The sequence below is a fragment of the Pieris napi genome, chromosome 16 (assembly GCF_905475465.1).
Source record: "Pieris napi chromosome 16, ilPieNapi1.2, whole genome shotgun sequence".
Classification (NCBI taxonomy): Eukaryota; Metazoa; Arthropoda; class Insecta; order Lepidoptera; family Pieridae; genus Pieris; species Pieris napi.
This window is the reverse complement of record NC_062249.1, coordinates 9,745,265-9,816,985: the sequence shown is the minus strand read 5'-3', so window position 1 is coordinate 9,816,985 and position 71,721 is coordinate 9,745,265. Positions and strand designations below refer to the sequence as shown.

The 71,721-nt window shown below is 34.1% G+C and overlaps 1 protein-coding gene and 1 non-coding gene across 2 annotated transcripts in view; both read left to right on the top strand.

Moving 5' to 3' along the window:
* Positions 1-34,943: 34,943 nt before the first annotated feature.
* Positions 34,944-35,058, top strand: LOC125057605. Its single transcript, XR_007118228.1, has one exon. It is a non-coding gene; the product is annotated as a U5 spliceosomal RNA (small nuclear RNA).
* Positions 35,059-71,439: 36,381 nt separating this feature from the next.
* The window catches only part of LOC125057497, a 3,304-nt gene continuing 3,022 nt past the window's right edge, over positions 71,440-71,721 (top strand). Inside the window, exon 1 of the mRNA XM_047661219.1 lies at positions 71,440-71,721. This exon is cut by the window's right edge and continues 2,188 nt beyond it. Coding sequence (XP_047517175.1) covers positions 71,440-71,721 — 282 coding nt within the window.

The window sequence follows — 71,721 nt, the reverse complement described above, 5'->3', positions numbered from 1 at the left end:
TTATTCTCTTTCCTTGTGCTATTTTATATAGTAATATCATACGAACTTCTTAATCATTTAAATAAAATTCTAGTTTCTACAATTCTGAACATAACAAACCGATTTTGTCAACAAAAGATTAAATAACGGTTCAGATATTATAAATGCATTTTCTAAGTAATTTTCATTTTTCCGAACACAAAAGCAAGACGAAATCAACAATGGTCCAATATTTTGCCCGCGACTTCAATGAGAACGGTTTAACGAGGAAATACTTAGAAAAATAGGTTTTTTACGATACTAATTCAGGTACATATTGTTTATGGTAATCGTTTATTTGAAAGTGGTACATTCAGATTGATTAATAATAATAATAATCTGCCCGTATAAAAATGGCGTGAATGTCATACTAATTATCATACAGTCATAATAATAAGAGTAGCTCAGTTATTGTTGTTAAAACTTATGGTCTAAATGCTCTCCCACGCTATTATTGAAAGCATTACACGGCAGTGATCTATAACTTCTAAGAAGATGACAATTTTTTAAATACAACATGGTGCAACATGCCGGCCCCCTCAGCCGGGTTAGATCCCTCGGTAGATACAGGCAAGTTTCTTTAAATGTTTTGAATAATTATAGATACTTTTTACCGTCATTTTTAGTATATTTAGCATACACGAATAAAATATAAATAGTATAAAAAGGTAAAAATCGGATACCAAATTTAATGCCTACTAAAATTCTTAGCTAATACTGAATTAACAATTCTAGAACGAATGTCAGCTTAGTAACAAGAGTTGAACTCACGCTCACTCTATCCTCGCCTATTCCATTACAAGTAAATATTACATTATATGAGGGTGAATTAAAAAACTTTACGATGTTAAATAAAGATTTTTGGAGAGATATAAACGCGAGTCGATTTAAAAACTCAATGTTTCGAGCCAGCAACCGTGGTCACAGACTCTGCTACCTCAAGTTGACAGATTTGACAACAGCCTTGCGATTCTGTAACTCACTTTTCGAATGCCATAATATCGTAAAATGACTGTTTTGCGACTGATTTGAGCGCGACCGCCGCTCTGAAAACCGCTGTGTGAGTTCGAATAGTGAGTTACAGAATCGCAGGGCAGATGACAAGAGACGTTTATCGTCATCTATTACGTAATATTTACTTTAAATATAACAAACACATTCGTACTCAATGGCTTGGTTAGACAATCCTTTCATTTACCAACTGTTATTTAATGAAGTTCAAACTTAGAAGAGGCAATTAATCTAAGGGTGTTTCAATTTTAGAGGCAACATGGCCAAGTGAATATTTAATCTAAGGTATTTAATACCCGTTTAGTCCGGGCTATGTATCATTCGAGCTTAGCGTCTTGGCGGCCTTCCTTAATATTCAATTTAATTGTGAACAATGAGCTTACGCGCGCTATTTCGAAGATTGCCGAGACTTTACCGGAAGTTATTCGAATGTAATGGTTTCATTAAGGCTTTTGAGGCTTTTATCTTGTTGCTTAATTACTAATTAAAGCTTTAAAATAATTAACTCTAGATATATGTACATTTAAATCAAGTCTATTTGATTGTGTTTCACCTAATGTACCGAGTTTTGATTATTTTGATTATTATTAAAGCTTTATTAATCCATACAACAATTGGTTAGTTTGCATTCCTTAATATTAGTATTAGTTGTGTTAGTATAAATTTATGTTAGATTTATTTTTCAGTGGTCTAGTTCTTGTTTGGCCCCTTTTAGGGTAAAAGCCTCCTCCATATTTTTCCATTTCTCTTTGTCTTGAGCAACATTCATCCAGTTTTTCCCCGCTAATTCTATAATGTTATCTGTCCATCTCTTCTTTTGTCGTCCTATACATCTTTTTAGGTTTGATTATACGGTAACACAAATTTATGTACACATAGAAGGAGGCTGACCTTAGCGATTATTAATAAGTCTGCCTTATTGTTAAAAAACCTTAGTTTACTATAAAAACTCGGAGAGATGTCCAAAAACTGTTGGATATTTTATTTGGACGATGATTTTAAATTTTAACTGGTAAGCGCTAGAATCGTTTAAATATATGTTTTGGAACCTTTACGAGGTAAGGGAAAACTTGAGTTTGAGTTGATAAAGTTTATTGAAAAGGCTTTGTTAAATATTTGAACGCTTAAATAAACCTGTTTCTAACGCCAACGTCAGCAATGTAAACTTACATATATATAATATAGACGAGAAAACGCTCAGAATGGGTATTTTAGTAATTAGTTTTTCATTGAAGCTCTAGAAAATATGTAAAAAATAAAGGTTCACGCCATTTTCTAAACTTCATCATTTTACAGAAGCAGTAATTAGACTTATTATTGGATATTTATTCAAAAATTAATTATCCAATAATTTACCTTAACAAACAATATATCATAATAACTTAGTGGACATAAAAAATCTAGCAGAATGTAATAAATTAATTATTCGTTCTCTGGGTCTCGGTGACTGAGGAGTCAAATAACAAATTTTCAGCTGATCTGCAAAAATCCAATTCAGTGGAGCATATTAAGAATATAATACCGGCTTAATAATATCTCTAATTAGTAATCCGATCCGATGAAAAATAAATATTTTATATCCGATTAAAATTCTTATTATAAAATATATTTAAACATAATATTGAATGCTCAAGCAATAAACAGATTATATTTTAAGGACTTTCAAAATTATGGAAAGTCAAGTAAAAAGACTGACCTAATTGCCTATTAAATTATTATGCTTGCCGGGTCAATCAGTTAAATTTAAAAATCGTTGATATCAAAAAAATATTGATTGTTAATTTTCTTTAAGTACCTGACACATTTATTGAGGGATTATTGGATCTAAAATATGCTGGTATGAATTGCGCAAATAAAACAAAAACTTACGTTTTTACACAGCCGGGATTTGAATGTACGACCTCAGGTTTGAAAATCGGAATAGGTTAACACTACGGTACTAGTGATTAAATCAAGTATCAAAAGACACTATAAATACCCACGACCACGGATGAGTACTTTTTGTGATCTGTCAGTAATAGATACCATAGCTAAATGCTAAAGTTTCACTTCCTTATTCATTTACCGTCTATAAATTGGCGTGTGGTAAAAAACTAATTTTGACAATTTTCATGTTAACTTGGCAAAAAATAATTATATTTGGTAACACACTGACGCCGCCACTAGAACTCCAAGATATACTTGACCTGTACTGTATACGTGCGAAATCTTTTTGCAGATAAATGAACGCTTAGAAACTTGCTACATTTTAAAAAGACCTTTTCTAGGATAATATTAGAGATATTCTTGAAGTAAATTATGTAGATCTTCTGATATAAGAGATGATTAAAAACGCATTATCCATGCATAGCGTGAGGGCGGCGCTGCATTAGTGCTATCACAGGGTCTCACGCTACGTTGTGTACTTCGTATTAGTTACTTTATCGGGTGACAATGAACTGACACTTAAGATCATTATTAACCTAATATGTGGTTAGATTTAAATAAGTTTACCTTAGAAGCAATCTTGAAAAGTCTTTCAATAAATTTTCGTAATAAAGTTGCAACATCCAGATATAAGTATAAATATTATTAAATAATTTATAGGCTATTTTTTTTAAATTTTTAACAAGGTGGAAAGAGCCATGAGGGAGAAGAAAGAGGAGGTTGCCCTTTTACACGGTGGATTGACGAGCTTAAAGAAGTTAGTGGAAAAGATTGGCAGAAAAATGCTCAAGATAGAGAGACATAGAACCAGTTGGAGATACTGTTGTGTGTAATGTTTTAAGGAATAAATTAGTTATTAATATTTATTTATTGATTAATAAATACACACATTCAAAAGGCTAACTGTCTAGCTAATATTATCAATCGCTTCGAATCTGCGATATATATATACCAAATGTAGCTAATATATACCTGGGTATTGTAGAAATAACATGCTTTGAAATATAAAAAAAAAGACATGAGTGTTTCTAAACTAATCAATTACTTTAAAACATATAAAAGTCCGTTTACGGCGTCTCTATGTAAATAATTTTTAAATATACGCTTTTGTATTTCCATTCAAATAAAGTGGCGTGAGCAATAGCTATTATGTAAAACCCAAAAAACCTCAGCAAATTCTAATTGTATCTAGTTGTCTCTTCATATATATTTTTTTAAACTGTTCAGAGATTTAAATTAATAGAGTTTGTTTTTTGTTTAAACTTCTCTCAATGCTGAATTTGTTTATTAGGGAAAATAAACCAAATTTTACTGTTTAGGGTTTATTCGTTAAGAGGTTAATGATTTGCATTCATATTTTATTTGGCAAAAAGACGAAAAAACTCCACTGTTTGTGGTTTAGGAGCCACAAAATAATATAATATAATATTAAATACATAAATATACTCCCACCAGCAAATTATCGTCAATTATTTTAAATTCTATATTTAACTAATTAAGTTTTTTCTGTCCAATAGTTCGGAACACTCTGGTCAAGTAAATCAACAGGAAACATCAAAAATGTCCTAGTAACAAATTTCAATACATTGCACAAAACTTTTTTTTAAATACTTAGACGCATTTCCGGCAGCAAAAAATACTTGAAGGTGTTACAATGAAGGTCTCCAAAGACTCCTGCATAATCAATATCATCAAATTCGTGCGACGACATTTAAAACCGAACCCTTCGAATTCTATCCAAAAGTGTGTGTATAAAAGGGTCCAATATATACCACGGCAAAACATTATCAAATAATGAGCATCACATAATTAAAACAATTATTGTTCTAATCGCACAAAATCGTAATGCAAACATCTGCCAGCATTTGTCAGTCAAATGCTGTAAGCTCTTTATATGTTTGAATTCTAAATGTTATAATGCACGAACATTATGCTAAATGAGCGCGCTGAAATCTAAATAGATGCTGACATGAATAGAACATTTAACGTGATTATGTTTCAAAGCGTTCAATCTGAAATTATCGCCGAAATTACAACATTATGTATAAACAGACCAGTTCTCTATTTACCTAGTTAAAGGACTTTGTAATGCCCAATTGCGATTGCGGTACTGTACTGCGCGATTCTAAACGACATCACAGCTACGGATGTTAAAAGTACTTCTCTTGACGAATGAATTGCATACAAAAACGTCGAGATTGTTACTGGGTGTAGTTATAAAAGTTGACGTTTTCCCTAATAAATATACTTAAGTATATAATATATATATATATATTATATATTTATAATATACTAATGCAATAGAGGAAGGAGGTGCTGGCAGCACAAAATTGTTTTAAAATAACTATAGTATTTATTAACTCTTCGTTGCAGTAATACAGATACCTACTGTTATAGTTTTTGGTAGATCTGTAGTAGTGTATCTCATTATAAAAATAATCAGTGGCGCTACAACCTTTTTAGGTCTGGGCCTCAGATTTCTGTTTCTGTTTCATGATCATTTGTTAATCTAATAGGCAAGGTGATCGGTCTCCTGTGCCTGATGCACGCCGTCGACTTTTTGTGTCTAAGGCAAGGCGGTTTCCGCATGATGTTTTCCTTCACCGTTCAAGCGAATTTTAAATGCGCACATAGAAAGAAAGTCCATTGGTGCACAGCCGGGCATCGAACCTGAGACCTCAGTATCTCATAATCGACATAATATATTGCCATGGACCTTCTAGATTTTTTCAAAAGATGGTCACCGTCCCCGCCGGATATCTTTGTCACACGAACAATCTCATTAGCCGCGAATTTCGTGAAATCCATTGTAAGATCCGATTTTCCTTAATGTTTCTAGTAGCGGGCGCAAAAAACCAGCGAATCAGCAAAGGAGGCACGTAATTTAATAGGAAGTTTTAGTAAGAAATTAGTAGAAAGTTTTATATTGTGATCAGTGTTAGCCTAGTGGTCTGTGCCTCATTTTTTTTATAGAACAGGGAGCAAACAGGTAGAAGGCTCACCTGATGTAAAGCAATACCGCCGCCCATGGACACTCTCAATGCCAGAGGGCTCGCGAGTGCGTTGCCGGCCTTTTAAGTATTGGTACGCTCTTTTCTTGTCCCCTAATTCAATTTGGTTCGGAAATAATTCAGTGGGCAGCTGGTTCCACATAGTGGTGGTGCGCGGCAAAAACTGCCTTGAAAAACGCTCAGTTGTAGAACGGCGGACGTCGAAGTGAGACGGGTGGAATTTCGTATTCTGCCTCGACGTCCGATGATGAAACTCAGCTTCAGGTATTAATCCGATCATCCGGGAATTTGAGGCACATCTATGCATTAATAGTATTTTCTTTTTATATGTGAATTAAAATCACGTTGTTTCCTAAAGCATAATAAAAAAGATACCATAGCGCCAAAAATCGACGGCATGTGTGTATGGCAACTAAGAAGGCTGATCAGTGATCACCGATTTATCTATTAACAATAAAATAATCTTAATCAAATCAAAATACATTTATTCAGTTTAGATGCGTCTTAGGGCATACTTATGAATGTCAAAAACGTTTACAAAATACGCGAAAGAGCAAGACTTCGCCATCCGTTCGCAAAACTACCAGGAGGCCTTGTTCTGAGAAGAACGGACAAGAGACTCAGCAAGTTTTACCCTCTACATTACAATTATTCAAAGGAAAATGTCATAAACCACAACGTCATTAAAGGTACATAAGTAAATAAAATAATCTGTTCTGTGATTTACCACATTCACCATTACACACATATTCACAACACTTCAAAGATAACAAAACAAAATATAACAATATAATTAGAACTATTGCCAAGCGATTTTGTCTTCTAGGTATTAATAAATTATCACAACATAGATACAGAAATCTGTAGCCAATATTTAGAGGTTGTAACACCACTGTTTTTTACACGCTTTATATTGGCTTCACCTGTATGTATGTATGTATGTAACCGACTCCTTCAGACTCGATTTTGACCCACTTTTAACGGACAGATTTAATTCAAACTTTGCGCACCTGTCAAAGATCGATGACAATGCAATAATCCGAAAAAAAAATTAAAAATTAAAAAAATTTAACTAAAAAGTAAATAATAGTTTAAAAAACTAAAAAACACGCTTTTAAAGCACATCAAACTAAAAAGTGAAAATTAATTCGTAATTTAGGCTGAAAATGGTAGCTCGATAGACGAAAAATATGGCACCGAGCGCCCCACGCTTTTTCACAATAATACCAGTATTTTTTTGTTAAGTTTATTTTGTTAATTACCATTTTCAGCCTAAATTAGGAATTATTTTTCACTTTTTAGTTTGATGTGCTTTAAAATGTGCTGTGTTTTTTAGTTTTTTAAATTATTATTTATTTAGTATCTGGTATCGCTTGAGCTTATAACTTGGCGGAGTATAAATTATCGTGATAATAGTCTTCATCCAAAGGAATTAAATTGCGAATCGCTATCAATTACGCCGCTGTCCCTTCGCCCGCATTAGACATACTTTATTCCCAGTTTATCTATATTTTTAATGCGTTTGTGATTTTTTCATTTCTGTCTCAGATTGTTAAGGATATTTCCTACCTTGTAAGTGTAGAATAGAAAACATTGAGAAATGGTTACTTAACACGATGCAATTCAATTATTTTAAAACATTTACAGATTTGACCGTTTAAGTTTATTAAGTTAATAAGGTGATATAAGATTTTATGGTTACCTATATGAATAAATGATTTTGACTTGACTTTAGACCCAAAAAGTCGTCAGCGTGTGTCAGGACGCTGACTTGCCAATTAGATTGACAAAGGATAATGAAAAAGATACAGAAATCTGAGACCCAGACCTAAAAAGGTTGTACCTTCATCAGGACATCACAGGAGACCGAAGATCTGGCAGCTACCTCGGACAAAGAAATAGTCTAGCGATTCAAAGAGGGAACGCTGCCAGTATCTTCGGAACCTTGCCTAAAGGGACTCCTTTTAATGATATATTTTAGTTTACGTTAAATTTTCTATTTATTTTTTAAATCATATTATTACTATATTGAAGTAAACATTAATAGACAAAAATAACATTAAAAATACTAGGAAAATGATAATGACTTTAAAAGTAATTTAGATTATATTTCGCACAATATGGGCGAGTTGAATGAATTATCAGTATATTATCGCTTTACCCGTGTGAGAGAGGACACGCTATATTAATACGGGCTGAGCACGCGAATATTGTGCATATGGTTTTAAAGAATTTGGGATTTATAAATGGTTTTTAATGAGGGAAATAAATAAATGCAGAAATAATGATGAATAGTGTTGGCATAGTAGCTTAAGCGTGAATCAAGGGTGTGCAATAATGGACGTTTCATTCTACGTACTCATTTATCAGTCGCTCGTATGGTTAAGGCAGGAAATCGGCATGCCTCAGACTCAAAAACCTTCCTTCTTGGTCAAATGTTCCCCAAAGCTTTTTTTATTTGCAAAATAGATTAAAATTATGAAGTCTCATGACTTGCTGTAATAATAGCGTGTCTTTGAATATGATTTAAGATATTTAGGAATAAACGGAAACACCGTACGAGATTATACGTTATCATTTCAGCAAAAACTTCTGAATTTAATGATCTTGATGAATCTTCTGAATTAACGTGAATTCCGAACGCAACAGATACATTTATGAAATCGATAAAGTACGTTGTAAACTTAATTATCAACGTTGAGTAGATTCTCTCATCAGGCGTTCTGAAATGATGTATGTTAAAATAAAAAAGTAGCGCGTGGAGTCCCTCTGACGCGGAAGAAGTGAAACTTCGTAATGTGGAAATGAAATAGGATGGGGTAGAAATGGATTTTTAGTGAAATCATATTGTTTCTTTAGACTTTATTAACATTGCTTACAATTCACAATTGATCTCATCTAAAAGATATATTATTTTCGAGTGGAGAAATATCCAAATCTGAATCGAAATTACGCATTCACTCTCGCTCTGTCTCTTTCTATTTCCCCACCCCAGGAGCGTTGAACGTTTAACGCAACAGTGCTTTCATACCCCTCCATTGTAGCGTTAAACGTATACCGCAACCTTGTTGGAAGTCGCATTAGAAGTTTCACTTCAAAAATGTTTGTAAATAAAATACTCTTGTCTAAATGATGGTTGTACTAACGTGGGCAGCGGTATTGTAGTCGTGGGGAAGTAGGCGATATACGCTATCTGTGTGTAAGATCTTGGCTACCTGACTATCGTACATCTCGTGAAAACACACGGGAAATTACCTTACAACTTACTTGAAAGAAAGAAACATTTGCTAACTAATAACAATATTAACGATTATAATAAATAACAAACACATAAAAGTAATATTAATGCGTGAAAAATATACAAAATATGTAATTGAATTTCATAATATAATATGTAATTATAATATGACGGTATGAATTAATGTTAGGGTAATGTGATACAAAACGTAATACCTGCAGCCGAAAAAAAAATACTTTACTTAAATAATTTTCGACAACAGTTGCCATACCGTACCAATTGAAAAATGTCCTCATTTTGTTCTTATAAAATCCTTTCATCAAAATCATAATAAAATATTTCCCTATTTTAGATTTTGTCACCAGCCGCTCAGTGATTTTGTAGTTTTAGCGCTTTGGAATTTGCTAACGAGAGAAATACCAATACATTATTATATTATCAAATATTTGAATAAATAATGGTGCGCCTATACAAGCTTAGGTAATTGAATTCCTTAGGATTTTGATTAAACTTTTGTTTAATACTAGCTGACTCGGTAAACGATGTTTTGTTATATTATTATTAGCTCGCTATATTGCTAATAAAATGCAGGTTGGCGGTATTTTGGAGAAACTTACGGGTTATATGTAATTTTTAATGCCGAATAAAGGTAGGTATACGATCTTTTTTAAGACTTACCCAATTTTTTTCAAAAATCGGTCAAACCGGTACGGAAAGAATTTTATATAAAACTAGCAAACCCGGCGAACTCCGTTTCGCCACCAGATGGCTTCCAGATTAAAAGATGAAGAAAACATTTTTTTGTAAGATTTTCCCGCTTTTCTGTTGAAATTTTTCCTGAATTTTCTTCGCTATAAACCTCACGGAGCCCGAGACCTTTCCAACGAATGCAAAACCGTGGAATTCGGTTGGTGCGTTCTGGAGTTATAGCGTCAGGAAGGAAAACCCGACTTATTTTTATATAGTAGATTAAATTTACATTTAATTGGAGTGCCCTTAGTTCATACTCCAAATTTCTTACCTATTAATCTAGTGCTCTAATTAACATTGCAGCTAAACGCTTTTGTTGTATATTCTATTCGCCTCCAAATTTGTCGAATTATTTAAGATTACTCTTTCTATAACAGTAGCGATCAAATAAAAAATAAAAATCCGTGTGTGTTTATTTCCTTTGACCTCAGTTCTCTTTCACGGCACATACTGATTAAGCGCACGGTTTAGCATTCTCGTTCATGCAAATTCTTTATTACGTCATTTTAGTTGACAATTTTAGAATTGTATAATAATTTCAATCTAAATATGTATAACAAGTAAGGCTGGACCGATGTTAGTTATCTCTTTTTTGGTGGATTCTTCTTCACTCCGAATAGCTGAATAAGTAATAAAATATCGTATAAGTTATCGAATAACAATATACGAATGCAAACAACATGTGGTGCCATCTGTTGACGAAATAGGAAAGTCAAAGTCCATCAAATCATCAAATATCTGCAAATATGTCACGAAAGTGGAAATATTGCTGATTTTGGCATCCAAACCTCTAATACCAAGGAAATAAAATATTTCTGTATTTGCAATAAAAGTTGTATTAATGTATAATATTATATACATGTATTATACCTTAATGATATCCGACTAAAGTTACTAAAGTTAACACGATATTATTAGACTGTTAGGCGGAACCGTTCGCCGGGTTAGCTATTGTTTAATATAAATACTCTTACGAGATTCCGATGTGTTTGTAATACCAACTAATAAAAACTATAAACTAATTCATTTTACATGAATATGACAGACATAAATAATACATAAGTATAGACGATATAAATAATAAGCATATTATTTTAAAAATTGTATTTCCAATGAAAATTACTCATTAAGTTTAATTTAATGGTAATGCGGTTTCAAATTGATTGAAAACTGCAATCAGTGCCAATCCAATTACAAACGCTAGAAAAAGAGAAGGTGCAATTTGATTTTAAAGTAGGCTACTTTTAAAAGGATAATATTTAAATTGTTACTATCGAATGGTCATTTGGTATATAGTTTTGTGAATTTAGGTGTTCTTTAATCAATAGCAATGTTCATTTTTAAGTTAATAATTTTTTAATTAAAAGAAGAAGCCTATATAGCTCTTCCAAGCATTTTAAGTCATTAACTTTTGGTGCATTACTTAACACAACTCGTGGGTTCAATATCCGAGTAAATAAATCGTCGCTCTGGATGTTTTTTGTAGTAAGAACAGTTATTGGACTATGAAACAGATCGTAAATGTCTACTCCATGTACTAGTGAAGGTCATCCGTCTTAAAGCAAGTTTTGTGTGTATATTTGTACTCAAAAGAAATAATATTTGTTTTCAAACAGAACGATGCATGAAATATTAATACTTTATTTAATTTTAGAAAATATAATTTAATGTTTTATCTTACGCAAATAATTTTATACTACAGGCATGTTAAATATAACTGGTAGATGTCAGAGTACTTAAACCCTATTCATAATATTTGTGCTACGTGTATCTACGCTGCAATTTCGTAGCAAGTGTCTACGATAACAGCACACTTCTACGCTCTGCGTTTATATAAAATTTACATATTTTAAGTATCAAGTAAAGAATTTTGAAGATCAATGATTGCCGTACTCTTATAAATAATAATGTTATCGATTTTTTTCCAATACACAAATATACACTATTTACAATATTCTTAATCTACATAGTAATATTAATAACAATAATTAAACATTGATAAATAGAAAAATTAAAAAAAAATTTGGTCCTTGTGGCAGTGTACCTGAAGGGCCGAAACACATAACGCAAACTGCTTATTTTTGCGGCGCCGCAACGCCAAAATCGGCAGTTGCGTTGCCGCGTTGCGGCGTCGCGAAACAGGGCATTATGGTAGGGCAACCATTTTCTCGTGATTTTTGAGTGTGGATAGACGTCTCTCTGCGATGGATCGTAATAAACTTATTGCTTATTTGTTATTAAGAAGACATTATTCTATCTTAAAAATACGGCAAAGAAGATACTGGATACATCCATTAAGTAAGGGTATGAATCCAAATGGCGAGTTCTTTTCTAAAAAATACGAAGCATTAAAGATAGACGAAAAAAAATTTGTTGCCTACTTTAGAATGAGTATATCATCATTTGAAGAGCTATTAAGCGAGTTATCAAAATATATACAGAAGAAAAAAAATAAAGGAAGAAAACCAGTTACTGCTTTGGAAATGCTGGGCTTAACTTTAAGGTAAAACAAATAGGTTTCTTATTTTTTTCGGTTGACACGTGTTGTTTGCAAGAGTGTTAGAAACAAACTGCATCCTTGTCAACAAGTATGACGTCATAACGCTGGAATTCACGTCGTGCGTTGCGGCGCCGCACCGCTATAGCGCACTGCCGATTTCAGCGGCGCGGCGCCGCAACGCGCTTATGTGTTTCGGCCCTAAGGGCCGCAACGCACGACGTGAATTCCAGCGTTATGACGTCATACTTGTTGACAAGGATGCAGTTTGTTTCTAACACTCTTGCAAAAAAAATAAGAAACCTATTTGTTTTACCTTAAAGTTAAGCCCAGCATTTCCAAAGCAGTAACTGGTTTTCTTCCTTTATTTTTTTTCTTCTGTATATATTTTGATAACTCGCTTAATAGCTCTTCAAATGATGATATACTCATTCTAAAGTAGGCAACAAATTTTTTTTCGTCTATCTTTAATGCTTCGTATTTTTTAGAAAAGAACTCGCCATTTGGATTCATACCCTTACTTAATGGATGTATCCAGTATCTTCTTTGCCGTATTTTTAAGATAGAATAATGTCTTCTTAATAACAAATAAGCAATAAGTTTATTACGATCCATCGCAGAGAGACGTCTATCCACACTCAAAAATCACGAGAAAATGGTTGCCCTACCATAATGCCCTGTTTCGCGACGCCGCAACGCGGCAACGCAACTGCCGATTTTGGCGTTGCGGCGCCGCAAAAATAAGCAGTTTGCGTTATGTGTTTCGGCCCTTAAAGCTGGAAGCATTTCCTCGGTGTAATGCGATACTCTAAATAATCTTATTAATTAACTATAGCTTTAAATGTTTTGGTATTAATTAATGCTTTCTCTTAAAAATATAATTTTGAAAAGAATGATTCAACATCAGATATAAAATAATTATGTGAGGCTAGGAGCCTCACACATAATATTCATTAAAATAGTACTAGCCCGGTACACTATGTAGACATCTCTTTCTGTCAAATTGTATTTGAGATGTAATGAACAGAGATATATGGTAGTGAAACAAAGTAAACAGACTAATATAGTCTACAATCCTTTCGGTAGTTGTTGAGATTATATATAAAAACAGACCGATGCAGAACGGTAACTAAAATAAATAAATCAGTGGCACTACAACCTTTTTAGTTCTGGGCCTCAGATTTCTGTATCTGTTTCATGATCACATGTGAATATAATAATTGCGTCTAAGGTAAGCCGGTTTTCACACGATGTTGTCCTTCACCGTTTACCGCGAATGTTAAATACGCACATATACAGTCCATTGGTGTACAGGGGGGGATCGAACCTATGACCTTCGGGATGAGAGTCGCACGCTGAAGCCACTAGACCAACCATTGCAATATGGAATGAATATAGCCTACATCTTATAATATACGTTTGTATACAAGTTTACGAACAATATTTGGAAACTGAACTGCCTTTATCAATATATTAATTCACGCTTGTGTGGCGATAGTCTATGAGTTACTGATTCTGTTCGAGTTAGTTATGGTTTTCGACTTGCTTTATTGTATTAGCACGTGAATATTTCATGAACATATTTGATTTTATGACGTATTGTATCTTTGATTTGTGTCGTCAATTGTTTTAGTCGAATGTAGGTATTTTTTAAATGACATGTATTTATCCACTGAAATTTATACTTTGTTAACCGGTTGCTTATTCTGCCTAATATTCGAACAAATAATATAATTGTATTTTTATATAAGAAACTCTTTTGGTGTTTTTTTGTGTATAGACGTATTTTTTAACACTTGCATTAAAAATAATATACAATACAATAACTAACCACGAAAAAAATAAAACAATTATAGACACTGTGAAGGTAAAAATGTACATTGCACCTTTTAATTTTTAACAGGATTTGTTTGAATATAATTAAAGAGTTACATTTCATATAGTGAGTTATAAGAGTTCATTTATATATATAGTATAAACGAGTTAGCGTTTGGTTGGGGACAAGTTACGACTATAATTTGACGTGACCAGAATTGGGTAGATGTTGATGAGATTCATAGTTTCTTGTAGTAATAGCTTACAACCAACTTACTTCATATTTCTATATATAAAGACAGAAACGAAACGTAATCATAGATCATAATGTAGAAATCTAGTGGGATCGAACATAAACGAGAGAAGAGATGTACTATAATTTGTATACAAAATATGTTCGTTAACACTTCATTTGTTTGAAAAAGGCTTTAAAGAAGGCTGTGTATTATTGAGCAACACATTTCCGTATCGGTCACCCGTTAATTACGCAAACTTTCCGTCCATCTGTCAGCACCCGACAAGATTAATTGCAACAACTTTTTGTGCAATAATTAAAACGAAATACGAATCTGTGCTATGAAATGTTAATTACATTTTCAAAGTTACAATTTTTTATATAATAATTCTTTCATACAAATATATTAATACTGAGACTCATTTACTTAAAGATTAATAGACTAGATAGCTAGTCAATATGTCTTAAAGCGAGTTGTTTACGCCGCCCACCACCACCACCACTATGTGGAAGCAGCCCACTGAAGTATTTCCGAATCAATTGGACTTATTAGGAAAAGAGCGTACCAATTCTTAAAAGGCCGGTAACGCACTTGCGAGTCTTCTGGCAATGTGAGTGTCCATAGGCGGCGGTGTCACTAAAATCAGGTGATCCTCTTGCCTGTTTGGCTACTATTACATTAAAAAAAGACAATCTGGTACGATTGCTGATAATTTGAAAAAGTTGTAGATAGGCGACCTACTACTAAATTGAGCGATTTTCCTTACCACCGTGGACTCTAGCCAAGTTATTTACTCAAGTACATGTCACAGTTATGAGTGAGACTGCTAATATAAAATACATTATAAAATACATGCACACCCTTAGTATCACTGTATGTTTCGTTCTGTACACACATTTAACACTCGCTCATACTGTGTAGGAAAACAACAAGTCGACGGTGTGTGTCAGGCACGGAAGGCTGATTTTCTATTTGCCAATAATAGTAATAATAGTATTATTATTATTAATAATAATAATAGTCTTTTAATTCAGATACTTTTTCATTTAAACACGTTTCTATTTCAATCTTCTTTTAGGTATCTGTGTGCCCTTTTTTGGCAAAGGCATCTTCCAAATCCCGCCATTCCTCTCTGCACTGTGGAACTCTCTGCCATGTATCACCTGCTGTTTCTTTTATTTGGTCTAACCACCTTCTAATTTGTCTTCCTCTTTTTCGTTTGCTGTACCTTGGTCACCAGTTTAGTGCTTTGCTCATAAGAAAGAGGAAATATCGAAAAAGATATTGAAATCAGACCTAAAAGCTTGTAGCGCCACTGGTTTGTTTTGGTTGACTAAAGCTATAAAAGCGTCCAATTAGATTATTATTTATTGCGAAAGTGACATAACATTGACGTGAAACATTGTTTGACAATTTATAGAGAAATGTAAGCGATGCGTTATGCCTGTGGCCTTTCCAGTGAACTCATTGTTAACATATCTTAATAAGCAATTATAAAATTTAAATTAACATTACACGGAAATGCCGAGTAAAAGGAATCGGCACATTGTTTGATACATTTAATGTGCAAATACGTTACTTAATTATGAGTTATTTTTAGAATTTAGCTGTTTCTCAGACAAATACTTAGGTTTTTATTTACATCATATTCCTCTTCAAGTCTAGATATGAAATATGATCAGCCTATAGAATAAGATTTAGAGTCGAGCACTAAGTATGATTCTCGATGTTAAGTCTAAAACAGTTATGTATAAAATTTTTGTTGAAGTGAAACTTCTTTATCGGGGTTGGAAAAAAATTTAGTGTAACATTTTTTCGTTACGCATCACATTTTTCCGTTACGCGCCATCTTTTGAAGTGAAACTTCTTTATCGACGTACGGGAGAAATTTTGTAGCAGGTTACGCGCCATGTTGCTTTTTGAAGTCAAACTTCTTTATCGGCGTTGGAAAAAAATTTACACACATTTGTCACATTTTTCGGTTACGCGCCATCTTTTTCCCTACCACGGTTGATCCGAAGAGATTCTAAGCCATTAGTAACAAAAATATATAATAACGATAACAATGATAGTAATACTAATAATTCTATTACAATTAATGAAATTCTGTAATAATCTTAGTACTACATAGTAGTACAGTAATAAGTTAAAATGAAATAATTGTATTTGTATTCATGTCTATGATAATAAAAGCCTTTTGTTAAACTTTATCTAATTTAACGTTATTTAACCAATTTCTGTAAAGTTGCATATTTTTTCGAAAAATAAGGTCATAAAGAGGTTTCACTTCTGACGTGTGTACACTAGTACACGCACTATTTTTTTTTCAATTGTGTTTTTATCTATTAATACACACATATTTAGACACAGAAAAACGTAGACATGCACATCAATTACAAGTATGTACAGTAAGACAAAATAATTAATTTAATGAAGAAGTAACAATCATGTTTTTAAATAACTTAGAATTATGGAAGCAAAATATATTATTGCTATGAATTCTTTTATTATTTTTTAAAAGCCAATTGGTACGGCGCGTAATTTGTGGTACCCGCTAAGTTTAATGACAAAAGTTAAAATTGACGCTCAATCGAATAAAACTCCGGGATGTCTTTATTTCTGAAGTTAGAAACAGTAAAAACTAGTTTAACTTATTACTAAACTACGTGCTTGATTTATATATTTCGTGAGACCTATTTATTCGAATACAATACTCCTTTTGCACTCTTCACTAGTATTGTTTCATCTCCTCTCAAATTGTGTTTACGCTGTGAAGAAAAGAGCTAAGTACCTTAGTTAAAACTGTGCAATTAGACATAGTTTTTATGAAAAAGGATGCATAATGCCTAAATACTAAGTCAACGAAATTTAATAGAGACTTATATATTTTTTATGTACAACTATAGCGGCACGGATGTATTTGAAACTAAACAGATGAAGACTACGTTCTTTGAATATACCGTGAATTTGAAATCTTTGGAAAATCGATCCGATAGAGCTGTAAAAAATCGCGATAAATATAATTGAAGAAATTATGGTAATGTTTTAAAGAAACCACTCACTAAAACCCAAATTCCCGATACATTTTGGCGTTTGTTTTATTGTTTATTAAGGATCGCTTTCTGTAGCTACCCAAACTATTGTTTATTTAGGAACCCAACCCAAGACATTCGAGTTACGAAGCATAGAGCGTTAACCAGTTTTTAATAGTTAATAATCTAAAAATAACGATAATAATAAATATATATGATATGTAATAATTTGCTTGCTGCTATCATGACATAACTTAGAGATATCTTTATTTAAAATGATATAAAATGCATTCGAATAATTAAACATGTACTCGAGAGGAAGAAGTCTGTTTCTAGTGCACTATAAAGTGCGCCTCATTTCGGCAAGAGTGCGCTCGTCCGGTCGAAATCTCGTCCCAAATCCCTTTGTTTGTCTTAATGTGTCAGTTTTTACTTTTTAATGAGCCGCCATCCTTTCAAAGGTGTAATACTTGTAGATGTTCTCTGATTTCATTTAAATTGTAAAGAGAATATTTAGTATACTCTAACTGATAGCCTTCTTCTATTAGAATTATTGTTCTGTCGACAATCGAAAGCTTCAAGTGCGTCAACTAAAACATAAATATCTTTTAAATTATAAAGGACAGTTAAGAAAGCGTCTATGCCTTTTTTTATAAAAACGGTTAGGATTTTCACCTGATGTTGAGTCATACCTCCGCCCATGGCCACTCTCAATACCAGAGGGCTCGCGAGTGCGTTGCTGGCCTTTTAAAATTGACTCGAAACTCGAATTGGTTTGGAAATACCTAAGTGAGCAGCTGGTTCCCCATAGCTTAGTTGTAGAACGACGGCCGATGATGAAACTCAGCTGCAGATATTAATCCGAACACCTATTCTGAAGTCCGGAGAGTACTCCGTGGTAAATGCGGGAGAAGATGCAGTTTGTTCAGAGATCTCAAGCCGCCTGAAAAGGGGATTGGTCAGTGACTATTCGAGCCGCTCTTGCAGCCGCGGTCAAGTGGAAGGAGTTGGTACTGGAGAGCTCCCGCCCAGAAGTGAGAACAATACTACATGTGGAGCCAAATTTCCGCTTTATACAGTTGCATGCGATGACCTGTCTTGCCGAGCACACTAAGCTTCTTGTAGGTAAATTTAGCCTTTCCCTCCAAATGACCGCGAAACTGAACGTCGTTCGATATGTCAACGTCAAGTATTCCGGTGCTGGCTGTGGCTTTTAAAGGAGAGTGTCTTTGAAACGAGGAGTTGCTAGAGAGATATAGGGTGTTGAAACGCTTGCCTGAAGTCGACCTTCAAACCACTAGATTTAAACGTGCACAGTTATCCTTGCTGTGAAGATTGCATTTGTTTCTTAGTCAGAACAAAAAAACAAATGCAATCTATTCCTTATGCTTGAAAGACTACACATGTAGCAAGCTAATTGAATAGAGACTAGTCAACCTAAGATTGAAACTTGGACTTAATTAATCAAACAGTTCATAATAAATTCAATATCAAAGACGAATCTAGTGGTAAGTAATTAAATTACGTGGCCTATGCCGTGACAAAGTGGTTCATTGAAGACGTTTAATCTTAGCGAGAAATTAATAATGTATTGAGTTGAGACTGTTCTAGCATACCTTACCATACGTGCACTTTCAAATTACTGGTACTATCCACTTTGATACAAATTGCTATTGTTTAATTAAGTAATTTAATTTGCATTCATGATACAAATATCACGTTTATTATCCAACAAACTGAGAAAGGTGAAACAAATCTGGTAATGAATCATTGCAGACTGCTGGAGAGATTTGGAGTGAATCTGTAACTAGTCCATGACATACCTGCCCCACGAAATAAATATGAGGCCTTTAATCAACTAATAAATAAAAAAATCAGTGGTGCTACATTCTATTAAGGTCTGGTCCCTCAGATTTCTGAATCTGTTTCATGATTATTTATTAATCTAATAGGCAAGTAGGTGATCAGCCTCCTGTGCCTGAGACGCGCCGTCGACTTTTTGTGTCGAAGACAAGCCGGTTTCCTCTCGAATTTTTCCTTCACCGTTCGAGCGAATGTTTAATGCGCACATAGACAGAAAGTCATTGGTGCACAGCCGGGGATGGAACCTACGACCTCAGGGATAAGAGTCGCACGCTGAAGCCACTAGGCCAACACTGCTTTAGTACATTTAGTAGTGCATTATACCCAATTTCAACAGTATTTTCCCAAACTACGGACTAAGTAGGTAAGTTATATTATATTCTTATTAAAAGCGTGCTTTCTAAACAGAAAGAACAATTTAAATGGAACACGTCACTGCGAGTTTGCAATGTTATTTTTCCAGGCGTTAAAATTTAAACATGCCAAGTGGTTTATTAGCCCGGGCCAAAGTGGAACACTGTGAACTCGAGACGTCGTGTAAGTTTGGGACTTAGTTCCGTGTAGGGACTTAAGGCCGAGTACACATGACTTGAAAACGCCTACGTTTAATTAACTGTTAAAGAGATGTTCAAGCTGTATTTAATTTGTACCGAGTGTTAAGTTTGGTGGTGGTTGTTGGAGGGATGTTTTAATAAATGAAACTCTGTTTGACGCTAAGTGTCAACAGTTTAATCGTTTAATAACAAGAGCTTGTAACTAACATAAAATTACTAACAAAAATCTGTGCTTAGTCATAGACATAGACATAACATTTATTACAAATAAAAACACACACACATAAACATACAAAATAACAATAATCAAAGAAAAAAATAAAAAGAGAGATATAAAAACAATTTAAAAAAATCCCTTTTCCCATTCGGTTCGTTTTAAGTGAGTAATGCGTGTGTGCTGTGGCTGTAATTGGCCCTGGCTCAGCATTATGCTGAGGAGCAGAATGTTCCACAGCGCTGGTCATTCTGCGAAAAAACGAAAGAAAAGGAATGTAATAAATACTTAGTAGAAAAAAAAATAGTAATAAAAATTACCAGTGTACGTAATGAAGTCTTGTGTAAAGGTGTATAGTAAATTTTATAAAAATTTAAGGGTCTGTTTCACAATGTACGGATAAGTTCTACATAAGTTCCAAATTAGCTATTAATTACTTATTGATAGGATAAACACTATTGTTGCGTTTCACGACTATCAGATAGAGCTCTTCGTCACATAAAGTCCATCATAAGTTATGAGTCTGATGAATGTCAAATAGCACAATTTATCTTCCAAATAATTTATGTGTTGCATAGCTATTTGGTTCTTTATCCATACATTGTGAAACAGACCCTAAATAATTTTATTTACATTAAATTTAAAAGTTTAAAATAAGAATAATTGTCAAGTTAATAATTGTTAATGAAAAAATAATAAGTGTTAATAATTGTCACATATGTTACCTATAAAGAATATAAATGATGTCGACATACTGTACATTCTCGGAAGAATTATGTAAAACTAAAGGGCTCATTTATCACTACCAAAACTGACGTTTTACACTTATTGACTACAAGTATAAGATTGTTAACATTACTTTTGCGCTTTTTATTATTAACGAATAAATATGTATTGGAGGAGTGTTGGCCTAGTGGCTTCAGCGTGCGACTCTCATACCAGAAGTCGTTGGTTCGATCCCCGGCTGTGCACCAATGGACATTCTTTCTATGTGCGCGTTTAACATTTGCTCGAACGGTGAAGGAAAACATTGTGAGAAAACCGACTTGTCTTAGACCCAACGTCGTGTGTGTCAGGTACCGGAGGCTGATCACCTACTAGATTTTAATATGATTATGAAACTGATTCAGAAAACTGAGGCCCAGACCTAAAGAGATTGTAACGCCACTGATTTATTTTTCTTATTTTTAATAAATAAATATATATATAGTATATAAGGAACTTTAGTAACGTCGAGTTACATAACTATAACTGTAGACAAAAAAAATGTTTCGTATTTATCTTTTATGTGATTAGGTTTTGTATTCGATGTATGCGATAGAATGTCCATTCATTATTTACTAATGGAAATGGCTTAATATCTATTTTTGTCATACCTTCGGTCCAATGCCAATAGGAAATACTATTTCACATATGTAAGTTAATCAAATATAAAAAAAATAACTATGTTTATCTTGTTATGGCTATCTTCTTCTATCTCATCCTCTCCTTGCGAAGGTTGGCGATCATCATCGCTAGTTTAATTTTGGATGCCGCGCTTCTGAACAAGGACTCGGTGCTTTGACCAAACCATTGTCATAAGTTTTTCAACCAAGACGTGCATCTGCAGGTCTACCTGCCCCTTTGCCTTGTATGATTAGTTGAAGGAGCCCGTATTTTTTGGTGTTACGTAAAACGTGTCCGAAATACTTAAGTTTCCTTTTCTTAACCGTCAAAAACACTTGTTTGTTCTTCTGCAATGGCCACAGAAACGTTTAATGAATAATCCAGTACAGCTAATTTTTAAAGAATCGTTTCAAGTAATAAGTTATTTCAGGTTAAACTACGTTCCAGCCATTATGTTGCTAACAAAATTATTAACTGTGGTAGCGGGTAATGGTGACAATAATTGGAGTGCCACTAGCAACGAAATCAGCGCTAATGCGAAAAAACCAAGTTTCACTAACTTCCGCCGGACATAGTTGAATTGAGTTTGGTTTTCGATTCAATTTCCTACTCTTTATAGGATACGACATAAGTTCTCTACTTTATACTTATAGTACTGTATATATTTTTTGTTGAAATAATCTTTTAAATGATCTGATTATACAAAATATTATCTCCAGAATTATATTGGTATGTTCTATGGGTTATATTAGGTGTTCTAATTCTATGGGCCGTACAGGAAATACGCAGACAAAGGAAGCCCGCTTATTATTTATGTATTTTAGAAGGAAACAAGACATATACATCAGAAATACATTATAATTAAAAATATAAATCTTTACAGATAAAAAACAATGATATTAAACAAAGAGTAAGAAACAATTAAAATAAATACAAATAGTATACTAAAAATAGGTGAAACACATGAAACTATAAACACAACAAAAGTCAGTGTTATAGGAATTACACATTAACTGTTATTAAAAAAAAAATGCTATTTTACCGATACCGCCAAACAATTACTAATAGAGGTCCGTGACGTTGTAATCACAAGCGATTGAACCCGTGTCTTTATCTCAACTCAATAGCGATTGCGTTTCTGTTTAATTTCAATGTTGAGTTTTTTTTTCGCGTGATCTCCAGGTCGTCAAAAGAGAACTTACTATTAGCTCCAAAAGAACGGAATTGTTACCATTTTCGCTGTTGAAAGTTGTAGAGTACTGGGGCAGGTTGAGGATGCTGTAAACAAATAATATTTAGAACCATATATAGGTTCTTGTTATCAAAACAAAACATTGTTGACACACAAACACACACACAAATGAATTGTTGATCGTTTGTCTCGCAAAAATTCGAGAATAGCTGCACCGATTTAGCTAATTATGATCTTGAAATATTTGTAGAACTTTAGGAAAGGTTTAAACGGTGGAAAATTTAAGAAATAACCACAAAAATTCAATTTTACAAATAAAACTGTTTTTAGCTATTAATGTTCATATCTTTTGTATTTTAGAAATAAAAAATTGTCACTAGGCCCGAGCTCTCATTCTGTTTTAAAAATTTTGACACAAATATATGTAGTTGATAAGAGCAGTGTTGCCTAGTGGCTTCAGCGTGCAACTCTCATACCTGAGGTCGTAGGTTCGATCACCGGCTGTGCACCAATGGACTTTCTATCTATGTGCGCATTTAACATTTGCTCGAACGGTGAAGGAAAATATCGTGAGGAAACCGACATGTCATAGATCCAAAAAGTCGACGGCGTGTGTCGGGCACTGGAGGCTAATCAAAGCCCGACACACGCCGACGAATTATGAAACAAATTCAGAAATCTGAGGCCAAGACCTAGCGCCACTGATTTCTTTATATTTTTATATGTAGGTGATACGAAGTTCAACGGATCATCTACTACGTAATAAACAAACAAGCAATGAATGAAGACATCTAAAGTATAATAAAATGTGTTTAAAAAACGATAGTCTGAATAAGTCGGATCGTGAACTATAAACCTGTTTGCGGTGGAAGTTGCAGTTAGATTGTATCATGAATAAATTTATACAATCTCGAGAACATTCCTGATTCCCAATTTGTACTTTTCAAGTTCCAGACTTTAAATTCTTTCGCAATTTTCAGTGACTTCATTATTGCATTGCATTCTTTTATATTTGAGGAACCTAATTTAAAAGACCTGGTTTGCTTTGCTCATCAATTTATACTGAGTTCTATTGAACTTAATGAGTCTGTTATAAGTTTTTATTTTAAGTCTCTGTCTCTGTGAATATAAAAAGGTAACAAATGTATAAACTGCTACCCCCGCGATCTTCATTTCGCCTTAATATGCTACATACCAATAGAAATATCAATTTGCTATGCTACCCGATAGATGTTTGTTCGCTTTTCGGGAAGAAAATCTTTAGTACTAACTATAATATTATTTTTTTAATTTACTTCCTTTTCTCCTTGAATTGAAGGATGGTTTTTATAAATAGGAGGAAAAATGATTATAGATTTCTAATAGTAAATTTTACCAGAAATAACAACATAATTTTGGCGAATATTTAGCTAAACTATAATATTATTTATATTACTATGTATTCTCTATATATAATGTCTATGCTAGATTAGAAAAAGAAGGCTCACTAGTATAAGCAAGAAGTTGTATTAAACAGTTAAACAAAGTTTCGTAATATTGCGATCACGCCCGATACATACATGATTTTATAATAAAGTTCGGCACTGTCCACGTTAGGAAGGAATACGTTTACATTTAATTTGTAGCTAGCTTCCGGTTCTTATTGTTGTTAATAAAAGATTTGAATAGTTAAATACTGTTCTAAACTAACATAACAAATTAATTGTTGCGATGTTCTTCAAAAATCTATTTAGTTGATAGGAAGTAGTCTTTGATTTGTTTTGATAAGTGATTTGTTACCCGAGAATGCACGCTTTCCACTTATTCATAATGTTTTAAGTCTCTTACATATTGTATCGGACATATAGACTTATTGAAATACTTTAAAATCAGCTAGGACAAGTTTATAAAATAATAGAAATTTTATAATTAACAAAAGTATAATCAAGTTTTATGTATCGTTAGATCACTTTGTTTAAAATAAATTTATTTCCTCATAAGACACACGCAATTGAAGATTAAAGCGCGAAGCTCAACAAAATTGGTGTTTGCTTTGAATTTGATTAAAAACCTTAGCGATGCGCTTAATACGAGCCATGTGTTCCGGACAAGAGACACACCGGGTGCAAAAACTAATAATCTTTTATTTGTTGCAGTAAATGTCGAGGCTTTTCAACTCCTTGACACCTAGTGAGAAGATAAAACCATTTGAACTAGTGAATTAGTGTTAGTGCACTGTAATAGTGAGTGAAAAAATAGAACCAAAAAATGAGTGTCTAATGGACACTGTAAGTAGTGTTTTTGGATACTTTCTTATGTTAAAAATCCTTATTAGTAAATTAGGTTAGATTTAAATTACTTATTAGTCTTAAGTTAGGCTAGATCGTAATGTTCCATGATGTCTTAGTAAAGACACATGTATAAAAAAAAAATATTGAAGTGCCGACATCATAAAGGTTTCTGGGGAAAAATGGATGTAGGAAGCTTTGAAGCAAAAAGCTTTATTATTGTTATTACAAGTCAAAGTTTCTGGTTTCAGAGGTCAATTTTCCGTCGCGGAGTGTCTGTGTTATTTTGTAAATGCGTATGTAATTACATTTAAACAATTGTTTGATGTAAAATAATTTGTGATGTCAAGTAGCGCCAGACAATGCATGTTTTTGAAAATAAAATTTATTTATTGATTATTGGCCTGCTATATAATTTGTGAACATAGGTGGATTTTACGCTGGTTTTAAGCTGAGCTTTTGCTTGTATTTCTTGGAGCTGGTTCCTGAATATAAGCTTTCGTTTACAAGCCTTCGTTTTACTGACGAGTTTGCATACAACTGTTTATGATTGTTTATATATATTTAATATAATCACAATATATTGTCTAAAGACATACCATGAAGCTGGCTGTGTAAGGCAAGTGAAACGTCACTTACTCGAGGTCCATGTTAATCCTTCTCAAAGATATGTTGAGATCTGTTGTTTTTGAACTTATGGAATTATTGAAATTTTTATTTCTCTATTTGGTCCATTTTGATTATGATATCAAATAAATTCTTTGTAGATAAAGGCTTTGTTGAATTTCGAATAATGAGCTCAGTGTGGCACTGTCATTATAGGCAGGATTATTCTAGCCAGGTAGTTGAACAGGTAAATTGAATTTCAAGTTGTTTAATCTCAAAAGTTCTTGTAGAATTAGACGTTTTATCCATTCGAGATGTCCTGGAATTTTACTTAGGTTTAATTTACAACAACTGCCCTGCGATTCTGTAACTCACTTTTCGAACTCACACAGCGGTTTTCGCATCGGCGGTCGCTCTTAAATCAGTCGTGAAGCAGTCATTTTATGATTTGGCATTCTGATAAACAATAAACTACAAGCTCTTACCTTTTCAGAATGCCAAATCATAAAATGGTTTCTTCACGACTGATTTGAGAGCGACCGCCGATGCGAAAACCGCTGAGTGAGTTCGAAAAGTGAGTTACAGAATCGCAGGGCTGTATTTAAATTGTCACAAACAAGTAGTTTATAACTGATTTATAAATTTGACTTTTTGAACAAAGTAAACAGGTGACGGATACTAGTAGTATAGTTTGTTGTTAAGAAAAAACTATCTTGTAATTTATCAATTTGTTGCTTGAATTTTAAATCATGCTAAGACCTACAACGCACTAGCGGCTGGCCGCAATGCGGTGTGCCGCTGCGGCGGGCCGCACATCGATTATTACATGAAACCGCACGATAACAACGCACTGACTTGCGGTCAACCGTCAACCGCTCCGGCTGATCTGGAGCTGCGGCGAGCCGCACCGGTTGAATGATGCGGCGCGCCGCGTCCCTCCACGCACTCGGCGCGGTTAGCCGTCCTACCTACGTCGTCACATATAATTATTTAACAAATGTAAACAAAATATTGTAAACCTATTTTAAAAGAGTAAAAAATAAAAAAATAAAATATGTTTATTATGGAACATAAGATACATGTATCACTTATTCCACGTCATTAAATTTGAATTTGTAATATTTCAAGAAGCACTGACGAGTGACGATTGCGGCAGACCGCAATAGGACCGCAATAGGGACGGTTAGCCGGAATACGGCAGGCCGCTACGGCGGACCGTATATACCGCGGCCCGCCGCAGCGGCACACCGCATTGCGGCCAGCCGCTAGTGCGTTGTAGGCCTAAGTTTCGTTACGAAAATTGGAAGTGATAGCAATAGTTTGTCTGTAGTTAGTTATTAATAAATATAATAAATAAAAATAAATAATATAACACATAATACTGGTGTCAAAGATTAGGAGTCACTAATGGACCAGTAAGATATAGTGTAATAATTCTTCTTGAGTAGCCACTTGAATTGTCAGGTATCTTCCGCTATTTGTATAGATACCGGCAAACTTCTTGAGCATTAAACAAGGGATTGGGGGAAAGTTTGCGCATCTTACACATACGAGCAAAAAAAGTGTGTAACAAACGTCAACTGATTTACCAATCACGCGATCGACACGGCACCCGCCGCCCACCCAGTGATACCTAAAAATCGCTCTTCGCAGTCAAGGACATTTGTTCAAGATGTTTGCCGGTATCTGTAACAATTCTTTGGCTAATCTGATACCTGTCCACTATCAACGTATCTACGACTTTCTGTTTAACAATATTATATTATAAATATTTAATTTCCAGAATTTCCCAGTTCAAAGTTTCCAAGAACAAGCCTAAAGACCCCATGATTGCGGAAAACGTTACATAGTATGGCGTCGTAAACAAAGTAGTTTCATTCCGAAGTGGGTGATAGCTACTCCAATGTTATTAGCTCCAAGTTGTAAACTTTTTTGAGTACACAATTCTCAGTCTGGTTAAACTTTTAACGAGTTACATTAAATTGGCCTCGCGCTGGCTTGTTATGTGTCCCGCAAACGAACAACTTTTTTCTGATTTTTACCAACTTCGCCTGAAACGGGGATACTGATTTTCTTTGTCGTGCTTTTAGGTTGATTAGAACTTTTAATATGTATTGTCTACATATAAGTTGTTTGATATATTGTTCTCCTACAGGTTACTATTGTCATAATTAGGGGTTATTTCGGGTCGTTAATGAACGAAGGTCCTTTACTAGTTTTATAAGAGCCCCGATTGTTAAAATCATTGCAGTTACAACCTGATAATAAAATCCAGCCAATGGCCTTCTCTTAAGCCTTTTAATTGGCATTTATTGAACGTTTTTTACGTCTATCGATAATATAAAGCTAAATTTTTTTAAGGTGAAACTTTTATTACATCATCTCAAACTTTTTCGTCTGTGTGTTGCATGTCGCGTGACGGTCGGCCGCGGAGTAGGGATAAAGTGAAAGGCGCTCGTCATAGCAGCCAAGGCCAATATGGCGGCGCCTATAGTTCGCAGCAGCTGACCGTGTAGTGTAGATATAGACTATTATTTAATATGAGTATATTTATAATCTAAATATGTTATTGTTAATAATATGTGTATAAAATCTAAAGAATTGTTAAGTATTATGTATGTCATTCTCTCTAAGACACAGAGTTCAATAAAAATATTAGTTGGAGACTTAGTCTACTTTTATTATTTCGCATTATCATTTCAATTTTCCAAGTATAAAATTAAGATTGATAAAGTGATTGTATACCCTGAATGGAATATTATTCCAAAAATTTTTAGTTAAATGTCTATAATGTGAAAAAAAGTTTCACTTTTACCGTGGTTTCATAAAACCTCACAATCCTTTTTATTTTTTTAAATTTTAATCATCTCTATGACCCAGATTACAATAGTAAGCTTAATGAAAACTGAATTTCTTTGTTATTTAAAGTTAATAAATTGTATCTTGTCTGAATAAAGGCTTATATTATTATTATTAGATTAAAGAGTTCAGAAAGGCAGCACAAAGTCATATATGTAAGTTTTAACTAAAGCCTCAAAGGTCAGTCGTGGTTAAATGGCAAGAGCATGTGGAAAACACGGAGACGGCCGCAAAGCGAACGGTTTCGATGGAGCGTAATGAAATGTACGCTAATTTCCGCTTCGGGATTGAGGTTCAGACCAGGAGATGGTACAAGGCGAAAATTTTAATAGTATTTTTTACGGATAAAAATTCAAAGTTTTACATTAAAACTGCTCGACAATTTAATACGACTCAAAACCAAAGCAAAGAAGTAAAGGATAAAGGAAAGGTTTTAAAGATAATAAGTAAAGAAATATACTAAAAACGACAATTGAAGTACCTACTACCTACACAATAATTTGATGTCTTTTTTCTTCTCAGAAATACAAAAATTATCACTTGGTTGTCATATATGTGTTAACGTAAAATTGTAAACACCGTTAGATTGTAATCTATCTCGCGAGATTTGGAAAGTAAAATTAATCTGTAATTGACCAAAGTAGTTTGAATGATAACTAAGTTAGTGTAGTACAATCTACCGAATAATAATACGTTAAATTGTAAGTAGTTCGTTGAGGTTCACAATCTTTCGACAGTTTATAATCTCGCGAGATAGATTACAATCTAACGGTGTTTACAATTTTACGGTGACATGTGCATTCAAAAAATTGTGTTTCAGATCAATGTCCGATCTATTTATGTTTTAAAAATATTGTATAACGTATTGACACAAAAATATGTACGTGATACAAAGTTCACCTGGTCTTGTATATAAATATGTATTGAATTTTAATTAAGTGTTTTACCGTCATGGGTACATGGGATCTTAAATCCGGATTAACCTTTGCATAAAATATATTAGCTCTTGGACAAGTCAAACATCACACGGAACGATGGCACAGTTACCCGTTACCGAGAAAGGTCTAATAAATTCCAGTAGGTCCTTACATTCTACGTTATAACGCGCTTTTATATTCTTTTACAAAGTTCTTTTCAGTTTTGCTAACTGACATTGCTATAGTAGTATTTTTTATGGAAAATCAATTCTATTTCGATTTATTTTTCATTTATAGCCGCGCTGACAAGTCAAACAAATTATAACCAATGTGTGGCCTCGATGCGTGCAGATTCCGTGCATAAAGGTAATCCTTATAATATAATAATTAATAAGTTTAAGATAAATATTACTAATGGAATACAAAAGGACCCTAAATTATACGGATGGGCGATCCGAAAAAACATCAAGATGGTACAGATACCGGCAAACATCTTGAGCAAATGTCCTTGCCTGCGCAGAAGCGATTTTCAGGTATCACTGGGTGATTGGTAAATCAGTTGACGTTTGTGTCCCAAATGCGCAAACTTTCCCCCACTCCCTTGTTTAATGCTCAAGAAGTTTGCCGGTATTTGTAGTATAGCGTAGAAGCCCAAATTAGAGTGCTTAGTGGATTTAAAAAATATATTTAACTATTATAGCGGTTATAAATTCAGGATTGCTTATACAGTAGTTTTTTCAGTAGTTTCAGCCCCAATTAGCAATAAATAGACACATTTCATCTTTTATTGATTTTGATCTTTTATTGTGCAGCTTTGTCTGGCCGGCGCTTGCGCAATTTTTGATCTAAGATATGCGCGCTAAGGAAAAGTTCTTAAATACCAACTCCATGATCAGCTGTAGGTAGAACCACAAGCCTAAGACTGCTTTTATGAAGTCACCATTATTCTCGTGTCCTCACAAAATGAGATAAAGAAAATGTAGGAAAATATTAAATAAAGACGAAGTTTCTAAAAGTCAACATAACATTTATAGTATGTGTTTTATATTATCCATGCTCGATTTATCTTTGTCTCATTTTTCGATTAGAAAAAAATCAGTTTTTAATATATAAAATGTATAATAAATCGACGGCTCTCATGGAGTTTGAAGTATTAATTAATGAACGAAAAGGATTTCAAGTCCATATTGTATAAAGTACTGGCTGACCACAAAAGGTCACGTGGGGCATGTATAAGTCAAGATGGCGTTGAAAGCATTAACCGCTCTTAATGTTCACTAATATTATTAGGGCGTCTATAAGACCTGGGATTTCTCTTCTATTTCAGGCATTTTTCGTTATCCTAATAAATTAAAAATATATTCTTTTTCTTAATATTTTTTAAAATTTAAACTTAAGCTCCTATCAGACGTATTGGATTTTTATGTTATTATCAGCTGACGGCAAACGTTGCCATGTATATTATTTCTAGCAAACATTTTTTTAGTTCTATAAAAATAACTAGCTACTATAATAAAAAATAGGAGTTGATCGTAGAGTGGTGAAAATTAAGGGTTGTATGTATTTTTGTATGTTGTATTTTAAAAAAATAAAAACAAAATCAACCAGGAAAACTCGTTCGAGACCTGGCAGTTTACCAACTTATTTTTCTAGGTTCGCAATTGACAACTTCTCACCAAAGATGAAATACATATACTTATACTACTTAAAAAAAATCATTGGATATTGGAGTTTAGTAAATGTAAATTTACAATTAATTTAACTTCTTTTTTGACGTTCATAAGTGTACTTATGTGCGTATATGAATAAAGCTATTTTGAGTTTGAGTTTATACATTATAGAAATTTAAACCATTACTGGACTGGCCTTACCAAGATCACAAAGCATTAATGAGTAAGCTTCTGAGCACTAAGTGTCTTCTATGTCATCCGATAGTCTAAGTTCGTCCTGTCTGGGCTGTTTATCTTACCATTATTCCTGGTTTTAGCAACTCTGGTAAAAAAATTGTTTGAGAGATCAAGTTAACACAACAACCTATCTATATATTTTATTACAAAACTAAACCCATCGCAATTCGTGAAGGATAGATGCTACCAATAAACTGTATCTAGTATTTATCGATATTGTTAGCAAAGATTGATGGACTCTTATGCAGTTTCAGTTTGAATAATTGCCTCAGCCGATATGAGTAATGATGTCACATCAAGATGGCTTCCAACAGAATGGTGGGATTTCGTTGCAAGTCATTTATTGCATAGTTTTTGTTAGCTATATATTGAAAATTTATATGTGTTGGCATGAATTAATTGAAAATTGTATAGACTTTGCAGTAATTATTTATGATAATAATATTAATAATAATTTTATAACTTTACTAGCAGCCGCGAACTTCGTTTATGATTGATTTTACTTAGCCTACCTTTTTAGTACATACAGACATGGAACATTTTGCTATGCTACCCCAGAGACTGTACGGTTTTCCGGAATGAAAACTTTTAAGGTTTTTCTGTGATTTTTCTCTATATAACACTCAGAGTTCAAGTTGTAACTTCTTGACTATCAAATAAAAAATAAAGGTTGATCGTAGAGGGTAGATGAAAATTAAGAGTTGTATGTATTTTTGTATGTTATGTAGATATCATAAGAAAAAGAAACAAAAATTTTATCTATAAAACTAAAATTTAGAGGTGGACCACCCTTAACACTTAGGGGTTAGAAAGATATATAGTAGCCGATTTTCAGACTTACTGAATGTGCAAAAAAATTTCATAAGAATCGGTCGAGCCGTTTCGGTGGAAACGAACATTGTGACACGAGAATTTTGTATATTAGATTCATGGCAGAAATATTGTTATGATTTAATTGATCTAACGCTAGTCCCCACACCAGGGAGCCTGTGTTGTGGGTAATTAGATTAAAATAATTATTTCGTGGTACATGGTGCATGTTTAAAACAATTTTTGAACTAAAAAGTTCAAAAATTGTTTAGCTAGTCTTAGTGTCATCACAATAGATAAATGAAACACGTGCAAAAATCTGAGTCCAAGATGTAGAAAGTAATAACATGGTATAGAAAAATATCTCAATCTTACGTTTGTACTACCTATCAAGTAATCTTGCCCAAATAGTGCATATGTATATAGTGATTCACCGCAGCCCGGCTCTAAGCTTTCACCTTGATGAGACCACATAACTGTGGCTTTCGATAAAAATGCCTTATATCAAGAATATACATGTGAGTGCCACATAATATGTTGATATAAATAAGAAATATATTATAACTAGCAGACTCAGCCAAGCGTTGCTGCGGCTAAGGTTTTTGTTGTATTACATAGTAATATATACGTACATAGCGGTAGGAGAACACCAGTCATGGGGACCACCATGCTTTTTTGCTGGTTATGCCATTAAATTGTAGCTTATGTGATACGTTGGCAAAACAGCGCCATCTGTTAAAATGTGACTGTCAAATAATAGACAAATATTTGCAATAAAATAATAATACTGGTATAAATTAAGATGTAACCTATCCTATCTTTTAAGTTGGATCAAACTACACACGGTGTGCAAATTTGATTGATATCGGTTCGGTAGTTTAGGAGTCCATAGCGGACAAACAACGTGACACCTAATTTATATATATTAAGATAAGTAGTTTAATTCAAAGCATTTGGTAGTCTCACTACTATTTCTGAGGTGTGGTCCAGAAACAGTAGCAGGTGTTTACTGTGCCGAACTTCGAAATTCGAACTTCGCAAACTGACGGTAAACAGCCCCGACTCGTGACTCGATCTTCACCATTAGTCACGATAACGAAAACCCTCACTGCACGAGAACTATAGCTGCAGTTAGAAACCATACATTATCCTTTATACTCGCCAGACCTTGCTCCAACGGGCTTTTTAGACCCTATTTGGCGACTTGAGCAATTTTCTACGTGGTTGCTAAAGTACACTACAAAGTTCTTTAACATAGTTTGTCAAGATCCCCAGATTACTATCACAATTATTAATTAACTCGATATAGCAGTAATTTATAGACAATATTTCCCATATTTTAAATAATAATACATAAAAAAATATATCTTCTTCTTTTAGTGCCTCTCCATTACTGGAGGTTGGCCGTCTCTGGAAGCGTGTCTTGTCCTGTGCCAGATGCAGCAACTCCTCCGCAGTTGCAATACCCGTCCATTCCCTAACGTTGCGAAGCCATGATTTCTTCCTCCTACAAACACGCCGTTTACCCTGGATTTTACCCTTTTTTATTATATTTAATTGAAGGAGGTGGTAGCGGTCATGGCGCAACACGTGGCCCAAGTACGCAACTTTCCGTTGTTTAAAAAATATATAGTTTCAATGTATCAATACTGACCCTTAATATAACGAATGTACTTTTCATAAAATTGTAAAATAAAACTGTAATTCTTATCTATTATTCTGAGCTGTTTGCTAACAGCAAAGCTACTTGAGGAGTCAGCTAAAACACATTGGATTATTTTGCCTCTTACGGGGATTTAAAATCCTTCTTAAAATAGTGCTGCATAAAATCAAGGAGCTAAGTAAGGCTGGTGATATCGCAGAAGCGAGAGCGATAGCGGGTAAACTTTCGAGTTGAAGGGTTTTTCTAGTAACAGTCTAATTATAATGACATGATGTTCTACTGCAGATTATTATTAACGGTTGAAATCGTTGTTATTAACTATAGACTAGGTTCATTAACATTTAATAAACTCTTTGGTTAATAATAATATTATGATTCTAATTAACCAGAGTTGTCATATCAAGGCATAGGCACAGTGTGGTAGTTGTACATTGTGAAGTTAATAAAATATTAATTTAATGATATAGATACAATTAATTTATGAATAAATTTATGAATGACATAGAAAGCCATAGCACATAGTCATAGCCTATCCAGTGACTCAATGTACCTATTTGAATGTCAAATCTTGTATTCACCAATGAATTAACAATTTAAAGTAAATTTAACTCTTTATAAATAAATCGGTTATAATTAAGATAAGGCTGAGAAGTAACGATTTTTTATTAAATAAAAAAATTGTTATATGGCTACCATCAATTTACGCTCAATGTCATTCCTGTTGTATGATTATTGTATTACTTCCTAAGTAGGTATATATTGGTAAACCGACCGCTTGTCTCTAGATATTTAAATGAGACAATAATATAAGGAAAACTCATTTAACAAATAATTTTAAGAAATGTCACTTTGAAGGCGCCTGTAAAAAAAGTAGAAGCAAATATGGCGAAAACCGATTTAACTTATTTGTCTTTTAATTAGGCAGTTTGTGTAATGTATTTTATAGTAATCATTATAATTTGCTTATGTATCTGGATGTGTTCACAACAACGTTTCCTTAAGTGCTCACTTTAAGAAAATTAAGTGAAACTGGCATCTAGCATAATATTCATACAGTTATTGGTTTAAATATAAGCCACTAGATGGCACCACTTTGCACCATGGATTTTCGTAATCGCGCAAACGAAATGCCGGAGCAAGGCTATAATACTTAACTGCGATATGATATTCGTTACTCTGGTTTCCCTTCAAAACGTATAAATCTTTCGCCTTTTACTAAAGATTTCCGTGGAGGGGGACACTCAAATGAGTCTAACTCAATTTTTGACGCTCTGCTTCGGTAGAGTTTATAAATAATAATATAATTTTAATTACCTTAATTATTAGGTAACTTGTATCATGTATGGTATATCTATTGGAGGAGAATCTTACTCGGTATAAGACAGACTTAGTCTTAGGAGTCTGGACTCTGGAGTACAAGTACTTAAAAAATTCAAAAAACTAGATAGTAGATAGAGATACAAAGCCTAGTTCCACATAATTCCACACAGAGTCACAAAATTATAGGAATTAGGTAGCATTACTATTATATATATTTATCAAATATATGTTCCACAGAGTACTAGTAGAACAGTATCAATCACCGTTATTGGGTAAAGCTAACAAGTGTAAACTGTAAAGATTAAGACATTCTGTATACCTTATAATAATATATACTTTATACTATATAGTACATATTAGCAATAAGTAGTCAAGTAGATAATATTACATTTCAGTTACCTTGAAGCTAAATATGATATTTCTTTGGTAAACTTATTACTTTTAGTACTGTTATTCGTTTCAACTATTACAGTATAGATAAACTTATAAAATAAGTATTTTTTTGGATATTCGTGATATTACTAAGAAATATTAATACATGTTTAATCGTATAATTAATGCATCTCAGTTCACTACACTGTTAGTAATTACTAGTAAATAGTAATTACTGGTAATAATCACAGTAGGAAATTTTATACTTTAGGTCTTATAATCGCTTCGCCTGTGAAAATAGCCAACACATTAGGTGTTTAGCGTCCCGGTTATACGCCTGGGAACACTCTCTAGCCCGCAGGTGCGACTGCACTAGACTCCCTAGCTATGACACTTTTATTTACAAAAAGATTTTTCATTTTATTCTATTATGAAGCGTTTCTTTGATTTACGTGTTGGTAAGAAAATAGCTGGGTAATAAAATTCTTTATACTGAAATATTGTTATAACGAAACACATTCATAATATTGCTCACAAAAATTAATTTTACTTTCGAAAATTGTTAAACATGTGAGGCGGACACAGTCTGTTAAATTGATGGTTTTGCTTTGTTGACTATTGGTTAGTTAACCTTTTGAGTTCGACAAAATATATTATTGCTTCACCCAAGATTGAATACAGTTTTCCTCAAACTTTATCTGTATATATTCGATGAAAATTAAAATTCCGTTGTCCTACATAAATATTGCTTCCCATTGCCCTATTTATTATACAATAAGAGATAAATAAATAAACGTGAATTTTGTATAAAAATATCATTTATTCATGTAGAAACATAATAACATCGTAACATCAGTTCAGTTTTAAATTTGTCCAACTAGGTGTTAAAAAAATAAGACAGTATCCCGGCGTTCGGGGATTAAATTAACAGTGCTATACTTGTTGTAAACTTTTTCCACGATACGTAAATTTTTATCACAAAATGAAAAAAGGTTTTATTTGTGTCAAGTTATAACCACGGAATGTCACTTTTTAAATATCGAATATGTTAAAATTACATAATGGTACATTTACTGGTTGACTGTCTGACTTTCGCAAAAGCCAGGTGCGATCTGGATACTAGCTTGGGGGTGATCTGACACGTTGCCCGAGCACAGATCACAGCTGGAAATATAATGCGACATAATTATCAAGAACTTCACAATAGCACAGAAGTCGACGTGGGTCCCGCCGGCTAATTGTGTCCGACTCGCCGATAAATATCACGAGGACAAGCTCACCGGACTTTAAAGTTAAAAAAAATACATTAAAAAACTACAATATTACACAATTAATTCAGATTCAAACAATTTTGTAGGAAACATCGTCTTATTATATTGCTTGTGTTGATTGAACTGAGTGATTATAATTGAAAATTCCTTCCTAGAAATGTCCCGAATTCAATACAATATTCCGGAACCCGTTTCTAGGAACTAATGAGAGCGCGTATTTGCCTGATTGGCCTTGATTGAATTTAGCATTTATACTACATATACGGAAAATATGTAAGTGAAAAGTTTAAGTGTATGTGTGTTTGTGCGCAATACTTGATCATAGGTTAAAGGAAAAGAATCTGATGATCATCAAAAGTCTAATCATCACTGATTACTTGCGGTAATTTTTCATCGTCAGACTTCTTCTAAGTCCTTTAGTATTTTTTATAGTATTTTTTCCTTACTAGGGTTGTATGGAGATCACTTGTTAGCGACAAGACCGCCCGTTGCATCCCTAAAAATATTTTTGTTCCTTGGTTTTATTTGTAATGTAACGAAGTTTCTATAAATAAATACTTAAACCAATCTATAAAAAGTTAGATGCAAACTAAGACTGAGACCCAAATAGGCGAGTCGCCAGTGGATTGTTATTCAAGCACATAATGCTAAACTTACATGACTATAAAAAAATTATAAATAACTAATAATCAATACCAAAGAACTTTTAGAAGTCTGAAACCAAGACCGAGTATCGGAATCAATCAAATAGACGGTAGAACGTCCTGTTAAGAGACCTCACGAGTGACAAAGTACTGCCCTCATTCTGACCTATTTTTTTTATTAAACCCAGACTTAATAATTTCACACTCGTTCGAGTTCCTATAGTAGCAATTGTTCCATCGGGAATAGATGGAAACAACGATTTGTCTTCATTTGTACGTTCTAAATCGTGTCGTGGATGCCAGTAATTGATTGAATGTCGATAGGATACAGTGTAAAACGCTTTGCTCATATCACCTAGATCTGCATGAATAGGTCATTAGGCTCATTATGCATATAGTAACGAGTAGGGATGACTATTTTTATGACGCCTAATATATAGTGTAAACTCTTTATAACGAATTTCAAGGGACCGAGCTTAGATATCGTTAAATGTATGATAAAAAGTGTTATCTGAGATTAATGGCACACGTGTTAATGCAATTAACAATAACAAAGGCGAGACGGCTGTTTATGGCCTCAGGTATCTTTCTTAGAAATTTCGCACCTCAATAGGTTAGTTTAGCCTTTAATTCAGATACATTTACATTTAAACACATTCCCATTTCAATCATCTTCTAGTGTTTCTGGGGGCCCTTTTTTTGGCAAAGGCCTCCTCCAACTTCCACCATTCCTCTCTGCACTGTGTCATTCTTATAATGATGGGCAAAGTTCAAGGCAAGATATGGGCTGGTAGATAGTAGTTGCGGAACGTACGGAGTGTACCAGCCTCATAACCGCCGAGGAACTGTTTAAAATAGAGCAAAAAATCCGGCATTTCAATTTGCAAACAGCCAACCTTTAGAAATAAAGTGGCACCTGAAGAAGAAGGTTTTTAGGCCGAAAACTTCACCTAAAAACATTCATAATTAAAATACTGCGTCACCCACTTAATTTTACTCACTTACAGAATAATTTAGTGAACCAAAATATATACAAAAACTTCTCGTAACGGGTCATATTCGGGCTTAAAATTGCGCGTCACCCAAAGTGAAGCTCTTTTTTATTTTTTGGCTTCTACATCAATGCTGCTAATTAGTATTTGAGTTCGCTACATTCACGTTCATCATATGTTGCAGCAATATTCCGCTTCCGGACTTTTTACAAACAATACTTACGATGTTCCCTTGTTCACTGAGACTTTTGCCAGCCGTTGTTGCGAAATGCACTTGGAATTAATGTAATAAATTCGCGTTTATGGTCTTAAATGATGATAATCTGTAGTCGAGTAAACCAAACAGAGTAAGTCAGTTGAATATTAAATGAAACTATAAAGAGCACTAACATCCGAACTCGGAACTGTCCATTATCCAGTAATACACAAATATAGACACCAGTACTATCTACCAGGCGCCAACCTTAATCTTTAATAAGCACCTGTGCACTTGAAGCCCACGGCCCAAGAGGGAACACAATCAAAGTCAGAGAATTACTCTTATATTGTTGCCGTTTATTATTTTCCGCCTGCTCTGCGGCCGCACTAGCTTTTCATTGATGCCGTGTAATAACAAACACTACGCCTGATTCCCATGTGATTGATTGCTTGTGTTGATTAGTGACCTTATATGATGAAAAATATAGACCACAAATTCCACATGATCACTTAAACCTTGCCTCGACACTGGGACAAAAGTTATCATATAGAAATTCCTTGAGATGTCAAAATCCTTCTCATCACGACAAAGGTATTTTACTAGTAGTAGTCGCCAAAGGGTCATCGCACACCACAACATGCGACAACTTCGCATATCACTGTTTGTAATAAATATTGTGATTCACGAACATGATGCGTACCTGTACCTGATGAGACGAGGCTAACGTGTCTACACAAGCATCCCATACCAAAGCCCGTCCCATCCTCCAAGACTTCCCTTCGGGCCGCGTACCATGCGGCCCTAGCGGTGCCTGTTGGGTCCAAAGTAGCTGGAATGTTGACGGAAGATAGTGGCGTACGATGTCGTTGACCACTCTTTTCGCAATGGATACCATGCGACAGGGACACTTATGGGGAGTATAAACGGGCACTTCCTTGTAACCCTTATCCACATACAACACCCGCTCGTTACCGATTTATTTAAGGAAGCTTAGAGTAGTGACACATTATTTATTGTAAACTTATTTCAATCTTCACTTACTACCTTAAGTAAGCACTAACTCGAGTATCTCTTTTAGGGTAAGATTCTGACTCGAGAATTAACGCAACAGTGTTGGCCTAGTGGCTTCAGCGTGCGACTCTCATCCCTGACGTCGTAGGTTCGATCCCCGGCTGAGTACCAATAGGCTTTCTTTCTATGTGCGCATTTAACATTCGCTCGAACGGTGAAGGAAAACATCGTGAGGAAATGACATGTCTTAGACCCAAAAAGTCGACAACGTGTGTCAGGCACTGGAGGCTGATCTCCTACTTGTCTATTAGATTGAAAAGTGATCATGAAACAGGTTCAGAAATCTGAGGCCATACCCAAAAAGTTTGCAGCGCCACTGATATAATATATATATACATATTAAATATACGACAAAAAGGCCTCATAGTTTGCTAGTCTCGATTCTTTATATTACTCTAAAGTACCCAATGAATTTACTTTAACGGGGGTGTTTCGTCTTTTGGTTGTGGAAATTACCTTTTTACTGTTAATTATGTTGAGAAACCGTCTGCCGGAACATTAATAATTTATACGCCTACTTTATTGCTTGAATGTTTTATCTGATTCCCAAATGCTAGGTGTCTTTGTATGTTGAATAGTGTTGACCTAAATAGCCGATGGGCTGTGTCAGGCACAGGTGTCAATCACCTAATTGCCTTTTAGAAATGACCACGAAACATACAGAAATCTGAGGCCCAGACCGAAAAGGTTGTAGCGACATCGGTGTATATAACACTTTATTAAAGAGTAGAAATAACAAAATAAAACACTAACAATAACTTGTATACCTATCTTATCTATAAATATATAAAACAAAGTCGTGTTGGTTACACCACTTATAACTCAAGATCGGCTGGACAGATGTTAGTTATCTCTTTTTTGGTAGATTCTTCTCCGCTCCAAATAGCAGAATGAGTAATAAAAAATCGGATAAGTTACCGAATAACAATAAATTAATTAATTAATTTTACGAATGCAAACAGCATGTGTTGACAAAACTACGCATAATTTTACATCTAATTCGTGTCAGTTCAAAACATTCCGATCTTGAGGTGAATGAGGAGATGCATAACCATCTTTTATCTTCATAGTAGACAATAATATGTTATTAAAAAATGTTATTTTTATTACCTTATCAAAAAATGTTGATAATCAGAAAGTGCTTTAACATGCAGTATCCCAACATTGAGCGCTAGAGAGAAGAGGCCTAATGTGTAAAACTGCCATTACTCTTTTGCGATGGCCAGCAATAAAACATTTCTGTATTTGCAAAAAAAATTGTACAATATTATTACTTTAATGACCGTAAAATAAATGTATCTAAAGTAACAACGATATTATTAGACTCTAAAGCGGAACAAAGTTAGCCGGGTCAGATAGTAGTATATAAAAGAAATCAATTTATCGTATCGATAGTGTGAAAGAGGTAAGTCAATCTAATTCCGGATGGGTTACAAATAGGTCACAGTGTCGAGACCTGGTGTTAAGCCCTCATTAAAACTTGCCCGAACAAATTGATGAAACTTCAAGTAAATACGGAGCTTTTACGAGATACATTTCGACTTTACGTTAACGAACCCAAGAGTTGATTCCGTACAGAGCTATTGAATATTGCTTAAATACTTCAGATTTCAACCAAAATATTATGTATAAAATTTATATTATTCCTTTTTATTGCCTCCTGAGCGCGTCTGTAAAAGCGCAATCTCAAATATACTAATAGATAGTGGAGGGGAATGTTTTGGTAAATACCAGTGTGGTTTTATAAATTTACTGGTGATGTTTGAGGGGTCGGGAATTGCGTGAATAAGCCTTTATTATTTCTAAAACGTTTTGATGTGAAATGCCTATAGATATGTTTCAAACCCGCCTTTTGACGACTGTCTATGTTTTTTACTTGTTTTGTGTGTCAGGGGTCAAACGGGCAGGAGGATGTTAAGTGTTGCCCATTGACACTTACATTGTCAGAGGGTTCGCAGTGCGTTGTCTTTTCTTGAAGGACCTTAAGTCGAATATGTTCTGATCATATCACATCGGTGGTTAAAAACTGCCTTAAAAACTCAGTCGATCGACGGACGTCGAGGTGATGATACGCAAAATGCTTCATGATGCTGAAGAGTTGGGCGATTATCTCAGGAACTACTATGCCCGTACTCTGTTATTTCCAGTAGCGATACTCACGTTTTTGTATGGATGTTCTCTTAATTTCCGAAGCGATCTCGAAACCTTGGGATCACGCAGTGGAAAAACTCAATATTAAAGTCGGGATTGCAAATAGAAGATTGCGAAAAGTTTCGTATATAAACTTTCTATAACGCTTGATAATTAACAAATGAAATTGGGACGCAAATCTAATCAGCAATAATACTTAAGTCTAAATAAAACACAGTCTCTATAGTATTAAGTTTATAGGTAAAAACAATAAAAATTTAATATCACAATAATATAGATTGGAAATCCAGCGAATCCGAAGTAAAAACGTATACAGTTCATAGTTAATTCTGCATTTTTAAGTAAGTTCTTACCATAACCATATCATTAAGTACCGTATTTGTTTATATTAACGTTTAATATCAATAAAATAACACTTAATGGACTCATTTGGTTCGAATCACCGCTTGCAGTTTGGCAGAATTGTTTTATTTAAGGCGCAGAATTACTTGAATTTTTTTGTCAAATTAAACTTTTGATGCTAAACTACGTTTAATATGTATTTAGCCTAATTGTTTTCAGTTTCTATATCTGAAATACCAGTCGTTTACATCTTTATACGTATTATTGATTGCATTTGACGCAAAGGTGAGATTTGCGTCACCACTTGCGCGTCTACGTTACTTAGAGTAAATACAACTTAACCTAAAACCATTTTATTATTTTCTTCCTCCTGTCAATGCAATAAAGTCTTCCTTCTGTAGGCATCACTGCCTCCTTAACCATATACGAGTTCAGTCTCAGAAGCTCGGGTTAAAATCCTAGATTGGAAGGTTTAGAGAAGAAAATTTCAATGTTAGGGGAGTGAAAGTCAGCTACATTGTCAAATAACGGTAATAGGCTGGTGCCAGAAAGGAATCCCACGGCGCAGGCGCAATGGTTCGAAATTTAAAGATGGATATGGATAAACCGATATGAATCGCCGCTATATATAAGTTTGGAGATTAGCAGAGCGTAATCTCTCGGAAGGCCTGGGATACCGGAAGAAAGTTGTACCGGCATCCTTTTTTTATATATTTGCGCGTTTATACCATCGTCATTTTGAATATAGGATGGGATATAGTTTAATGAGTATTATAAGTATAGAGTATCTGCGTAATGTATATATCAATAGAGAAATGCCGCTATGATCGATGCCATTATATAGCTTGAATCACTTATTAGATTGATAACTATAATAATAAAAATTCGGCCACGTTCAGCGATTGGGTACGTGCGTCAACTGATGAATTGGCTAAATTAAATTATTTATATACTTTGTGTATAGCTAACACCTGGACGTATGAATGAAACGCTGTATATTCTATTTATATGAATTAAAATATTTTTCTCTAATCAGCTCAGCATGGTAATATAAACATTTGTACGTATTAGCAAGCTAATGCTTCTGTTACGAGGAGAAGCTTAATGCTTTGAGCAGAAATTCCTAGCATGTACTGTTTGACCTCTTCACAAGTCGCATTGTATTGGACTAGTGCACGAGTGTACTCAACGTAAGTACTATTTGTGAATAATTATTGTCTTAGAAAAATGTCTTTTTAAATGGCAAAAGGATTGTCTATATAACGACAAGCCTATCAGGATTTATATATCGTTTACGTTCCACTGAGGTTTTGCTTGCATCTGAAATTATTATCAAAATTAATGACCGCACAAAACGCTTTAAATGTATTTATTGTAACAGTTTATCCTATATATTGTTGGTAATTTTTTTTAATGATTTAGAGAATGTCCGTGAGCAGTTATCACATATCATTAGGTGATGTTTGTTATCGTTTACCCTTAAATACCCGTTTTAAATAAGTTTTTTAAGATACTATATAAAACATAACCATCGATTATTGCTTTATCAAAAATGTTTCTTTTATAACTTTTTAAAAAAAATTGCATTCATCATTTCTCTAGTTGTAAAATGACATAAAATCATAATCAATGTAGATACTATTTACGTCTAAACAGAAAATAAATTGTCTTTGTATAAATTAAAAAAGCAGCCATCTTGTTAAAACGTACTTACATGGTTTTAAGGACCACATTCGAATATTGCATTATAAAAACTGTTTTTTTTACAACTTAAGTAAGAAAATTGCATTCATCATTTCTCTCGTTGTAAAATTACATAAAATAATAATGAATGTTAATACTATTTACGGTTAAAAACAAAATTAATTTGTCTTTCTATAAATTAAACAAGCAGCCATCTTGTTAAATCGTACTTACACGGTTTGAAGGAGCACATTCGATTATTGCATTATACAACTGTTTTTTTTTAAATAATTTAAGTACGAAAATTGCATTCATCATTTCTCTAGTTGTAAATGACATAAAATCATAATCAATGTTAATACTATTTACGGTTAGAAAAAAATTAATTTGTCTTTGTATAAATTAAACAAGCAGCCATCTTGTTAAAACGTACTTACACGGTTTGTAGGACTACATTTGATTATTGCATTACAAAAACTGATTTTTTTATAAATTTAGTAATTCATCATTTCTCTAGTTGTAAAATGACATAAAATCATAATCAATGTTAATACTATTTACGTCTAAAAACAAAATTAATTTGTCTTTGTATAAATTAAACAAGCAGCCATCTTGTTAAAACGTACTTACACGGTTTGAAGGAGCTAAAACTTAAAGGTAACAGATTTAAATCTGCCATAACAGTAACGAGTGTCTCCTTAACAAAGTTGGATAATATCAGAACTAGTTCGCATTCGGCGATAACCGTTTATAGCTTCATTAAAACTTCCTACACTTGTTTAAGTTTTGTTGAGAGTCGAGATTGCACCAAATTTCATACGTTTCCTCAATGCGGAAACCTAATTGTTTCAATGGAAAAAAGATTCGCATATAATAATATTCAAGTATAATGATATTTTTTGTGTATTAATTACAACTAAACAGTTTGTACAAACGGATTGTAGGTGTAATATTAGTTATTTTTAATGTAGAAATTTCGTTTATTAGAAACACATGAATGTAAACACAAAACCGTTTATTTTACGCAAAATTTTCTGAAAATACTAGATAAGCATATAATAATAATAATTAAGCCTCATTTATTCTTTACAAAAGATACACACACTTAAAATTTTATAAAGAAACTAGCTGTTTCTCCATAATGCCTAGCCTATCTTTTTAGTACATACCAACATGAAACATTTGGCTATGCTACCCAGAGACTGTTCGGTTTTCAGGAATGAAAACTTTTTAGGCTTTTCTCAGAGAGATAAACCTCAGAGTTCAAGTCATATGATTTTAATTAACAAATAAATAATAGTGAAATGGTGAAAATTAAGAGTTGTTTGTATTTTTGTATGCTGTATCATATAAAAATAAAAACAAAAAAAATTATCTAAAAAATATGAATTTAGGGGTGGACCGGATCACCCTCAATACTTAGGGGTTTGAAAAATAGATAGTAGCTGATTCTCAGACTTAATGAATAAGCATAAAAAAATAATAAGAATCGGTCGAGCCGTTTCGGAGGAGAACGGGAACGAACATTTTGACACAAGAATTTTATATATTAGATAATGATATGTTATTTTCCAACGACCTCTTATACAGTATAGGCCTCCTCCAACTGGCTCCTCTCTCTCTATCTTGAGCAATTTTCTCCCAATCTTTCTTACCAAGCTCTTGAAGCACCCTGCAAGAGGGCTACATCTTTTCCCTGGTTATCCTTTCCACCTTGTTAATTAGATAAGCATATAATCTTTTAAAATTACCAAAGATTTAATGGAAATAACACGAGTTCGGAAAGTTTGTTTTGAAAATATCTAACGTGAAAGTTAATACATTAAACATTAACAAAGCGAGTGAGACTAGCGTGCCAACGCTGGATAAGTTTTAATGAACCGGTAACGACTTGAACCGTACATCCGGGTCTAGTACTCACTACAGAATTCAAACAGTATCGGGTTGCGTGTCTGCTGTAGTAATGATAAATAAAATAAATGTATAATAATAGATAGTATCGGTGACCCAATAGTAGGGGCTTTTTTTTATGGCTCTGGCACGGTTTGTGCATTGGCCAGCGTCAAGTGTAAGATTTTTATAATTCGTTTTTTTGTCTTTTTGCCTTAGAAATTCGACCACGTCCTCCATGTACGGTTTAGGCACTCGCCCGGTACAGCACAACACTCCCAAAGGCCGAGAACAAATTTTAAATTAAATTAAAACTTGCCCTCGAACCGGGAATCGAACCCGGTACCCCTCACCTAGCTGCCACTTAATAAGACCGCTAGGCCATGAGGCCCTTAGTAGGTGCTTTCCTCGCTTAAGGAATCGCAATACAGCGAGGAAATGCTGCCAGCGTTAAAGATACACTGCCACAGAGACCAAACATTTTAAATTTGTTTTAACTTTTTATGTTAATTTTTAATTATTATTATACTACTATGTAGGTTAAGAACATTTTACAACTTCCCTATATTGTTCTTTTTAATCCTATAACTCCTAGTGACTTAAAGCTAAATTTTATTTTCCTCTCTGGCGGTTGTTTTGACTTGCGTTCCTTAGACAATCTAATTCGTGAAATTCCTACTCATAAAACTGAATTCTAACACTCCTCCTTTACTGTGCAAAGTATCCTGCTATGGAATTCTTTACCAATTTATATCAGACGAGCTGAGTCTTTAAATTTATTTAAAAAGCTTTTTGATCATTTTTTTTAGCCTCGTAATTAGCTACTACTTATATATATTGATTATTGTGACTCATTTAACCATTTGATTGGCATTTAAATTTTTGTTTATACATATTTTTATTTTTTCTTTAGATTTTTTTTTTGTTATAGTTAAGTGTTATTTTGAGTTTTTTTGTTAATTATTTATGTACTTCTTGTACTTTACCCTCTGTAGGTGTTTCTTTTTTATTATTCCACATCAGGGTTGCCTGGAAGAAATCGCTTGTTATCGATAATTGTAAATACTATCTATTTGTGTGTTGCAAATAAAGATGTAATAAAGTATTATAATAAAGAAATAATAGTTCGTGAAGGGTTGTTATCCTTATGGAACTGCGCCGCTCTGTCTTGCTAAGAATTCTAATTATATAATTCTTAGCTAAACGAAGCCAGACAGACGGCGATTGCTTATGCCAATTTCGGGACTACAGAATAAAAAATGTTGCTGATTCACTTTTCCTCATGTCAGTTGGACACGGTAAAATCCTTGGTGTGACGTGGCGTGGAGCAGTCTTCTAATATTAGAAGTTCCATAACTAAGTGAATAATAACCAAAATATGTGAGTGCCATGTGCCAACATAAAAAATAAAACGTTATATTATAAGTAAGGCAACTGCTAAAGCCTAGTAGATTATAAATTTACAAATACAAATGACATAATAATTAAATTACTTTTGTCTTAAATTGGAATATACCGCTCCTTCGTATAGCTGAAATCCTATTTGAGTAAATTGTAAACAAATTTTTTTTGTATCTAAGTTACACAGATTGTGTAAGGTTATTATCTTTGGATTGTGGAAGCTTTGTATTTTTAATAATTTTATTTGCAAGAAAAAAACGACTTAAAAAGCCGCAACGCACTCGCTAACTCGCATTGAGAGTGGACATGGGCGGTCATTTAACATCAGGAGAGCCTCCTGCCCATTTTTCCTGTGTTCTATTTAAAAACGAATATTAGGCACTGGTAAGATATGCCAAAAAATTATCGCTGTACTTAAAATGTTGTGTAAATTGATGTTATAAATTTTGCTTACAACAAATGACATTTAGACATGTACTTTATAGCTACTATCTGTAGAAGAGTAAATAAAATGAACACAAAACGATCGATTTCTTGAACAAAAAGATATTTTGCAATGCAATCATTTCAAGGGAATTTCAATAAAACACGAGTACTCAATTCACAAGAAAACAGTAAAAATAAACGTTATACAATACCACAGTTGTTATGTGCCGTTGTTGTAAAGATGCCTGTACATGATACTGAAGTATTAATACAGAATTTTATTTATCATCAGCATAGCTTATAATAATGTAAGGGAACGGTGATAAGTGCTCTGAGACTAAATTTTAAATAGTGTTTTAAGTTAATTTTGTACTTGTGATAGTAGTTAATAATAATACATAAATATATATTTTCCTTATTGTTATATATTTATTTATAGGATTGATGTTGGCACACAACTCTAAATTTTACGTGATTAACAAACTAACATCACTTAAAGATTATTTGACATAGGAGGACTTTTACATCTGTTTCATTATGATTTATCGGGACCAGCCTTTTTCTACCAACCTGATGTATCTAAATTCGAACCCAATACTGGCTTTTACGCTATGTACAAGTTATACACGGAAGTGGACCAACAAATCAACATTATTCATAAAAAAAGCATAAGAAAATTATCGTATGTACAATGTACATGTACCATTAAAAATATTTCTCCAAGGACGGCCAGCTTGGCTATTGTATTTTTATGGTAAATCAGAGTACACAATAGATCCTCTCACAATATTTATTTAAATCTAAAATATCACCAACAAAGACCTGAATGACATGAATTTTTAATAAAAAATTATATTTCTATGGAAGCTGCCAACATTGTGTTAGATTTGGGCATAGCATTTGTTCTGCGTTCATTTTAAACATAAAATAATCGGACTATGAAATTTTGGGCAGGATTTTGTTGTGCTTTTCAAAGCTTTTATATTTGTGGTAATGGAAATACGAGCGATTTGTTTAGAATATTGTCAAATGCAATTTTTTTCTGTGTAAACTGCACTTTTGATCCAAAAATATTAAAAAAAAATTTAGATTTATGAGACATAATATTTATTACTAACGAAACACACAAAATAATAATAATAATCACAAAAGAAAGAAAAAAAGGAATAATGTACATTTTAAGTGTGTAATGTGACCATGCTGTGGTTGTTACTGGCCTAGGCTCAGCATTATGCTGAGGAGCACAGCGCTGGTCATTCTGCCAGAAACCACAACAGTTAGTTTATCTACTACAGATTTTGATGAATATGTCATATCAACATCAGAAAAATATTATACCTATTATATAATATAAAATCTAAACCAGTGTAATTGTACCATTTTTATTGATTCTTCACTAACTCTTTCTTTCCTTTCTGTCAAACTGTCCCGTGATGAAAACAGTACTTTTCTTTAGTTGTAATAGTAGTTTACTTACTTAAACCCATAAAAACGCCAAATAAAGCACCTGCTCTATATAAATTTATATTGCTAAGTAATTTACTTATTTGTTATTATTATTTAATATCCGTTCATAGCACGTTCTTAAAACATCTATTAAATAATAAAATATCTTACTGTTGTTCTAAAATGACTGGGATAAATGAAAATTCCTTCTAGTATAGGCTTAAGATAAAAATAAACGTCAAATAAAAGTTTCTTCCGTCGCAACCTTCCCAAAAGTGTCTAAATGTCACGATGTCCGACACAACGTCAATGTTAACGTCAAATAATTTAGCACTTGACAGACATATTATAGAGATAAAACAATTGAATTTTATTTTTGCATAAAAAATATGCTTATAAATAATATGATCAAGATACATAAAATAAAAATTATATTTTTATAGTACGCCTTTTGATTCTCGCCGATTACGCAGATTAGACTTTCATGAAAGATATTAAACTATAATATCTTAGAGATACTCGTTAATACCCGATTAAGTAGCGATCAGTGGCGATTAGCAAGTAAAGGCTAAGTAGGGGCTTTGAAAAAAAAAGTCAATTAATTTGTATTTATATTGTATTGAGACTTATACCGAAAAAGATGCTGTAACTGCATTTAAAAGGCAGCTTTTATTTATTTTAGTTTTTAAACTTAAATAACAAATTTCGGCACTTTGATAATTCAAGTAAAAACAACATTGTGTTAGATATTCCGTAGAGTAGTTAGTAGAACGCATTAGCCGAGATGCAAGCCAAGAGGTAATCAATGTCAGCTGGGACGCTCGCGGTTTGGCCCAGGTACAAGGTACTCTAGGAGCTATTAAGAAGACTGACTGGTGCCTCTGACTTTGCTTATATAAAATAATATTTTTTTTTCAATAGAACAAAAAAACGGGCAGGAGGCTCACCGAGGTAAGTGAAACCCCGCTCATGGGCACTCTAAACGCCAAAAAGCTCACTAGTGCGTTGCCGGCCTTTTAAGAATTGGTACGCTCGAGTCCCTAAGTCAAATTGGTTCGGAAATACTTCAGTCGGTAGCTGGTTACACATGGTGGTGCGCGGCAAAAACTGCCTTAAAAAGGCTCAGTTGTGGAACCACGCAGAATACGAAATGCCACATGTATCAACGACGTCTCATGATGAAACTCAGCTGAAGGTATTAATCCGAACAACTAGCCTAGCAACAAATTACAATTATATTTTTTTCTGTGTAAAAGATTGTGACCGGGATCAATCATTAGGTCATGTTTTATAAACAAGTAATAGTTCCTTTTACTATCGAACTCTATAAGAATTTATTTTTAATTTAATTACTTTCGATTTCGCTTGAGGAAGCTTCTATCGTTGTAAAACTTACATTAGTATAAATGTAAATACAGATAATAAAAAAATCAACAGCTCAAACACTAAATCTTCATTATGCAGCTAATGTTGCGATGAACAAAAGTTCCTACCTATAATTACGTCCCAATTTACATTCTACCCTCATATAATCTTGTTAAGCCCGCGGATCATAGTGTTACCTTTGTTATGGCGTTACAGATTAGTAGGGTAGGGGTAATATTTTCTATTTATTTTAAACTCGGCCGACATGTCTTAGGATATTTTTTTATGGGAAAAATCATTTAGTAAGTATCGAGCGCCGCCCATCCCCGCCGGCCAACTGCAACGCAAGTAAGCGATCCTTTACACCTGCATCGCCTAGATATGAATGTCAATATGCGATGATGTATCGTGATTTTTCAGGTTAATCAAAATCAGTCACTTTATCGCGGAGGTTCTGTTGATTGTGAATCAACATTTGGGAGTTTACAAACAATATCAGGACCAAAATGTTGTGAACATTTTGAATGTTATTTTGCAAGAAAGTATTAAAAAAATGCCTTCTCTGATTAAGGTCAATTTTAAATTTTAGTACGTATTTTTGTGTGAAAATAATTGCTAAAAACTCAGTTGCAACACAAAGACATGTATTGAAAATACCTGGTAAAATGGTAATTTTACACTAGTAAGAATCACTTCTTGTTCTACGCTGTATGTACATGTAACTACGTAGTCGGTCCCAAAGTTCTGTCATAAATAAAAATAATGATAAAAACAAAAGTACTTATCAGTTTTTAATGAACGATATATCAATTCATAGTACATTAATTAAGGAATTGAAATAGCATACAATTATTCGAAATGACCACCCTTATTTTAAATACTGGCCCTTAAGCCTCGCGGCCAGTCGTCTATCGCAGCACGCACCATATTCATGTCGATTTCAGCGACTGATTTATTTAAATATGACGTCAGACTCTCCAAATTTTTAAGTGGTATAGCACAGACCTTCCTCTCTAAGACCTGCCAAATTTTATAGTCCAAAGGATTAAGGTCCGGACTGGAGGAAGGCCAATCCACATGTCTAATTAAGCCGATGTTTTGACGCTCAAACCACGTTTGAGTGGTCTTGACTGTTTGTGAAGGCGCAGAGTCCTGCTGGAACACGAAGTGATGTCCCGAAAATAGCGTGCTGGGCAGGTCTTTGACAAGCCGATCCAAAACCTTCTCTTGGTACACTTTTGCACTGGTTTTGACCCCCTTTTCGCAAAAATGAACGTCATTTGGCCAGTAATAGGACACTCCCAATCGGACCATTACTGATGATGGATGATGTCCATGTTGCACCCTTGGAACTTTATTTACAGCTTCTTCAGAACTCCTGGCGTATACTCTATCATTCTGTTTATTGTACTTCTCTTCAAAATCGAAAATTTTTTCGTCCGTAAAGAAGGTATCACGGTGTCGGTTTTTCGCGTACCGCTTCAACAACACCCGCGATCTCTTAAGCCTTATTGCTTTTAGACGAGCATTAAGTGAGTGCCCACTTTTTTTGTATGCGCTCGTAGACCAAGATCTTCATTTAAAACCTTTTTTACTATTTTACTATTGACAACCATCTGCAAATCCATCAACTTCTGTTTTCGGACAGGATTTCTTGCTATCCGCGCCTTGATAGCTTTGATTACTGCTGGTGTTCTTGCGGAGCGTGGCCGGCCAGTTTTTTTTCTTGTCCTCAACACGGGAGACTTCATTGTACCTATCAATAGTACGAGACACAAACCTAAGCGTTATATTCAAACTTTTGAGCAACTTGAAAATGGTACTCGGCGAGTGCCAACAGCGGTGCAACGAAATAATAGCTATTCCGTTTTCTTTCAATGTCCACTCCATCGTGAAAAATTACAGAAAGTGATTCTTTTTTTCTTTTAAAACAATAGTCAAACGTTCAAATATATAATGCCATATTTTTTTTATAAAATCATGTTTCAAATTTAAAAATAATGTGACATTGACAGAACTTTGGGACCAACTACGTAGTTTATGTCAATGCCATGTCTAATTCCCCGTAGGAAGTCCTGGCTTTACAAATGCAAATTGATCGGAAGAGCAAGCTTTCGCTTTCAAATAAATTACGTAGCAAGCAATACGTTAGTCTGTTGGACAATATACGATACGTGAAAAAAGAAAGTGAGCAATATGTTTGATTATTTGAACCTTATCCAAAAAACAAAACTAGGTCTTGGAACATGTTGATGGAGAGATGGATGGATGGATGAGAATATGATATGTTTCCTCTGAATTCAATATCGTAAGATAGATAGCTTCGATAATATCAGTTAGGCCCAAAGGAATATTTCGTGTAAGGCCTTGAGTTTCAGATTAACATGATACGCTTAGGCGCCAGACACGTATCCGTATCTCAAACATGTTGACAACTATCTACTAGTCTGCAGCATACGTTTGTGACATTGAAGATTACGAATTTATATTTATATGAATATTACATTCAACTGTTTGGTATGGACTCATCAACAATTGATTGATGTTTTGATTCTCTGTTTGTATAGTATTATGTATAAGTAGTATTATTATTACTTTCTTATGTAGCCAAGTTCACATTTCAAGCATCGTCATGCTCGCTTAAATGTCATTGCTTGTGGCGGCGTCCATGCGTCGGGTTCCTCTCTCCCTAAAATATGGCGAGGGGGCCGATGGCTGGCCATGCGTCATTCTCGTGAACGGGTGCTACTTGTCGTACTTGAATTCGTGTATGCGGTGATGTTAGTTATTTTACTATGTGTTTGCGTGTTGTTCCCACGAGAATGTAAGTGCGTGCTCCTACTTCACCATGCCTCCTGCTGATAGAGGACAAGTCTTTGTTTTTATTTTATGTTATTATTATTAATTACTTAATTATTAATTTAATAGTTATAAGAAATAATTATACATAAAACTAATAATAAAATAATATACATTGAAATAAATAACTAAACTTAACATAAACTAAAATATATCATTAAAAGGAGTCCCTTTAGGCAAGGTTCCGAAGATACTGGCAGCGTTCCCCCTTTGAATTGCTAGACTAATTCTTTGTCCGAGGTAGCTGCCAGATCTTCGGTCTCCTGTGATGTCGACTAACCTTTTTGAAATTTCTTTAAAAAGCCTTAAAGCGCTAGGACCCCACGGACCAAGGGTCTCGACACCGAATGGGACAAAATCATATTCAGAGCCCAGAGCCCTGTATTTGCATGCTTTATTTTTTTCAGCCGCTTCACAAGCCGCACCAGCTCTATAGTTGGTTCCATGTAGATGGGAAGGGGCCAGCGTGTCTGAACAGGTTGCATCCCATACCAGTACCCGACCCATCTTCCATGGAATCAAACTCATACCGTCCGGTCTCTTGCCATCGTCTCTTGCAATACCACTCGGCTCAAGTAGACTTGGCACGTTGACGGTGGCAAGGGAACGGCGTATGATATCGTTAAGTGCGGCATGTCTCGAGAAGCGGCCTGCACTTTTTTGGCATGACAGGCCGTGATGTCCTAACTTGTCGACATCACTGCCACAGGGACATATATGAGGAGCGCAGACCGGAACCCCAAGCCGTAGACAGGTTGCGATTCGAAGCGTGTGAGGCTCAAGAAAAGTTCCTGTATTTGACGATGGGTAAGCGTGAAGCCAGTAGCCGGCCTCATGCGTACCCACGGCCAAAAGCCTAGCACGCGCCGAACCCGTACTACAACTCAAAAGATCGTCAAAAGTCAGTTTGCAGTGTATGTCATCCCAGCTCCTCTGTGAATTTAGAGATAATGGAAAATTTTGACCTGGGCATGCAATCAAGAAAGCGTTTCTAGCTTCTTCCAAGCCAGCAATCTCAAAGTTTGAAGGGGAAGCCCTTAAAATTTTACTTATGAGATTTGCTGAACTATGGACAGAAGATAGAAAAGCTGGCAAAGCGACACTGGAAATTTTGCGAATCCCTAAACCACCATAACGGATGGGTAGGGAAGCTTGGGTCCAAGATTGCTCGTTCAGCTGCATATTAAGAAGTGATTCTAAGCTAATTTTGATTAAGTCGTCTAATGGTGTTAAAAGATCTGGGTGATTCCAAAAGGAGCAGCAACGGAGCACATATGTAAATTTTGGGAGGAAAAGACAGAATTTTAAGATGCAAAGTGCATAATGTGGACTAATTTCAAGGAGACGGTCAGCAGAATTTTGAAATTTAGTAATTGAAGAATGAATATAATCAGAAATAGATTCATTAAAAATTGGAGAACCTAAAAGGTAAAGGGAATTCCTGTTAACTATTTTAATATTTGGAGCCAACATTTGAAATTTTTTTTTTACATCATTTAAATTTAAGTCGCAGTTATTTATGAAAAGTTCGCATTTGTTAAAATTAAGCTCCAAACCAATGGCTTCAAATTTATTTTTGATTAAAAGAAGGTCCGAAAACACAGTATCCACATCACCTCCTAGGGTTCCGTCGTCCAAATACCAAACATTGAAATTAGAATTTAAATTTTTGATTATCGGATTTATAGCCAAACTAAAAATTGCAGGCCCAAGGGGATCACCCTGTTGACAACCTACTTCCGAGGAAAGTTCATTAGAACGATATAACAATTTAGTTGGATCAGCGTAACTGAGAAGAAGATAATTGTATATTTCCGGTATATGTTGTTTTATTTCAGTCAGCAGGGTATCCCTATTTACCGAATTAAATGCATTTTTCACATCAATTTTGAGCAACACGTCTGGCTGTCCGTGACTTAGGAAAGAGCGTAGGGCATGGACGGCTGCCTCACACCCTCCTTTCACACCGAAGCCTAACTGTACAGGTTCAAATTCTGAATTTAATTTTGGTAAAATATGTCGAACAGCAATTTTGGAAGCCAGACGTCTTAGTGTTGATCCAACAGCAATTGGTCTCACCCCTCCGTCCTTTTTAGTGAGGGCAATGAGGTTCGCGCCGAAAAGAATGGGAACAATTTCTGTATTGACATCCCCGGAATACATAAAATTTATTAATTTTGTGATCGAGTTAATAAGTTGCTCGCCTGCATCACCCACAGAATGCGATGTTAAATCTTTCAAATGTTGGGGTGAGATTCCATCCAATCCTGCAGCCGAACCTGGTTTAAAAGATAAAATTGCATCAGTTACATCTTTGCTTCGAATTTTAAAGCATGCTTGCCCTGCTGTTGGTGGGTCGAGAAAATATGGGTTTACTGGAGCTGGGGGATGTTTTGTCCGTAATGCCTCAAGGGTTTCAGGGGTATCTGGCGATAGCACGTCATTGGAGAACAAAAGGCGAGCGGCACCTTTAAGATCTCCGTCACAAATTTTGTTCTCGATGAGTTTTTTGCGATTAAAAGGGGAACTTACAGCACAGTTATTTTTTATCTTTTGTGTCAGGGATAAATTCGGTTCATCAGTTTTTATTATGTGTAGAGTACTGTATGAAAATAAAAATAAGTTCTGCCAGTCTTGAGTACAATTGCTTACATAACATTTCTGGATTAATTTTGACAAATGTGTAGCAACAGTTAATCGAGCTCCTCGAGGGATTCTTTTAACAATTGGTATACTATTTTTCAAATGGCTAAGTAATGTATGGAAAGGAGTTGTAGTGTTGGCTACAAAAGTAGGCGCACTCGGAATAATGGGATGGATGTCTAAAAGTGAACTGGGTTGGCTAATACAGTTCCTGTGTGTTTTAGAAATGTGTATTTTGAGGCCTTTCAAAGATTTGAAAGACTTGTTGCAAAATGTACATGTATGGGACGCGATCGACGTGCCATCACAAGATAGGGTCACGGCCTGCATTCACAACAGTTAATAAACTAACATAAAAAAAACAATAACTTAAAACAAATTTAAAAACACAAAAAAGTAACTTAAAAAGGACACATAACAAAAAATAGGACAAGATCAAAAATAAAAATGAAGGCTGCTGGTTTTGGTAACTCGTCGTTTCGTCACAGGATGAAAATAAAATAAACACACAGGCATCAGCAGGAGCACAACACAAGCAAAAGCAGGAGCACAACACAAGAAGAAGCAGGAGCACAAGCAAAAGCATAAAGAGCACAAGCAAGAGCACTGAGAAAAAAGGGTTCAGGTTTAGGCATAAGCAAATTTTGTCTGACCACTATTAAATTGTCCGTTTCTTAGACTTTACGTAATTTTATTTTATTTTGTTTTTGTTTATTTCCATTTTTTACGCATTCAATATCATCATTTTGCATCATATTCCATTTAATTTAATCAATTTTTATTTCTAAATTCTCATAAATATTTTTTTCATGTTGTCACTTTTACACATTACTTAATATGTCATGTGGAACATGGTGTAATGGTTGCCGCTCCTTACGAACGTTGTGTAAAAAAAACATGGCGATTAAAAAGAGTAGCGGAGAGTTCATTACCAGTTCTTCTCTTCCGTTCTACGCCCTTGATTTGAGAACTGGCACTAAATGTAAAGTTAGAAGTATTTCATATACATTTCTGTTTTTGACGTTCATAAGTGCACATTGTGTTACCTATATGATTAAATGATTTTTGACTTTTGACTTTTGACTTTATAAACGAATTGGCTAGGAATTGTTATATTATTGTGTGAGCTGTAATATTGTTTCGTATAGTTCAGAAATTAATATGGATTATTCATAACAAAGCCACTCGGTATAAAAATCTAGCAAGTCTTCACATGCACAAAGTTCTTGTTCACTTTTGTAATGGTAATCTCTCTGTCTAAGCAGCTTACAAGCTTGTTTGCATTTTATAAGCTCCGGCATAGAATATTGCATATAAAATACTATATCTTGGCCGAACACGGCATTAAGGAGTTTTTATTTGAATGTGCGATAATCGGAAAATTTTAACCAAAATATTTTGGCTATATTGGTATATTTACTAATTCAGCAAAGTTTTTGCTTACGCGACTTCATCTTATTAGAATTTGGTAAAATGATTAAGACATTATGATTCTATTAAAAAACTTTTGTTTACCATCAATCCAGTTAATTTTCTGTGTTAAGGTTTTTCACAAATAAAATTATATATATTTTATTTTATTATTTTTGCTCCGAAACATGTTGAAATGAGGACAATCTGATACTTATGAAGGCAAATAAGAAACCGTAGCGCTATCCTGACCCATTCAACTTCTTCAAAATCGAATAGCCCGCAATATTGCAGCACACAAATCACAAGGGGACTCTTTGTATCGAAACAGTCGCATGGGTCCGCCAAGCATCCGCATATACACAGCGTATATATATAAATATTAGCATTATTATTAGGGATTATTTATCAAAGTAACTCACGTTATCCACTCACTAACCCATTGATTGTAGAACGACATATCTTTAAATGCCCACTAATCTACAAATACCAGTCCACTAAATCGCGTGAATAAAACATGATTGTGTCGTAAAGTTTTATAATTCACTTAAAGAAATAATAGTAGTTTTAAGTAAAGAAATATTTTAGCACCGCGGCAGTCTCCAGTCGTTCGTACTTTTTTCTTTGGTACTTTGCGAAATTAAAAACTGGGAAAAATTTACACGAACGTTTTATAAGTTTTATTTTACTGAACCTTTCTTTGAGTTTTAATAAAAAGGCTTGAGATAACTGTTTCTGTTTACGTCTGTTGTGAATTTATCTCGTAATTATGTAAACGAGGACAGTCTTCGTAGTAAGAGAAATATAGTTTTGATAACTTTTGTGCCTTTAATTAAAACTGAGGCCTATGTAAATATATTTATGAAAATATTATGTATGTATACAAAAATAGTGATAAGTTTACTAGAATAGAACATACGCACAATGTTAATACACGGAACAAACGCAGGCTGCAATTTCCCCGTACTAGACTATCTAAAGTTAGTAATTCTTTTTTGGGGAAAGGGATACTCTTCTTTAATAAAATCCCAGAGGCTCTTTTATCTCTGCCTTTCAATAAATTTAAGAAATGTATTAAAGAAAAGCTGTGTAAAAAGGCTTACTATAAAGTCAACGATTATCTAGTTGATAAAAGGGCCTGGGACTAGTGCTAGACAGGCTACCTCTAATTAATTTGCGATATTTGTTTTAAAATAAGTGTTTTTTGAAAGTTATTTTAAAAGAGTACCGAGAGTTTTTTACGCCGGCTTTTTCTCTCGGTCTACACCCTTTGTCTTCTTTGCCGATGTGTAGGGATGCCTACAAATTCAAATTTAATGACGTGGAATAACTGATACATGTATCTTATGTTCCTTAATAAACATATTTTATTTTATTTTGTATTAAACACAAAGTTTATGTTATAGCTTGGATCTTTAGTAGATAAAGTATATACCGAGTATTGTGTTTGTCATATCTTTGAGACTTGAATTCTTTTCAGCTTCCATTTTTTCCATGTTTCGCTTTAAGCAGATGTTTTCGTTTTATCGTTATGTTAATCCAATAATAAAACAAGGGTGTGTTAGTGGGCTTAAAATATATTACTTAATTTATCCATTACTTAATTCGATAAATTCCCTAATTCTAAAATTTAATTAGAAACAATAATCTTTAGTTCGTAATAAAAAAAATGTATTATAGTTAGTTTTAAAATAATTCTTTACACGCAGTTAATATTACCGAAATCAACAAATATTTGTTCTTTGTAAACAATAATCTTGTCAACAATAGTCTTGTGTAACAATAATAATGATTCTTTTTTCCCAAATGCGACACCTAAAGCAATTGTGAACGTAGAAATGACAGATAATTTTACTAAAACACTCTCATTATGAGCTAAGGAGATTAAGTAAGGAAATAAACCTTTTTATAATTACCGGCTATTTTCCGTAGCCCGTAGACGCCTCGTAGCTTTATCTCCGCCGTCGTAGCACGGATTAGCGTTTTTCCTTGAGATACAACAAAAACCTGACATTTATCTAAGTATCGCAAACTACCGGAAAAAGGAAATTATTGAAATCTGTATAATACATAATAAAACTAGTTATCTTTGTGTGCATTTGCTTTGAATATATAACACTATTGAGTTGCTAACTGGTATTAAATGTAAATTTATAATCAATTTAACATCTTTTCTGTTGACGTTCATAAGTGTACTTGGTTACCTATTTGAATGAAGTTATTTTGTGTTTGAGTTATGTTTCAACTACAAAACTTTGTAGTCCCAGAAGTAGACACGTTTCTGTGTTTGTTTCGTTCGTTTATAAGCCGTGAATCAAACTAAAGATTTGGCGAATATGAATCATGTACCACATAATAGTAACTTTATCCTAAAATAGTATTATTCAGTAATATACTATAGGTTTTAAATGAACTCAAACTCAAAATATCTTTATTCAAGTGGGTAACCAAGTACATTTTTGAATCGTCAAGTTAAATTAATCGTAAATTTACATTTAATACCAGTTCTCAAGTCAAGGGCGTAGAGCGGGTAAGAAGAACTGGCAAGAAACTTTCCGCCACTCTTTTTAATCGCAATGAATTGCTTTTATTGATATTGGTATTTCTTTATGGCCCTGAATCCTAAGCAATACGAACATCTGAAAGAAGGAAAATAGATGCTCGGGAAATGTGGTATTTGGAGGCGGATACATAGCTCTGGACAGCTAAGGAAACAAACGTGCCCATACTAAACAGTTACAGGTAAAAAATCATCTTTCGACAATTTGTCACCAACAGATCCTGATTTTATTTGGACATGTAAGGTAAGGCATGAGTGGCAGTGTGGAGGGAAGTCCTTGAGCCCGATCCCCTACTCGTTGGAACGATCAAGTAGAGGCCCTTACAGGTCCGTCACTAAGGCGCAGAGGCTTGTCGAAGACGGGAGAGTGGAGCAAGTTTTGCGGCGCCACTAACTCGATGTTTATAATGAAGAGTGCGACTGAAGCAGCCTTTAATGATCCAAGTAATGAAACACTACTTTGTTTGAGCCTAATCTTACTTAAAACAATTGTTTTTAACCATAAAAAAATATAGTGAATATCTAATATATAAAATTCTCGTGTCACAGTTTTCGTTGCCATACTCCTCCGATACGGCTTGACCGATTTTGATGAAATTTTTTGTGCTTATCCGGTATCTATGAGAATCGGCCAACATCTATTTTTCATCCCCCTAAATGTTAGGGGTAGTCCACCCCTAAATTTATTTTTTTATTTTTTAGACAAAATTTTTAATTTTATTTTTTTTATGATTTAGCATTAAAAAATACATACAACCCCTAATTTTCACCCCTCTACGATCAACCCCTATTTTTTATTATAAATGATAAACATGGCAAAACGACGTTTGCCGGATCAGCTAGTTTCTCTATATTTCTATTGATCATTAGTAAAATGTCGTTTTGATTATTGTTGTTAGATTTATGTGGAAAATTGCAAAACAGTAAACCACAAAAGCAATTATCGTATATTGAATAAAAATAGAACAGGACTAGTAAAACAGATTTGGGTCGTAATAATAAAGATCTTCCTTCCTTTGAAAATGCATTTAATGTTGATATTCAATTCTGTGCTCTATTGTCTTTCAGCAAAGTCGATAGTCCCAGTAATTATTTACAAGGATTTAAAATGAAATTTTTAAAGTATTTTAAACTTTAGTAGAACTGAATACAGTTGAAAGTCAATATTGAATGGGTAAAGAATTCGTGTCTAAGAGCTATTGCCGAAGTAGCTTATTGAATGGCTACACGCGAACAAACATAATGGTTACAAACTTGTGTTCGCATTCTTGGGGTAAACGATGACGAAATGAAGATAACATTTCTTATAGTAAGATAAAACTATTTTTTTTACGAATAAATTGTTAAAAAGTTTGTCTATTTATTCCAAGAGAATTAAATGTAACAAAGAATAATTAATTAATTTATATACGGGTTATAAACGTCATTTTAGTATTATTTTCGGATATTCATTTGATACCGCAATCATCACCCCGGATTAAAAAGCTATGCTTTGGACATACAGCAAAAAATATATACGTCAGACCTAAGTAAATCTAATATATAAAATTCTCGTGTCGCGGTGTTTGTGGTTGAACTCCTCCGAAACGGCTTGACCGATTCTCATGAAATTTTGTGTGCATATTGGGTATGTCTGAGAATCGGACAACATCTATTTTTCATCTCCTTAAATGTTAGTTTTTTTCTGTTTTTATTTTTTTATGATACAGCATTAAAAAATACATACAACCCCTAATTTTCATCCCTCTACGATCAACCCCTATTTTTTATTATAGATGATATACATGGCAAAACACGTTTGCCGGATCAGCTAGTTATTCTATAAAGTCGCTTATATCACGACTAGTAGGTATATACATTATTTGTTACTCATATATAAATGATAACTATGTGGTTTTGGCAAACAAGTGACTAAATGAAGTGAAGTTAGTTCGGAAACGGTGTTTGAGGACCGAATCTTCTTAATATTCAACGCCACAAGGTATTTCAAAGTTTTGGTGTAGGGATGTAGTACACATATGTATAATCAAAAATAGATTGCAAGTTAATCTATGTTTGTCTGTTCGTGGTTAAGAAAAACAATATTGAGAAAATCAGACTATCATTCATTGTAATATTTTAGCGTTATGAAAATTCAATCTTAAATAGTATTAATAATTTAGTTGTGTTAAAAATAGCTACTTTAAGACCCAACCCAAAAAGTGGGGTCAAAGTCCCATCCCTATGTGCCGGTCTGTGGCACCGTACCTCTTAAACCAGTGAACCGATTCTTGGGTGTGGTTATTTGTTAGTAAGCAAATTATTAATTTCATTGAAGCAAGTAATTAAGCGACACTAATGTAACTTTATAATAATAATAATTCGTTCAATAACATTTTTTTTTATGCCAATATTATGAATTAAAAAGGAAAAATTATTAAAATAATTAATTGATTCCGTAATTGAAAAGCGAAAATAATTAACACTACAAGACTTTTATATTAATTGAGATTTCAACTTGTAACAACTGTTCAAGCATACCTGAATAATATGAGAGGAGAATTCAGTCTAAAGGCTCATAATTTAATTTAACTACTGTCCAATAATATTATTGACATGTCATAATATAAAGAAACTGCACTAAAATGGAACTTTAAAATTCCGAAAATTGATCCCTCATTGAAGTCGCTTTGCAGATTAAATTACTGAAAATGCTTTTCTTGGAACTTAATACGTTAATTTGTTAAAGTGTTTCGAAGTCGGTAAATTATTAATGCATATGCTGGGCTTGATTACTAATGAAATAACAATTCATTTGTTTAGGGTTTTTCAGCTCTGCGAAGGTTGAGGTTAAAGAGATTTTTTTTTGATTTTTTTATGAGAAACTTATGCAGAACATTAAACAACGGAAAAACTTATGCAGAACATTAAACAACGGAATGTTCCGTATATGGCCCACGTGTTGCGCCATGACCGCTACCACCTTCAATTAATTATTATGGGTAAAATCCAGGGTAAATAGTGTGTTGGTAGAAGGAAAAAATCATGGCATGGAAGGAAAAAGTCAGGGAGTGGTCGGGTATTGCGACTGCAGAAGAGTTACCGCATCTGACAAGACACGCTTCACGCGACTGACAGCCAACCTGCAGTAATTGAAACGTATCAAATAGTATAAGATCTAAAATATACACATAAATAATTAATTGATTAAAAACAACCTAACTTTTGCATATTCTATGGGCTTCATACTTTCGATTGGTATAGAATTTATCTAATAATCATACCGGTGAAATGTTTAAAAAAATATTTTTTTTTAAATTAATTAAAAATACTCTGGACTGAAATTTGCTAGGCAACCCATATGGATTATATTTATTGACATATTAAATTATATATAAAATAAGTTTCATTAAATAAGCATCTCGGTGAAGGTCGTTGTATAGCGGGATCTTAGACCAAAAAGAAGAAGCTTGAAGAGTGAAAGATCAGATACGCATACAAAATATTTAATGTCCCAGTTATATTTTTAGACAAATTAAAAAGTTTTATATTACTTTTACAGAACTCAAAAACAACGGCTGACCTTGAGCGAGTATTTTAAGTGTGTTCCCAACTTTGTAAGTGACTTTTCAACTTTTATGGTATCTTCTAGCTATTACCATCTACTCGTTTTTATGATACCCTAGTAACTTTTACATCACTTTGGATTATTAATTATTAATAAGGAGATCGATTTCAAGGGAATGTTACTGGCGAGTTGAATTTTATTAACAATTAATTTTTTACGCAGGAAATATTTTTAATTTTAATTAAATAGGTCACGTAGTGATCCCATGTTACCTTCCGCACTTAATTTTTAAATTTTCCTCTAACTAATATAAATTTGAGCAGTGTTGGCCTAGTGGCTTCAGCCTGCGACTCTCATACCTGAGGGCTGAGGTCGTAGGTTCGATCCCCGGCTGTGCACCAATGGACATTCTTTCTATGTCCGCAATTAACATTTGCTCGAACGGTGAAGGAAAACATCATAAGGAAACCGACATGTCTTAGACCGAAAAATTCGACGGCGTGTGTCAGGCACTGGAGGCTACATGCTTATTAGATTTAAAAATGATCATGAAACAGATTCTCAGAAATCTGAGGCCAAGATCCTGAAGAGGTTCTAGCGCCACTGATTTATTTAACTAATATAAATATAATTCAATTTCTTATAATATTGGGCATAAGGAAAGATATAGAATATAAATTTAATTAGCTGCTGACCTGAAACTGGAAACTAGCAAAAGAAACTGTCTTTCGCCTTCATCATCAGATCGACTCCAGACCTAAAATAATTAGTAGTGCTTTTAAATACTGAATGAAAAAATTAACAAACGCACGCTATAACGATTTTCGAAGGTTCGATTCCTCTAGGATGCCATCATCAGATCCTACATCTCTATCTCTACGTTTCTGTATCTCTTCTTTCTTGCCTCCTTTCTAACAACAAAAGAATCATCAAAATCGGTTCATGTTCATCATTCAAAATGACAACATTGTGACAAAGTTATCCACGAAAACTAATAAAAAATATATACGGTCGAATTGGGAACCCTCCTCCTTATTTAAGTCGGTTAAAAATAAACCTCAACTAAAGTAAGGCTTTAAATATACCCAAGTTATTTATGTACGACATATATTAAATACAAACCAATTTGCATAGTTCTAGATTGTCGGGTATCGATATGGTAACAATTTCCAATGAATTCTGACATGGGCCACCCGTCTCCAATGCTGTCCGGCTGCGAGTTGGTCATCCCTTCTTGTTGACCCGGTCATTTCTGATTTACCAATATGAAACTTTACTAAACATATTTAGCAACAAGTTATCTCTATGACTTATAAAATTCTCGTGTCCACAATGTTCGCTCCCATACTCCTTCGAAACGGCTCGACCGACTCTTATGAAATTTTATTTTCTTATTCAGTAAGTCTAAAATACGGCTACTATCTATCTATCAACACCTAAGTGACAAGGGGTGTCCACCTCAATTTTTGTATTATTTTGTATGATATAGCATTTAAATTTACATATGACCCCATTTTTTTTTATTATTTTAGATAGCTATTTTTATTGAACTGAAAAATGTTTCCTAAAAAAATTTACATGGCAAAACAAACGTTTGCCGGGTCAGCTAGTTATTTTATTAATAATAGGATTAATGAGTCAGCAAGTATTAGCCTGCTGAAATCATTAATAAATTACACTGAATTAAAAATTCTAATATATTGTTACTGCTATTCATTTTCATATTAAATGTATAATGTAAGCCTGTCACGCAAACATTATTTCATATTATTGTGGTTTAAAAGTGAGAACATTTTGCAAGTTATTATGTCAACTCTTAACATTTCATAATTGTTGTAATATGTGGTATAAAGTTGGTTATTTATAGTTGCGTAAATTTATTATTGATAAACTTGAGCAATTTTAAAATTTTTGTATAAGGTTTAAAATGTACCTCATTCCTTATTTTTGTTATTTTTCTTTTTTAGATCATTATTATTTTGTGTGTTTCTGTGCGTGTGTTTCGTTAGTAATAAATGTTTTGTTTAATATCTAATAAAACATACACACTAACAACATTTGCTTTGAGTCACTCGTTTTTCCGACTTGCTATTTTGATATAAAACTGTTTTCAATCGATTCCCCGATAGTACACATCTCAAGCACAAAGTGATGTAGATCGAAGTGCAAACTACAAGTGGTGCAGAATTTTTCCCACACCTGGCGTCTGTCTGCGCTTCCAACAACTGTCATTAGTCTTAAGTTTCCGCTTGAGATAGGAATGTAGCGAAATCTTAAAACTTAGATAAGATTTTAAGTATTATTTGTGGATATTGCAGCTTCACACATCGTATATAATATATCTCAATGTACGGTAAGTATTTTTGACTGGTTAGTCAGAAAAAAAATTACGTCGAAAGATGTTTGTGTGTTAAGTGATTATTGCATTACACTACGAAGGCATCTTAATAAAAATCCACTACGGCGCAGAATGAAGTCAGAGTTTAATGTAGTGATTTATTAAGGTAATTGTTAAGTAATATATTAAATAGGTTTTTAAAGTCAAGGTGCTTTCATAGCGTGGGCGAATATTTAGCCTATAAGTTTGACAACATTTAATTTTAAATAGCTTGACTTATTATTATTATGACAGATGTTCTTATTATATGACTTAATGAACATTAATGTGACATTTGCCTATTTTTTGTGTGGCTGATTGTGTGAATTTTTATAATTGATTGATATAAATGTACCACTTTCTTGAAAATAAATGATTTATTATTATTTATTAAAACAAACACAAACATTAACATTAAGAGGTAGGCAGACACCACGGATATCCACTTGCGGTCTGACATCTCTTCCTTCAAGAAAAGAGCGTACCAATTCTTAAAAGGCCGGCAACGCAGTCGCGAGCCCTCTGGCATTGAGAGTGTCCATGGGCGGCGGTATCACTTAACATCAGGTGAGCCTCCTGCCCGTTTGCCCCCCGTTCTATAAAAAAAAAACTTTCATACGTTCTGGTTTTGGTCCAGATACGTACCTACGTCAAAGCCCACTCGACCTGACTCATCCACGATTGCCTTGTATATCCTACTCGTAAGCCGATTCTTTGTAGGTTCTGTGCCTAATGATGATCTGCCTTGCGATTCTGTAACTCACTTTTCGAACTTGCACAGCTGTTTTCGCAGCGGCGGTCGCGCTCAAATCAGTCGTGAAGCAGTCATTTTACGATTTGGCATTCTGATAAGCAGGGAGCTTGTAGTTTATTGTTTATCAGAATGCCAGAGCGCGACCGCCGCTGCGAAAGCCGCTGTGCGAGTTCGAAAAGTCAGTTACAGAATCGCAAGGCTGAAATCATGAAATGATCACAAATCCAGGGCCTACAGATTCAGAGATGAACCAATATTAAGGCATTTAATATATAACCAAATATATTTTACAAAGATAGGGTTTAAAATAACTACTGACCTAATTCTCCGTAGCTAAAGTTTTATTGACAGTCTCGTAGTATTAATGTCTCGCATAATATGAAATATTAAATAAAAGCTCAAACTATTAAAGCTTATTTAAGACTCAACACTCGACAGTATAAAAATAAATTGTTAGACTAATTGCTGAATAAACAAAGTAACACGAATCCTTGAGAAATGAGTTTAAGGATGGAGGTATAGTAAGTTTAAAAATATTCAGTAATATTCAGCAAAATAGCGCTTTTTAGACACTTCCGGTCGCACCTCTTTGTGGAACCAGTACCAATACGCCTTAGGGATCTTCAAGAAAAGAGCGTATCTCTCTCTCAAAGGCATATCCGCAAGATGCCCCGGCGTTGTAGTTTAGCACTTTATCAAAGTAATCCGCCTGCTCAGCAGTGCTTAGCAGTGTTCGAACTCTGTAATATTTCATATACAGGATGGTCCAACTAGTGACGTCAATAAATTTATTTATAATTTAGATTCCTCACACCTGGGGGTGTAAGAAAATACCCCGTATGTTCCGCGATTTTTTGTACTTTTTGAGTTATAATTTTTTATGTGTTTTTTGAATGTATTCTGCCAGCGAGGTTTCAAAAATTCATATCTTTTTGTTGTAGGTATTTTGCAGTTTTTTTCTGTGAAATGATTGTCTTTAATGTTGTACAAATAAAAAAAATCAGCTTCCTAAAATTAGTTAAAGCTACTCAAAAAAGGTTTTAAAGTTAGAAGTTTAGTTTTTAGCTGGATCTGCGCAAACATTCGACTTCAATTTAAAAATACAAAAAGAAGTTTCCATAGCTTCTGGCTAAGTTCAAAAACTCCGCAGGGTTCTAAGCTACCGAAATCATAGAAAAAAATGGTACTTAATTGGTATTTTTTTGTTGTAATCGGCCTTTTGTACTTGTACTAATAATTAGCAAAATTCAATATGGCTTTCCTTTTAATTGGGATGGGATTTTTTAATTGGAAACAGACGACACCGACTTGTGCTAAGTTAGCTAATGCTATGCACAGATGGTATTTAATTTAATTTTATTATAGAAGAGCGATTCGAATCGTCGACGACCAGTCACTTTACGAGCGGGTTGATCCCTAAGCTTTGCGTAGAGATGTGGGATCTCTTTGCGTCTTCTACCGCATTTACCATGGACAGTGTTCAGAGGAGTTGTTCGGACTAATACCGGCAGCTGAGTTTCGGTTAGGCAGAATACAAAATACAATCCGTATCACCACGACTTCCGTCGTTCCACAACTGAGCGTTTTTAAGGCAATTTTTGCCGCGCACCACTATATGGAACCAGCTGCCCACTAAAGTATTTCTGAACCAATTACTAAAAGTCCTTCAAGTAAAAAACGTACTATTTCTTGAAAGGCCGGAAACGCACTTGCGAGCCTCCTGGTTATGTGAGTGGCCATGGACAGCGGTATCTCTTAACATCAGATAAGCCTCCTCGTTTGCCTTCTGTTACAAAAATCAATCAATCAGTCAATAAAAAAAAAATACGGTATCTGTAAAGCTGGCAGAGCAGTTTCCAGCAGAGCACAAAAAGAAGTTCTCGTACCACACACAATAGTTCTACAGTTCCTTAGAATTTAATACGCGGGTAGCTAGTAATGTCTATTTATTTTTATACATTTAAAATATCGTTTAATACTGTACAGGTACATTAATTGAAATTAATAATAATTTATAACAAAATTTTTAAAGGAGTAAAAACTGTTGCCAAAATGCACTAAATCTCCGCAAATAGCAAGTGGAAGCTACGGAGTATAGCCACAACCTTAAAAAGCTCCGTAATAATTCAGTTTACAGGTCGTTTCATTTATTTTTTTTAATATTTTCGCCCCGAAATATTCGTGTTGCTCGCAATAAAACGACAACCAATAAAGATGTCGCTCAAAGTACGGTGGTTAAACCTACAGTTAATGGTTTTATAAACACGTTAACTTTATTAAAAAGTGTTTTCACTAATTCACATCTAACACGCACAGTTTGGTAAGGTTATCTCAAAATCTGGCGTGTTTATTTAAAAGGTCTTGGGTTCTATTATTTATGGAAACAAAACAAAACATAAACTAAAATTATAATGAGTAACGTAATCTTGTTTTCGTGAAAACTTACATAATTTATCCAGTCCTCAGAAATGTATATAAACGAAATAAACGTTCATAAATTAACTTGAAAATATCGAGAATAAAAAAATTGAAATTTGAAAAACCTCATTAATAAACCTACTTAGTTTTTATTGTTTTTATTATTTATTTACTAATAAAAGTCAAAAATGTCTAATCACATTTCGAAACAACTTTTCGTGACCAAACTAATTAATAAACACTAAAACATTACATAAAATTCATTGTTATTTATTTAAGTAGTAATATATACATAATATTTTACTAATATTTATAGTATATATTACTAAGCTATCTTTTCTAAAATATATGAAAATTTTGGCAAACACAAATGTTACAAATATTTATAAAAAAATATTGGTTGTTTGTAAAGTAGGTTTACGATCGAGATGTTTACGTGATAACGTCTTATTGGTGATATAAGTTTTTGGGAAGTAAGGAATTAATGAAGATAACAATTTTTTCAAATTTTAAATTACATCTATCGTTTTATTCACGGAAGATCGGTCCACTCACTCGAACGCTATGCCAGCCTCCGCTCGTGAGGATTCCGCGTGACAAGTTTCACGGAATGACTGGCAGCGCTCGAGATGAGACGGGAGATCGGTCCGTCTCTCTCTCGTTATACCTGCGATCGCGCTCGTGAGGTTTTGGTGTGACACAAGTTTCTGAACATGTCACCCGACTAAAACGATTTTAGAGACGTTATCACGTCAAAAATAAAAATACAATAAAAACATAATATATAAAATAAAACAAAAATACTAGTAATTAAAAAAAAAATTCATTATTTTTATTTTTACCTTAGAGCCAACCCAAACATTAATTACACCGGGAATCGATTCTAAGGCCTCGTGCCAGTGAGCTATAGTTATCGCCACAATTTTACAAAACATGCTTGTGAAACAGTCTCACTGTATCTCAAGATTATCAACAAACAGTTATATATAGTGTGTGAATAACATACGTCCGTCACAGGGTTGATATATCGACGGCAGTCTCTGGCCAAATTTAGGGGCTCCATATTTTAAGCGTAAGTAACAAGCGTTAGCGTATGGGTGAAGAATATTAGGTATCAAGAAATTTGTATGGATACGGTGACAAAAAACATCGTGAGGCATGTAGACCCAAAATGTTGATAGCGTGTGTCAGGCACAGAATAAAAACAAATGATCACAAAACAGTTACAGAGATACAGCCCTAAAATCTTGCCTGGTAGAATAAATCATTGTCCTCCATCAATGGTTAGCTATGCACCCACAATAATGGGTGACAATGGGCTTTATGCCTTTTAGGGTTGTCCCTTAGGCTGACTTTCTCTTCCCATGTTGTAAAATAAGAAGGGTCGTTTAATTGCTGATTTTTAAAGTAACTGTTTCTACTATAGAATATATTTTGAATCGAAGTCATGAGATTCAAAAAATTCATCGTACAATAACGTATACCTATAATGTATACCTGCACTGTTATCTTTAATCTCACCCAAGAAGAATATTTAATCTCACCTGAGAATTTATTATAATCATTATTGTTTACTAATGAGCTTGCAAGTAACTATTTCCCTTTCGCGCTGTATTTGTACACTGCGCTATAGAGAGAGAAACATTACAATAGCAGGACATTGTAATGTTAGGATAGTTTTTTTAGAGATTAGAGATTAGCTGCCCTGATTGAAACGGTATGGAAATTATCTCCTTTGACTTTCACCATACCTAGTACATTATGGCGACTAGTATACAATTGTTACGTGAAGCAGAGTTCTTGCAGAACTATACTGTTGGCGACTCATATGTATAAATAGGAATAGATTATTATAAGTTAGTGTTAGTGACTATATATACAATATAAATTAAGTAGATATGAGCTATAAGTAAAATAAGAATATTGTTGGTAGCTCATAAGTAGAAATTAAGTATATATAAGTAAGGTAAAAATATGTAAAGAAAGATAGTTAAATAAATTAATTAAATGCTTCGCCGAATAAAAGGGTCGCGTAGCTCTCGTCGCGGTATACGCGCACAGATGGCTGTAAGCGCAGCTCTCGTCGCGGTATACTGTCGATGTACTTAAGCTCGGCGAGATCTACGCAAAATCCTCTTTTTCCTCCGCAACGAACTGGGACCCAAGAATAATCGGCGAAGCAAGAAACAAGAACAAGGCGCAGTTTCATTTCAAGACAACATCCTACAATTACGCACTAGCAGGGGTGCGTGGGTTGAGGCGGTGCCAGCGATACGTCGAACCGTCTTGACAAAACGTACGTAGTCAAACCCCACCGGTATTCAAAGCCGCGCCGAGGTTACTTTGGTTACTGCACGGGTGTTCTCAAACGAACATCTAAACGTATAATCCTGTGCAGGCCTGAGTCTCTGAGGTGTCGTGGGGGTTGGCATCAACAGTGGTCCTTCGAGCCGGATCCTGCAACGGTTGTCATCAAGAAGTGAATACTGCGAAAAGAAAATGCCAGTCACAAGGTCACAGAACGGGATGCAGCGAGGGGAATCGACGACGACTGTTACCTCCGCCACTACGTCCGAAGTCCGGACCACAGGCGAAGAGATAACGATAGAGCAGTCCACGTCGACGAGCGCAGCCAGCCAGCCAGATCAAGCATTGACTCTGGCGCCAGCGGGTTCCACCCGGCGGGCCGCATCGAGAGCCGTATCCAGAGCCAGCTCAAGAAGACAAGCCGAGGCCAGAGAAGAGCTGGCTCGCTGCGAGCTGCGGGAAGCGCAGGCAGCAGCACGCCTGGCCAGATTACGATTAGAA